Here is a 72,089-nt window from a genome sequence, read left to right on the forward strand (position 1 = left end):
TAAGTGAAGTTTGATTGGAATGCAGCCATGATCATTTGTTTATGTAACGTCTATAATTGCCTTCATGCTACAATAGCAGAGTTAAGTAGCTGCAACAGAGACTGTGTAACCCCTGTGGATATGCACATATAGGGGGTTACCGAAGGGAAGAGAGAGAGAGAGAAGAATTGTTCAAATAGTCGCGCCCAGTCTCAGACTGAATCTGCACGGAGTGAGGCGGATCATCAGTCAGGAGATCGGCCACGCGCCGTGGCTCACGCCTGTAATCCTAGCACTTTAGGAGGCTGAGGTGGGCGGATCATGAGGTCAGGAGATCAGACCATCCTGGCTAACACAGTGAAACCCCGTCTCTACTAAAAATACACACAAAAAAAAAAGAAAAAAAAAAAGAAATTATCTCACATGATTGATGAGGCTGGCAAGTCTGAAATCTGCAGGGCAGGCTGGAGACCCCGGGGAGAGTTGTTGAATCTGGAGTCAGAGACCAGAGGCAGGACTCCTTCTCTCTGTGGTGGATTTCAGTCTTTTTCTCTTAAAGCCATCAACTGATTGGTTGAGGCCCACCCACATTATGGAGGGTCTCCCAGGGACTTTGCTCAAAGTCTACTGATTTAATGTTAGTCCCTAAGCCAGACGCTGTGGCTGTAATCTCAGCACTTTGGGAGGCTGAGGCAGATGGATCCCCTGAGGTCAGGAGTTTGAGACTAGCCTGGGCAACATGGCGAAACCCCATGTCTACTAAAAATACAAAAATTAGCCAGGTGCAGTGGCGCATGCCTGTAATCTCAGCTGCTCAGGAGGCTGAGGGAGGATAATCTTTTGAACCCAGGAGGCGGAGGTTGCAGTGAGCTGAGATCGCACCACTGCACTCCAGCCTGGGTGACAGAGGGAGACTCTGCCTCTAAATAAATAAATAAATAAATAAATAAAAGTTGAAATTATAAAACAAACAAACAAACAAAAATCTGCAAAGTAAATTACGATGTAAGGCTGGAGTGTTGATATTCTCTTATGGCAAGACCGTGAAGGTGTATTGTTGGCCTTGCTGGATGAATGCCAACTGCTTCTGGTGGTCTTTACTAACATATGGAGCAAAAAACCATGGACCAGGCTGGATGCAGTGGCTCATGCCTGTAATCCCAGCCCTTTGGGAGGCCAAGGCAGGAGGATTGCTTGAGATCAGGAGTTTGAGAATAGCTTGGACAACATGATGAAACCTCGTCTCTACAAAAAATATAAAAATCAGCCTGGGGTGACTGAGTGTGGTGGCTCACACCTGTAATCCCAGCACTTTGGGAGGCCGAGGTGGGCGGATCATGAGGTCAGGAGTTCGAGACCAGCCTGGCTAATACAGTGAAACTCCGTCTCTACTAAAAATACAAAAATTAGCTGAGTGTGGTGGTGTGCACCTGTAGTCCCAGCTACTTGGGAGGCTGAGGCAGAAAAATCACTTGAACCATGGAGGCAGAGGTTGCAGTGAGCTGAGATCACGCCACTTCCCTCCAGCCTGGGCAACAGAGTGAGACTCCATCTCAAAAAAAAAAATTAGCTGGGCGTGGTGGTGTGAGCCTGTAGTCATAGCTACTTGGGAGGCTGAGGTGGGAGGATCAATTGAGCTTGGGAGGTAGAGGTTGCAGTGAGCTGAAATTGCGTCACTGCACTCCAGCCTGGGTGACAGAGTGAGACCCCATTAAAAAAAAAAAAAGACAAAAAGATATTGACCAGATCAATAGCTGCACAGTAGACACCAGGGGATGTGTTGATTATTCAGATAATGAACCACAACTGTTACAGCACCTGCAGTCAGTCAATGCTTCATTAAGCTTAAAATTATACACTGACGTTGGACCTCCATAAACCTTCACTCTTTGACCGTTAGACCACAGTGGCATTTCAGGTCTCTTGAAACTAGCGTTTAGAACCAGTGTACAGTAGTCCCTGAAAAGTCCGCTTGATTTCCTTTTGCCCAGTGCACAGTCAACCCGGTAAAGGTTTTAAGTCCCTTAGGGCATGACTGGAAGAAAGATGAACAAGACAACATTTTGACAGCGTGCTGGGGTCCGTTCCCAAGAGGACTTGGCCTCTCCTTTATTCAAGGTGTTCTGGGTCTATAAATTAGCTCAAATCTTGGGAACAGATTGAGAGGCTGTGACTCTGTGTTTTTGGAGATGGAATCTCTCTCTGTCCCCCAGGCTAGAGTGCAGTGGTGTGACCATAGATCACTGCAGCCTCCACCTCCTGGGCTCATGTGATCCTCCTGCCTCAGCCTTCTGAGTAGCTGACAGTACCGATGTGTACCACCACACATGGCTAATTTTTTTAAAAAAATTATTTTTTTTTGTAGAGACGGGGTCTCCCTATGTTGTCCAGGCTGGTCTTGAACTCCCGGGCTCAAGCGATCCTCCAGCCTCAGCCTTCCAAAATGCTGGGATTACAGGTGTGAACTACTACACCTGGCCTGTGACTCTGTTTTTATGATTCCAGTTAGATTTTCGTTCAGTTGACTTAGAATGTTTCTGCTTATATGAATTAATTAAGAATTTAGGCCGGGCATGGTGGTTCATGCCTGTAATCCCAGCACTTTGGGATGCCAAGGCAGGTGGATCACCTGAGGTCAGGAGTTTAAGACCAGCCTGGCCAGCATGGTGAAACCCCATCTCTACTAAAAAAACAAAAATTAGCTGGCCGTGGTGGTGGGCGCCTGTAATCCCAGGTACTTGGGAGGCTGAGGCAGGAGAATCGATTGAACCTGGGAGGCGGAGGTTGCAGTGAGCCGAGATCACACCACTGCACTCCAGCCTGGGCGACAGAGCAAGACTCTGACTCAAAAAAAAAAAATAATTTAGTAAACAACTTCCCATCGATTTCCCTGCTGGGAACACCTTCATGAAGCAGCCAGTGCTGTAAGTCTCTGTGAGTTAGACTGCTCTGATGGCTGCTTTGACTTTCTGTCCGTTATGGTAACTATGCCCACCTTGTCGTTGGTGATTAAGTGGGGACACTAGACCCCGATACCCTGGTACCCAGTTATCTCCATAATATTTAGGTTTCCAGATTCAGTGGCAGTATTTTCACTGTAATTTCCGAACTAATTTATTTATTTATTTTTGAGACACAATCTCTCTCTGTTGCCCAGGCTGGAGTGTAGCAGTGTGATCTCAGCTCGCTGCAACCTCCGCCTCCCAGGTTCAAGTGATCCTCCTGCCTCAGCCTCCCAAGTAGCTGGGATCTCAGGCGCACGCCACCACACCCAGCTAATTTTTGTATTTTTTTTGTAGAGATGGGGTTTGACCATGTTGGCCAGGCTGATCTTGAACTCCTGGCCTCAAGTGATCCACCCACCTCGGCCTCCCAAAGTGCTGGGATTACAGGCGTGAGCCACCATGCCCGGCCTTGAACTAATTTACAGGAAGGCGTGATCACAGAACTCTTCAAGATGCTGGGGCTCCTTACACAAATTTATTTATTTATTTTGAGACAGGGTCTCACTCTGTTGCCCAGGCCTGAGTGCAGTGGTGCAATCATGGCTTACTACAGCCTGGAACTCCTGGGCTGAAGCCATCCTCCCGCCTCAGCCTCCCAAGTAGCTGGGACCACAGGTGCATGACACTACATCCAGCCCCTACAAGTTTTATTTTATTTTATTTTATTTTATTTTATTTTATTTTATTTTATGATATGGAGTCTCGCTCTGTCGCGGAGGCTAGAATGCAGTGGTGCGATCTCGGTTCTCCGCAACCTTTGCCTCCCAGGTTCAAGCAATTCTCCTGCCTTAATCTCCCAAGTAGCTGGGATTATAGGTGTGCTCCACCACACTCGGCTAACTTTTTGTATTTTTAGTAGCGACAGGGTTTTGCCGTGTTGGCCAGGCTGGTCTTGAACTCCTGACCTCAGGTGATCCGCCCGCCTCAGCCTCCCAAAGTGCTGGGATTACAGGTGTGAGCCAGTGTGCCCGGCCACAAGTTTATTTTTGATAGTTGTGGTAAAAGTTGTGTCCTTCCACACCTTCTCAGAGCAGGTGAACAGGTCTTATGTGATAAATCCACTCGAATATCCCAACCTCCATAGCTTTTTTTTTTTCTTTTTGAGATGGAGTCTCACTCTGTTGCCCAGGCTGGAGTGCAATGGCGTGATCTCGGCTCACTGCAACCTCCGCCTCCCAGGTTCAAGCGATTCTTGTGCCTCAGCTTCCTGAGTAGCTGGGATTACAGGCATGTGCTACCACGCCCTTCTAATTTTTGTATTTTTAGTAGAGACGGGGTTTCACCATGTTGGTCAGGCTGGTCTTGAACTCCTGACCTCGTGATCTGCCTGCCTTGGCCTCCCAAAGTTCTGGGATTACAGGTGTGAGTCACCGTGCCCAGACTTTTTTTTTTTTTTCTTTTTTAAGACAGGGTCTCCCTCTGTTATCCAGGCCGAGTGCAATGGCAAGATCATGGTTCACCACAGCCTCAACCTCCCAGCCTCAGTGGATTCTCCTGCCTCAGCCCCTTGATTAGCTGGGACTATAGGTTCGTGCTATCATGCTGGCTAATTTGCATATTTTTGTTTTGTAGAGACAGAGTCTCCCTATGTTGTCCAGGCTGGTCTTGAACACCTGAGCTCAAGTGATCCTCCTGCCTTGGCCTCCCAAAGTGTTGGGTTTACAGGCATGAGCCACTGTGCCCGGCATTTTCTGATTTTGACCATGTACTATGGTTACGGAAGATGTAACCACTCCGGGGAGGCCAGGTGAAGGGTAAATGGGACCTCTCTGCACTATTTTAGCAAGTTTCTGTAATCCTTTTATTTTATTTTATTTTATTTATTTTTTTTGTGAGATGGAGTCTCGCTCTGTCACCCAGGCTGGAGTGCAGTGGCAAGATCATGGCTCACTGCAGCCTCAAACTCCTGGCCTCAAGTAATCTTTCCACCTCGGCCTCCCAAAGTGCAGGGATTACAGGTGTGAGCCACTGTGCCCAGCCTTGTATCCTAACTGCTATATCCCTTCCCTTCTTTGTGTATCAAGGTAGTTCTGGTATTCCAGCATTTGGTGTAGGTCACTTTCTGGTCCATGATTCAGGCAACATGCCAAACTGTTAGAGCTCTTAAAATTTTTAAAAATTGTTTATTTATTTTAATGGAGATGAGGTCTCACTGTGTTGCCCAGGCTGGAATCGAACTCCTGGGTTCAAGTGATCCTTCTGCCTCGGCCTCCCAAGTAGCTGGGACTACAGGCGTGAGCCACAATGCCTGGCTAAGTTTTGTATTTTTAGTAGAGACGGGTTTCACCATGTTACCCAGGCTGGTCTTGAACTCCTGACCTCAGGTGATCCACCCACCTTGGCCTCCCAAAGTGCTGGGATTACAGGCATGGGCCACCACACCCCGCCTGCTATAGCTCTAACTCCATAAGCCACACTATTAAATTAGCACCAAAAATTAGCTGGATGTGGTGGCCTGTATAAGTTGGGTTAGAGCCGGTAAAAGTTGGGTTAAGGCTTGTATAAGGGTTATACAGGGCCTGTATAAGTTGGGTTATACAGGGCCTGTATAAGGTAGGTTAAACAGGGCCCGTATAAGGTGGGTTATACAGGGCCCGTGTAAGTTGGGTTATACAGGCCCCGTGTAAGTTGGGTTATACAGGGCCTGCATAAGTTGGGTTATACAGGGCCTGCATAAGTTGGGTTATACAGGGCCTGCATAAGTTGGGTTATACAGGGCCTGCATAAGTTGGGTTATACAGGGCCTGCATAAGTTGGGTTATACAGGGCCTGCATAAGTTGGGTTATACAGGGCCTGCATAAGTTGGGTTATACAGGGCCTGCATAAGTTGGGTTATACAGGGCCTGCATAAGTTGGGTTATACAGGGCCTGCATAAGTTGGGTTATACAGGGCCTGCATAAGTTGGGTTATACAGGGCCTGCATAAGTTGGGTTATACAGGGCCTGCATAAGTTGGGTTATACAGGGCCTGCATAAGTTGGGTTATACAGGGCCTGCATAAGTTGGGTTATACAGGGCCTGTATAAGTTGGGTTAGGGCCTGTAAAAGTTGGGTTATACAGGGCCTGTATAAGTTGGGTTAGGGCCTGTATAAGTTGGATTCTCCAGAGAAATAGAACAGACAAGATATACACATGGTGATTTACTCTAAGGAATGGTCTCACATGAAAATGGCGACTGAGAGTCCCAAGAACACAAGTCTAAAGGGCCGAGAACCAGGAGAGCTGATGGTGTAAGTTCAAATCCAAGTCCAAAGGCAGGAAGGGTCCAGAATCTCAGCTCAAGGCCATCAGACGGAGAGACCAAATTCTTGCTCAGCCTTTTGTTCTATTTAGGCCTTCAGTGGATGAGAAGGGGCCTGGCCACATAGGGGAGGGTCATCTGCCTTATCTAGTCTACTCATTCAAATGTCAGTCTCATGTAGCAACACACTCTGGATTAGGCTGTGCTTGCATTGCTATAAAGGAAGACTGGCTGGGTGTGGTGGTTCATGCCTGTAATCCCAGCACTTTGGGAGGCTGAGTTGCTCCCACCTCCTGGATCACTTACATCCAGGAGTTTGAGACCAGCCTGGACAAAATAGTGAGCCCCCATCTCTACAAAAAAATTAAAAATTAGCCTGGCATAGTGGTGCATACCTGTATTCTAGTTACTTGGGAGGTTGAAGTGGGAGGATTGCTTGAGCCTGAGAGGTCAAGGCTGCAGTGAGCCATGATCACACTCAGCCTGGGCAACAGAGTGAGACCCCATCTCAAAAAAAAAAAAAAGGATAAAGGGATATCTGAGACTGGGTAATTCATAAAGCAGTGCTCCCCAACCTTTTTGGCACTAGGGGCTGGTTTCGTGGAAGACAATTTTTCCACGGACTGGGGTGGAGGTCAGGGGAGGAGGAAATGGTTTCCAGATGAAACTGTTTCACCTTAGATCATCAGATCATCAGGCATTAGATTCTTTGTTTTGAGATGGAGTTTTGCTCTTGTCGCCCAGGCTGGAGTGCAATGGTGCAATCTCGGCTCACTGCAACCTCTGTCTCCTAGGTTCAAGCGATTCTCCTGCCTCAGCCTCCCGAGTAGCTGCTACTACAGGCATGCACCACCACACCTGGCTAATTTTTGTATTTTTAGCAGAGATGGGGTTTGGCCATGTTGGCCAGGTTGATCTCGAACCCCTGAACTCTGGTGATCTGCCCATCTCGGCCTCCCAAAGTGATGGGATTACAGCCATGAGCCACTGCACCCGGCCGATGAGCCACTGCACCCAGCCTAGATTCTCATAAGGAGCATGCAACCTAAATCCACAATAGGGTTCAAGCTCCTGTGAGAATCTAATGCCGCCGCTGATCTGACAGGAGGTGGAGCTCAGACGGTAATGCTCACACACACCCGCTGCTCACTTTCTGCTGTGTGGCCTAATTTCTAACAAGCACTGGTTCCTTGCCTAGGGGATGGGGACCCCTGTTATAAAGAAAAGAGGTTTTTAACTGGATCATGGTTCTTCAGGCTGTGCAGGAAGTGTGGCTTCAGCATTTCCTTCTGGTGAGGGCCTCAAGAAGCTTACAGTCATGGTGGGTGGAAGGTGAAGGTGGAGCAGACACATCGCATGGCAAGAGCAGGAGCAAAAGAGTGAGGGGGTAGTGCCACACACTTTTTTTTTTTTTTTTGGAGTCAGAGTTCTGCTCTTGTTGCCCAGGCTGCAGTGCAATGGTGTGATCTCGGCTCACTGCAATCTCTGCCTCCCGGACTCAAGCGATTCAAGTAGCTGGGATTACAGATGTGTGCCACCACGCCCTGCTAATTTTTGTATTTTTAGTAGAAACGGGGTTTTACCATGCTGCCTAGGCTGCTCTTGAACTCCTGACCTCAGGTGATCTGCCTCTCTTGGCCTCTGAAAGTCCTGGGATTACAGGCATGAGCCATCACACCTGGCCAGGAGTGTTTATTTTTAAGATAACTTCTATACCTTTTCTGTCCTTGATCCTAATCCTTGAATAACTCATGTTCGTGCTAAATACAATTTCTCCTCTATAGGAAGAGGAGTGGTCTGTTAGGAAAAGCATATTTTAAGGAGAAGACACGAAGACATCTCTGTCATAAATGCAAGTTTACTTGGTGAGTCTTTTGGTTACATTACTACATTAACTGTTTCTGTCACTATTTCAATCTCTTTATCATTGGGACAGGTATTGTTGAACATATCCCTACTACTTGTATTCATTAGGTATCTCCAGATGCCAGTCATTCCTTTTTTTTTTCCTATATTTTATTTATTTTTTTTGAGATGGAGTCTCGCTTTATCGCCAGGGCTGGAGTGCAGTGGTATGATCTCAGCTCACTGCAACCTCCGCCTTCTGGGTTCAAGGTATTCTCCTGCCTCACCCTCCCAAGTAGCTGGGATTATAGGCACCCATCACAAGCCTGGCTAATTTTTGTATTTTTAGTAGAAATGGGTTTCACCATGTTGGCCAGGCTGGTCTACAACTCCTGACCTCAAGTGATCCACCCACCTTGGCCTCCCAAAGTGCTGGGATTACAGGCATGAACACCGTGCCTGGCCAGTCATTCCTTTTGGAATATCAAAGTTGTGATTTTTTTTTTTTGACAATATGCAGTTTGGGCATCAGATGGCAATCAGCTAATGCCATTTTATTGCCATCCAGAAATTTACGTGTAGAAAACTTAGTGTCCTGCATGCTATTTTCATCAATTTCATCAGGGAGAGGAGAATTCAGATATTCACAAGTTTTTGCAGTTTTTTTTTAACTTTTATTTTAGGTTCCAGGGTACATGTGCAGGAGGTGCAGGTTTGCTACATAGGTAAATATGTGCCATGGTGATTTGCTGCAGAGATCAACCCATCACCTAGGTATTAAGCCCAGCATTCATTAGCTATTCTTCCTGATGCTCTTCCTCTCCTTGCCCCACTGACAGGCCCCATTGTGTGTTGTTCTCCTCCCTGTGTCCATTGTTCAGCTCATAGTTATAAATGAGAACATTCGACATTTGATTTTCTGTTGCTGTGTTAGTTTGCTGAGAATAACTGCTCCAGCTCCATCCATGTCCCTGCAAGAGACATGATCTTGTTCCTTTTTATGGCTGCATAGTATTCCATGGTGTATATGTACCACATTTTCTTCATCCAGTCTGTCATTGATGGGCATTTGGGTTGATTCCATGTCTTCGCTATTGTGAATAGTGCTGTGGTGATCATATGCGTACATGTATCTTTATAACAGAATGATGCATATTCCTTTGGGTATATGCCCACTAATGGGATTGCTGGGTCAAATGTTTTTTCTGCTTCTAGATCTTTGAGGAATCACCACACTGTCTTCCACAATGGTTGAACTAATTTACACTACCACAAACAGTGTCAAAGCATTTCTTTTTCTCTGCAACCTCACCAGCATCTGTTGTTTCTTGACTTTTTAATAATCACCATTTTCTGCAGGGTTTTTAAGAGACCCTTCACTCATGCTTCATTAACCTCTGGCCTTGAATTCTTGATCTATGCAGAGAATTTGGCAAAGATGTCCATTCCAGCAGTATTTGATTCTGCGTGTCTTGATGAAAGCTTTAAGTACTTGGGAGGACATAAGACTTCTTCAGGAGATTCCTCAATCTTATTTGACTTCACTGTTGAAAGTTATAAGTGGTGGGTGGTTCCTAGGAGCCTTGTTTTGCAGATCTGCAGGTTTCCTTTTTCAGATCAACAGTTGTGACACTAAAGACAACTCTTTTGAGCTAAAGAATCATGAGGAATCTCTGGGAAAAAAGGCAGATTCCTGTGTTTTCACCATCACTGACAGCCTTGACCCAGAGCTCAATGAGGGGTTCTTTGTCTTCCTCCTTCAACCTCTTCAGTGGCATCGACAATACCAAGGCCAGCTCAGCTGGGCTTTGCAAACAGTGGCAGCTGCTGCTTCTGCTCCAAGGCTGCTCTGGCTGATGGCTTTGGCCATGCTGCTCACTGGACAGTCTGGCATTGAGGTGGCCATGGCCTCAGCTCCTCAGCACTGCACCACACTGCAGATTGAGCCACTTCCTCAATTGGCCTTAAATTTATCAAAGGGAAATTGTCCAGGTGAGCCTGAGTTAATCACACAAACTCTATAAATCTGAATGTAGAAGTCAAATATCAAGAAAGTCAGAAGCCAGAGAGATTCAGACCTTGAGAAGGATTTGACCTGTCATTGCTGGCTTTAAAGATGGTAAGGGCCACATGACAAAAACCTAAGAACGTCTTCTAGGAGCAGAGTGATCCCTGACTAACAATGAGCTAAAAAAACAGGGGCCTCAGTTCTACACTGCGAGGAACTGAATTCTGCCAACAACACTAATGAGTTTGAACACAGTTCTTCCCCAGACTCCAGATGAAAACACGGCTTGGTCAACTCCTTGATTGTATAACCCTGAGAATAGAATCCAGATAAATCTTGCCCAGATTCCTGATGAAGACACCGTGAAAATAATGAATGAGTGTTGTTTCAAGCCACTAAGTTTGTGATGATTTGTTACACGGCAGTAGCTAACTAATAAAGAGTTATGTGGCCAACCTGTTGATTGGGATCACCAGTCTTATTTTGCAAAGATACTTCAGAACCATGGACAGTGGAACGCATGCCAGGGGAGAGCTGATTGGCTGGATTAGTTACCATCCAAACTGGAGTGATCCTATTGGACAATCTTTGACCTAGCCACTGATCCCTGGTCCAGTCAGATTTTGTCAGGGTCTACAGACTCAACTTCTCTGCCAACCATGAAGATGGTGCCTCAGGAGTCCTGTGAGATCTGGAGTGAACAAGTCCCTGCCTAGTTCTTCAGAAGGATATTGCATCACCCTCTTCCTCATCCACATTAGCCTCCTTTGGCTTCTCCTTCCCACTTCTCTGCTATTGCCCAGTGGTGTTCCTGCACTCAGGAACTCCCTTCTTTTCTCTCTTTGATACTTTCTTTCCTTTACCTAGCCAACTCTCATTTTTTTTTTTTTTTTTTGAGACAGAGTCTGTCTGTCACACAGGCTGGAGTGCACTGGCATGCTCTTGGCTCACTGCAACCCCTGCCTCCCAGGTTCAAGCAATTCTCATGCCTCAGCCTCCCCAGAAACTGGGATTACAGGTGCACACCACCATACCAGGCTAACTTTTTTTTCTTTTTCTTTTCTTTTCTTTTATTATTATACTTTAAGTTCTAGGGTACATGTGCACAACGTGCAGGTTTGTTACATATGTATACATGTGCCACGTTGGTGTGCTGCACCCATTAACTCGTCATTTACATTAGGTATATCCCCTAATGCTATCCCTCCCCCCTCCCCCCCATCCCGCGACAGGCCCCAGTGTGTGATGTTCCCCTTCCTGTGTCCAAGTGTTCTCATTGTTCCATTCCCACCTATGAGTGAGAACATGTGGTGTTTGGTTTTCTGTCCTTGCAATAGTTTGCTCAGAATGATGGTTTCCAGCTTCATCCATGTCCCTACAAAGGACATGAACTCATCCTTTTTTATGGCTGCATAGTATTCCATGGTGTATATGTGCCACATTTTCTTAATCCAGTCTATCATTGATGGGCATTTGGGTTGGTTCCAAGTCTTTGCTATTGTGAATAGTGCCGCAATAAACATACATGTGCATGTGTCTTTAGAGCAGCATGATTTATAATGCTTTGAGTATATACCCAGTAATGGGATGGCTGGGTCAAGTGGTATTTCTAGTTCTAGATCCTTGAGGAATCGCCACACTGACTTCCACAATGGTTGAACTAGTTTACAGTTCCAGCAACAGTGTAAAAATGTTCCTATTTCGCCACATCCTCTCCAGCACCTGTTGTTTCCTGACTTTTTAATGATTGCCATTCTAACTGGTGTGAGATGGTATCTCATTGTGGTTTAGATTTGCATTTCTCTGATGGCCAGAGATGATGAGCATTTTTTCATGTGTCTGTTGGCTGCATAAATATCTTCTTTTGAGGTGTCTGTTCATATCCTTCACCCACTTTTTGATGAGGTTGTTTGATTTTTTCTTGTAAATTTGTTTAAGTTCTTTGTAGATTCTGGATATTAGCCCTTTGTCAGATGGGTGGATTGCAAAAATTTTCTCCCATTCTGTAGGTTGCCTGTTCACTCTGATGGTAGTTTCTTTTTTTTTTTTTGAGACGGAGTCTCGCTCTGTCGCCCAGGCTGGAGTGCAGTGGCGCAATCTCAGCTCACTGCAAGCTCCACCTCCCGGGTTCACGCCATTCTCCTGCCTCAGCCTCTCCGAGTAGCTGGGACTACAGGTGCCCACCACCACGCCTGGCTAATTTTTTGTCTTTTTATTAGAGACGGGGTTTCATCGTGGTCTCGATCTCCTGACCTCGTGGTCTGCCCGCCTCGGCCTCCCAAAGTGCTGGGATTACAAGCGTGAGCCACCGCGCCCAGCCACTGATGGTAGTTTCTTTTGCTGTGCAGTAATTTTGTTTTTGAGATGGAGTCTTACTCTGTCACCTGGGCTGGTGTGCAGTGGTGCAATCTTGGCTCACTGCAACTTCTGCCTCTTAGGTTCAAGTGATTCTCCTGCCTCAGCCTCCCAAGTAACTGGGATTACAGGTGCCTGACACTACACTCAGCTAATTTTTTGTGTTTTTAGTAAAGATGGGGTTTCCCCATGTTGGCCAGGCAGGTCTTGAACTCCTGACCTCAAGTGATCCTCCCACCTTGGACTCCTAATGTGCTGGGATTACAGGCATGAGCCACCATGCCTGGCCTGATATCTCTGAAATTTAAAAACTATTTAGAATCTCACTGGGACTTATGTGCTTTCATTGCTAATGGCCTGCTGCTAAAACTGTATAAGCCCCTTCCCTCTAGGCTCAGGGACTGTCACGTAAGAGGTGGGCATGTGAGATTGTAAGGGCCAAATTTGAGGGATAGAATTGTTTCAGACCCTCCTACTCAAGAACGGGCATGCAGACGCCCAAACATCTGCCAAAATAAGACTATGTCTTGGGCTACTATGTTGCCTCTCTCCATCCATCCCCACCATAAAAAGTTTTGCTTTCCATAGAATTAAACAAAAATTATGGAAAGATATCCAGATACCTGGTGTATTAGTCTGTTTTCATGCTGCTGGTAAAGACAGACCCGACTCTGGGTAATTTATATAGGAAAAAGGATTTACAGTTCCATGTGTCTGGGGCAGCCTCACAGTCATGAAGGAAGGCAAGAAGGAGCAAGTCACGTCTTACATGGATGGCAGCAAGCAAAAAGAGAGCTTGTGCAGGGAAACTCCTGTTTTTAAAACCATCAGATCTCATGAGACTTATTCACTATCATGAGAACAGCATGACACCTGCCCCTATGATTCAATTGCCTCCCACCAGGTCCCTCCCACAATGTGTGGGAATTCAAGATGAGATTTGGGTGGTGACACAGCCAAACAATATCACCTGGTGACAAAGCCTTCTGGGTATAGTGCTCCCAGTAATAAAATGATGCCAATTATATAAACAATTTTATCAGCCACCTTAGGAGTAATTACTAAAAAGACTACAAAAGGCCTTGCAGCACATTGAAAGTCTCTAAATTCCTTAGCTTAAATGGTTTTAGGAAAATGCTTATGTTTTGTGTAGCTAATTGCTACAAGTGTGTAACTACAACCAAGATTACAGTAGCTCAATGCATAGAACTTAAATAGATGCCAATTTTATAACCTCGCCTTTTGGCATTTGATTTTTGGCTCTTATGTTAAAGGGTTCCCAGGGTTAATGAGAACCTGCCCACTGCCATTCCCATCTAGCCTGGAACATTTAGTTGGCTATAAATATTTTGACTCCAAATCCCTTGGCCATGGGGTCCCACCGAGGGACATGTTGGGCCTAGGTAGGCAGACACACCACCCCAGCAATAATATGGGACAAAATAGAAGTTTGGCCATTGATGCTGCATCTGGCATATAATGACCAAAAAAAGGGGGAATGTAAACTAATAATTAAATCCCAAGCTCCCCCTTCCCACTGCTACTGATGGAATGGATCCCTCCTTGGCCAAGGGACGCCCCTGTAAAAAATCTTAAAAACAGTTCCCAGACATAATGGGATGGGAGGCCAGACATACCTTCCTTTTGTGGTTTAGACACAAAAACTGACCACCGTTAATGGTCAAATAAAAATCACAAGACAGAACAGATTTTCTGCAACAATAAGATAGCAAATTAAGCCAGGTATGGTGGCATGCACGTGTAGTATCAGGTTGCCAGGTCCGACCTGTGGACCCTGACCCAGTGATGGATGAAAGACGTACACTGACACAGACATTCTGCCTGTCAGTGTGCCTAAGGGGCTCTGCTGCCTGAGTCCACAGCATTGGCCTCGATAAGCTGGCGAAGTTTGCATTTATTCAGTACAGATTAAATGACAAAGGTCTCAAGTAAACACCACTGGAGGGTAATTAACATTGCTGACCTCCTGAGTAGAGAGCAGTCATGCACCCGCAGATGATCAAAGGTCAGTCTTAGGACCACATGAGTGAACAAGCTATTTAGATAAACTCCTCTACATTCCTATGTATCTACGCCCTAAGCTTTTAAGAGAATTCAGCTTCCTCCAGTCAAATCTTTTCCTGAAGTGATGCAAACCACCTGGTCTTCCAAGAAAGTTTTTGTCTATTTCCTATAACTCTATCTTTATAATTTCTCCCACCACCCTGACCAATCTCCTACACCAGGTATTTGGGAGACTGAGGTGGGAAGATAGCTTGAGCCTGGGAGTTCGAGGCTACAGTGAGCTATGACTGTGCCACTCCAGTCCATCCTGGGGGACAGAGCCAGATCATGTTTCAAAAAAAAAAAAGATACCAAATTATAAACAGAACCTAAGACCATGCCAGCAAAGGTTAAGTCACACACTCTTTCACTTAAAAAGTAAACTATGTTCATCCCAGCACTTTGGGAGGCTGAGGTGGGCAGATCATCAGGTCAGGAGATCAAAACCATCCTGGCTAACATGGGGAAACCCCATCTCTACTGAAAATACAAAAAATTAGCCAGGCATGGTGGCATGTGCCTGTAGTCCCACCTACTCGGGAGGCTGAGGCAGGAGAATCGCTTGAACCTGGGAGACGGTGGTTGCAGTGAGCTGAGATCAAACCATTGCACTCCAGCCTGGACGACAGAGTGAGACTCCACCTAAAAAAAAAAAAAGTAAACTATGTTCTAAATGCCACAAAGCTTTTCTTTTTCTCAAGCAGCCAAACAAGCATTTGCCTCTAGATAAGCAACGTTAAAGCACTTTGCAGCTCCACTGGATGCTAACTGACCACTAGCCATAACTATGGCTTTAATTAGGCAAGAGACTTATTTTAGTAACTTTTTCCTGATGAAGAAACCACTGACCATGGGCTAGTCTGGCTGGTTTACGGAAATTGCAAGCTTGTGTGCCTTTTTTGTCCTGAAAAGAACTTTTGATGTATAGGGTTTAATAGTAGTATTTTTATTCCATTCTATTCTATTCTATTCTTTTTTTTTTTTTTTTTGAGGTGGAGTCTCGCTCTGTTGCCCAGGCTGGAGTGCAGTGGCGTGATCTCGGCTCACTGCAAGCTCCGCCTCCCAGGTTCATGCCATTCTCCTGCCTCAGCCTCTTGAGTAGCTGGGACTACAGGCGCCTGCCACGATGTCTGGCTAATTTTTTGTATTTTTAGTAGAGATGGCATTCACCGTGTTAGCCAGGATGGTCTCCTGACCTTATGATCTGCCCGCCTCGGCCTCCCAAAGTGTTGGGATTACAGGCGTGAGCCACCATGCCCAGCTGCTCTGATCTTTATTATTTCTTTTCTTCTACTGAGTTTGGGTTTGGTTGGCTCTTGCTTTTCTAGTTCTCTAAGATGCATTGTTAGTGTGTTTATTTGAAGTTTTTCTTCTTTTTTGATGTAGGTACTTATAGCTAAAACTTCCCTCTTAGTACTGCTTTCACTGTACCCCATAGGTTTTGGTATGTCATGTTTTCATTATCATTTGTTTTGAGGAATTTCTGAATTTATTTTTTAATTCTTCATTGACCCACTGGTCATTCAGGAGTGTATTGTTTAATTTCCATTGTGTTTGAATACTTTCTAATATTTTTCTCGTTATTGATTTCTAGTTTTATTTCATTGTGGTCAGAGAAGATGCTTGATATTATTTTAGTTTTTTTTGAATATTTTAAGACTTGTTTTGTGACCTAATATATGGTCCATCCTTAAGAATGATCCAAGTGCTGAGGAAAAGATGTTTATTCTGCAGCTGTATTCAATGTTTATTCTGCAGCTTTATTTAATGTTTATTCTGTAGCTGTTGAAGGAAATGTTCTGTAAATATCTATTAGGTTCATTTTGTCTGTAGTGCACATTAATTCTGACGTTTCTTTGTTGATTTTCTGGCTGGAAGATCTGTCCAGTGCTGAAAGTGGGTTGTTGAAGTTTCCAGCTATTATTGTATTGGGGTCTATCTCTCACTTTAGCTCTAATAGTATTTGCTTGTTATATTTGGGTGCTCCAGTGTTGGGTGCATATATATTATCAATGGCCATATTCTCTTGCTGAATTGACCCCTTTATCATTGTATAATGACCTTCTTTGTCTCTTCTTATAGTTTTTGTCTTGAAATTTATTTTGTCTAAGTATAGCTACTCCTGCTCTTCTTTGGTCTCCATTGGCATGGAATATCTTTTTCCATCCCTTCATTTTCAGTCTGTGTGTATCTTTATAAGTGAAGTGTGTTTCTTGTGGGCAACAGATCATTGGGTATTGTTTCTTTTTTTTAGTTCATTCAGTGACTCTATGTCTTTTGATTGGAGACTTTAGTCAATTTACATTTAATGTTATTATTCATAAGTAAAGACTTACTTCTGGCATTTTAGTTTGTTTTCTGGTCTTCCTTTCCTTCTTTCCTATCCTGTTTTTAGTGAAGGTGATTGTCTCTGGTGGTTTAATTTAATTTATTGCTTTTTATTTGTTTTGTATCCATTGTATGTTTTTTGATTTGAGGTTATCATAGGCTTGCAAATACTATCTTATGACCCACTATTTTAAGCTGATAACACCTTAACACTGCTTGCATAAATAAACAAACAAGCAAGCAAAAAGAAAACTAGTAAAAACTCTAACTTTGCAGGCTGAGTGCAGTGGCTCATGCCTGTAATCCCAGCACTTTGGGGGGCCAAGGCAGGTGGATCACGAAGTCAGACGTTCGAGACCAGCCTGGCCAACATAGTGAAACCCTGTCGCTACTAAAATACAAAAAATTAGCTGGGTGTGGTGGCGGGTGCCTGTAATCCCAGCTGCTCGGGAGGCTGAGGCAGGAGAATCGCTTGAACCTGGGAGGTGGAGGTTGCAGTGAGCTGAGATTGCACCACTGCACTCCAGCACGGGTGACAGTGCGAGACTCCGTCCCAAAAAACAAAACAAAACTCTAACTTTGCCTTCCTGCTTTTTAACTTTTTGTTGTTTCTGTTTATATCTTATTGCACAGTCTATGTCTTGAAAAGCTGTTGTAGGTATTATTTTTTATTGTTTTATCGTTTAGTCTTTCTACTTAAGATAACAGTCCTTTATGTACCACAGCTACAGTCTTATCATACTCTGTGTTTTTTCTGTGTACTTTCTATTACCAGTGAGTGTTGTACCTTCAGATGATTTCTTATTGCTCATTGACAACCTTTTCTTTCTGACTGAATCACTTTCCGTCAAGTTCACTTAGGGACCCAGAGCACTCCAGCCTGCAGTGGCAAGTATTGCCAGAACTCAAGCCCTGACCACTGAAATGGGTGATTCCACTCTGGTTAGGGCCAGCCCAACTGCTTCCGCCATGGATGGGTCAGCTGAGGACAGCCCAGTTCCGCTTTCTGCTGTGACAAGGGAGTAGTGAATTCAATGCAAAGCCTCACAATTGTTGCGCTTTCCCCCTCCCAACTCAGATTCTCTGTCCACATGGCTGCTGCTGGGGGGGTGGGGGAGGGGTGGTATTGGCAATTCAAGACTGTCTTTCTTTCCCTCTTCAGTGCCTCTTTCAGCGATATGAAGTCAAAACCAGGCATTGTGAGTGCTCATCTGATTTTTGGGTCCTAAGAAGGCACCCCTTTGTGCAGCTAGTTGTCAAACTTAGTGCTCCTGTTGGAGGGATGATTGGTGGCACTCTTTATTTGGCCATCTTGCTCTGCCCTTCCCAGAAGATTCTCTTCTGTAAGCCCAGGGACTTGCGAATTCTTTCAACTCCAGGTGAATAGATTCTACCCCACGGATGCCTAATTATGCCCTTTTTCAGCAGGAAGTAGCCAGAATGGATGCATCACCTGTTTTCCATAGAAATGGAATGGAGTTTGACTGTGGGGAGTTCGTAACTGTGGACTTGCAGTTTAAAAATATATTTTATTTTATTTATTAATTTTTTTTATTAGGGTAGTCAAGTGAAGCAGTGGGAGTGGAGAAGGAACAAAGAAATATGTAACTGGTTGTGAACAATTAGTTGCAAACACCACTGCACTTGGACCAGCCTAAAAACATATTTTAATTGCCAGGTGCAGTGGCTCATGCCTGCAATCCCAGCACTTTGGAAGGCTGAGGTGGGCGGATCACCTGAGGTCAGGAGTTCAAGATCAGCCTGGCCAACATGGTGAAACCCTGCCTCTACTAAAAGTACAAAAAAATTAGCCAGGCATGGTGGTGGGAGTCATAATCCCAGCTACTTGGGAGGCTGAGGCACAAGAATTGCTTAAATCCGGGAGGTGGAGGTTGCAGTGAGCCAAGATTGCACCACTGCACTCCAGCCTGGGCAACAAGAGTGAGACTCCCTCTAAAATATATATATATATATATATATATATATATATATATATACACACACACACATACATACATATAAATATTTATATATTTATTTATAAATTTATTTATAAATATATCTATATGTATCTATCTATATGTATACATATATATGCACATATATACTTTTAATCACCCTCCTCTCCTCTCACCTCTTCATTCCTTCCCATTCCTTCCCTCTCTAGATACTCCCTTCTGGCAATGCATGCTTATCTAATTAGGCACTTCCTTGAGAAATTCCAGAGGCTAATCTTGAAACAAACCCGGCAAATCAGGAGCCCTGATTACAGAATCCTTTCACTTAGGGAGAGCCACTAATACTAATGGTTAGTCCACCATCATTTGGCCAAAGTCAACATAATACCAACCAGACCCCTGAACAGATGACAACCCAAATTAGCCATTGAAAGAAGACACACAGGCCCCACAACCTGCAGCATTCTACTCCACATCTCCCCTACTGAAGTGGCATCATTGTCTGGGGTAAATACCTGGGAGTGTTCATCTTGCACCAAGAAGATTAACAATATGGACACGCACACATGGAATGGGTTAAGAAGCAGAAAGTTTAATAGGCAGAAGAAAGGAGAGAAGAGGAGCAGCTCTCTCCCTCCTTTGAGAAAGAGGTATCTGAACAGGAAAAAGTGGTGGACCTCATCAGATTTTACAGGCAGGCTTGAGGAGGAGGTGTCTGACTTATGTAAGGCCCACAGATTGGTTTGACCAGGTGTGATGTTTACATGGTGCATGGGGAAGGCTGGTTGCCCCACCCTAATCTTATCATGCAAATGGCTTTCTGCTTGGCCAGTGTCATCTTGTCTGCCTCTTACTATACATGTGGCTGGCAAAGAGAAGAGAAGATGGAGCTGCCATTTTGAACATGCCTATTCCCAGGTAGTTTCTTCCTATTGGCACAACTGCCAGCATTCACCTGTGCAAACTTCCAGCGTTTTTGTCTATGTCTGCCACTCGATTTTACAGGCTGCTCTTTGTTAGAGAAGAAAATGATTTGGGGGCTGCTTTTCATTAAGAGGAAGACCTTAACGAGGACCCCCATATCTCCCTATCTGCCTAAGTAATTTCTTCTTAACCCCTATATCAATACCAAGCTTTCCTGTAAAATCCCTATGGTAAGATTTTAAAATTTAAGATGATCTTTATGACTATAGTCTCCCATCTTCCCAGTCTGCTGGCTCTCTGATTAAACCTGCTTTTCCTTCCTCCAATCCTTGTCTCTTGAGTCTGGCTTTCAAATGATGAGCAGCCAAACCTGGGTTCGGTTACAGATCTGGTAATGTCTGACCTTGCACTGCTTATGACACATTCTTTGCCTCATAAATGAACAGCTGAGCTGCTTGTCCCTGCTGACCAATGAGAACAAATGCTTGTCAGTGAATCTTGGGTTAAGCTTCCCCTATTTCCTCAGACCTCTAAACTGTAAAGACCCCTTTCTATAAAATAACGTTTTTGCTTCAGTCTTGAGATATTAGCAGACGTTATGGTCAGAGTGTTCTACTGGGATATGTCAGGCCTCTGAGCCCAAGCTAAGCCATCATAACTCCTTTTACCTGCACTTATACATCCAGATGGCCTGGAGCAACTGAAGAACCACAAAAGAGGACATTCCACCATTGTGATTTGTTCCTGCCCCACCCCAACTAATCAATCGACCTTGTGACATTCCTCTCCTGGACAATGAGTGTCATGATCTCCCCACTCTGCACCTTGTGTCCCCTGCCCCTGCCCGCAAGAGATAACCACCTTTAAGTGTAATTTTCCACTACCTACCCAAATCCTATAAAACTGACCCACCCCATCTCCCTTTGCTGACTCTCTTTTCAGACTCAGCCCACTTGCACCCAAGTGAAATAAACAGCCTTGTTGCTCACACACAGCCGATTGGTGGGCTCTCTTCACACGGATGTGCATGACATTTGGTGCCAAAGACCTGGGACAGGAGGACCCCTTCAGGAGACTGGTCCCCTGTCCTCACCCTCACTCCATGAGGAGATCCACCTATGACCTCGGGTCCTCAGACCAGCCTAAGGAACATCTCACCAATTTTAAATCCGGTAAGTGGCCTCTTTTTATTGTCTTCTCCAACCTCTCTCGCTATCCCTCTACCCTTCAATCTCTCCCTTCCTTAATTTTGGTTCCTTTCCCTTTCTGGTAAAGACAGAGGAGATGCGTTTCATCCATGAACCCAAAACTCTGGCGCTGGTCACAGACTTGGGAAGACAGTCTTCTTTTGGTGTTTAATCACTGTAGGGACGCCTGCCTGATTATTCACCCACATTCCAGAGGTGTCTGGGATGCCTGCCTTGATCCTTCACCTTGGTGGCAAGTACCACCTTCCCTGGGTGGCAAGTACCACCCCCACCTCTCTCTGTGTCTCTACCCTCTCTTTTCTCTAAACTTAACTTTTTACTATGGGCAAACTTCTGCCCTCCATTCCCACTTCTTCTCTCTTAGCCTGTGTTCTAAAAAACTTAAAACCTCTTCAACTCTCACCTGACCTAAAACGTAAGTGTCTTATTTTCTTCTGCAACACCACTTGGCCCCAATACAAGCTCGACAATCGTTCTAAATGGCCAGAAAATGGCACTTTCAATTTCTCCATCCTACAAGATCTAGATAATTTTGTCAAAAAATGGGCAAATGGTCTGAGGTGCCTGACATCCAGGCATTCTTTTACACATCAGTCCCTCCCTAGTCTCTGCTCCCGGTGCAACTCATCCCAAATCTTTCTTCCTTGCTGTCTGTTCCTTCAGTCTCCATCTCAAGCTCTGAGTCCTTTGAATCCTCCTTTTCTATGGACTCATCTGACCTCTCCCTTCCTCCCCAGGCTGCTCCTCGCCAGGCTGAGACAGGTCCCAATTCTTCCTCAGCCTCCGCTCCCCCACCCTATAATCCTTCTATCACCTCCCCTCCTCACACCCAGTCTGGCTTACAGTTTTGTTCCGAGAATAGCTCTCCCCGACCTGCCCAACAATTTCCTCTTAGAGAGGTGGCTGGACCTGAAGGCATAGTCAAGGTTAATGCTTTTTTCTTTACCTGACCTCTCCCAAATCAGTTAGTGTTTAGGCTCTTTTTCATCAAATATAGAAACCCAGCCCAGATCATGGCCCATTTGGCAACAACCCTTAGACGCCTTACTGCCCTAGACCCAGAGAGGCCAGAAGACCGTCTTATTCTCAATATGCATTTTATTACCCAATCCACTCCCGACATTAGAAAAAACTCCAAAAATTAGATTCTGGCCCTCAAACCCCACAACAGGACTTAATTAACCTCGCCTTCAAGGTGTACAATAATAGAGAAGAGGCAGCCAAGCAGCGACGTATTTCTGAGTTACAATTACTTGCCTCTGCTGTGAGAGAAACCTCAGCCACACTGCAGCACACAAGAACTTCAAAACGCCTAAGCTGCAGCAGTCAGGCATTCTGACTGGACCTCCTCCCCCAGGATCTTGCTTCAAGTGCTGGAAATCTGGCCACTGGGCCAAGTAATGCCCGCAGCCAGGGATTCCTCCTAAGCCATGTCCCATCTGTGTGGGACCCCACTGGAAATAGGACTGTCCAACTCACCTGGCAACCACTCCCAGAGCCCCTGGAACTCTGGCCCAGGGCTCTCTGACTGACTCCTTCCCAGATCTTCTCAGCTTAGTGGCTGAAGACTGACACTGCCCAATCACCTTGGAAGCCTCCTGGACCATCACAGATGCTTTGGGTAACTCTTACAGTGGAGGGCAAGTCCGTCCCCTTCTTAGTCAATATGGAGGCTACCCATTCCACATTACCTTCTTTTCAACGGCCTGTTTCCCTTGCCTCCATAACTGTTGTGGGTATTGACAGCCAGGCTGCTAGACCCCTTAAAACTCCCCAACTCTGGTGCCAACTTGGACAACATTCTTTTATGCACTCCTTTTTAGTTATCCCCACCTGCCCTGTTCCCTTTTTAGGTCAAGAAGTTTTAACAAAATTAACTGCTACCCTGATTATTCTTCGACTACAGTCACATCTCATTGCTGCCCTTCTCTGCAACCCTAAGCCTCCTTCACGTCTTCCTCTTGTATCCCCCTAACCTTAACCCACAAGTATGGGACACCTCTACTCCCTCCCTGGCAACTGATCACATGCCTATTACTATCCCATTAAAACCTAATCACCCTTACCCTGCTCAATGCCAGTATCCCATCCCACAACAGGCTTTAAGGGAACTAAAGCCTGTTATCACTCGCCTGCTACAGCACGGGCTTCTAAAGCCTATAAACTCTCCTTACAATTCCCCCATTTTACCTGTCCAAAAACTGGACAAATCTTACAGGTTAGTTCAGGATCTGCGCCTTATCGACCAAATTGTTTTGCCTATCCACCCTGTGGGGACCAACCCATACACTCTTTTGTCCTCAATACCTTCCTCCACAACTCACTATTCCGTTCTTGATCTTAAAGATGCTTTTTTCACTATTTCCCTGCTCCCCTCGTCCCAGCCTCTCTTTGCTTTTACCTGGACTGACCCTGACACCCATCAGTCCCAGCAGCTTACCTGGGCTGTGCTGCCACAGGGCTTCAGGGACAGCCCTCATGACTTCAGCCACGCTCTTTCTCATGATTTACTTTCTTTCCACCCCTCTGCTTCTCACCTTATTCAGTATTTTGATGACCTTCTATTTTATAGCCCCTCCTACAAATCTTCCCAACAGGACACCCTCCTGCTCCTCTGACATCTATTCTCAAACGGATATCGTGTATCTCCCTCCAAAGCCCAACTTTCTTCCTCATCCGTTGCCTACCTCAGCATAATTCTTCATGAAAACACACGTGCTCTCCCTGCCGATCATGTCCGGCTGATCTTTCAAACCCCAACCCCTTCTACAAAGCAACAGCTCCTTTCCTTCCTGGGTATGGTTGGATACTTTCACCTTTGGATACCTGGTTTTGCCATCCTAGCAAAACCACTATGTAAACTCACAAAGGGAAACCTAGCTATCCCATAGATCGTAAATCCTTTCCCCACTCCTCTTTCCGTTCCTTGAAAACAGCTCTAGAGACTGCCCCCACACTAGCTCTCCCTGACTCATCCCAACCGTTTTTCATTACACGCAGCCGAAGTGCAGGGCCGTGCGGTTGGAATTCTTATACAAGAGCCAAGACCGTGCCCTGTAGGCTTTCTGTCCAAACAACCTGACCTTACTGTTTTAGGCTGGCCCTCATGTCTGCGTGTGGCAGCAGCTGCTGCTTTAATACTTCCGGAAGCCCTCAAAATCACAGGCCGTGCTCCACTTACCCTCTACAGTTCTCACAACCTTCAAGCATTAATATCGTCCTCACACCTTTCACACTTACTGTCTGGCCCTTGACTCCTCCAGCTCTATTCACTCTTTATTGGAACCCCAACAGTAACTATTGCCCATGGGCCCGATTTCAACCCAGCTTCTCACTTAACACCCAACGCAAGTCCTGAACCACATGACTGTGTTTCCCTAATACACAGAGCATCTTCCCCCTTCCCTCACATTTCTATTCTTCCGATTCCAAACCCAGACCACACTTGGTTTATCGATGGCAGTTCTTCTAAACCCAATCAATTTTCACCAGCTAAAGCTGGATATGATGTCGTGTCCCACACCTTTATTATCGAAGCTGCTGCACTTCCTCCCTCCACCACTTCCCAACAAGCCGAACTAATTGCTTTAACTCGTGCGCTCTCTCTTGCTAACGGAATGCACATTAACATTTATACTCACTGCAATATGCTTTCCACATCCTCCATAACCATGCTGCCCTCTGGGCTGAAAGAGGCTTCCTTTCCACACAAGGCTCTTCCATGATCAGTGCCTCCCTAATAAAAGCCCTCCTTAAGGCTGCTCTCCTGCCGGCCAAGGCTGGAGTCACTCATTGTAAAGGACACCAGAAACCTACTGATCTTATTGCGAAAGGAAATGCCTATGCCGACAGGACAGCAGAAGAAATAGCCAATGCCTCCACCCCGCCAATATCCCAGCCCCCCACCCCAGACGGCCAGTGTTTTTCTTTCTCCTCTATCACTCCACCTACTCTGCTTCTGAAAACCTGCTCTACTAGTCTTTTCCAACTCAGGGCAAGTGGTTCTTAAATCAGGAAACAACAGGTGCTGGAGAGGATGTGGAGAAATAGGAACACTTTTACACTGTTGCTGGGACTGTAAACTAGTTCAACCATTGTGGAAGTCAGTGTGGCGATTCCTCAGGGATCTAGAACTAGAAATACCATTTGACCCAGCCATCCCATTACTGGGTATATACCCAAAGGACTATAAATCATGCTGCTATAAAGACACATGCCCACATATGTTTATTGTAGCACTATTCACAATAGCAAAGACTTGGAACCAACCCAAATGTCCAACAACGATAGACTGGATTAAGAAAATGTGGCACATATACAACCATGGAATACTATGCAGCCATAAAAAATGATGAGTTCATGTCCTTTGTAGGGACATGGATGAAACCGGAAAACATCATTCTCAGTAAACTATCGCAAGGACAAAAAACCAAACACCACATGTTCTCACTCATAGGTGGGAATTGAACAATGAGAACTCATGGACACAGGAAGGGGAACATCACACTCTGGGGACTGTTGTGGGGTGGGGGAGGGGGGAGGGACAGCATTAGGAGATATACCTAATGCTAAATGACGAGTTAATGAGTGCAGGAAATCAACATGGCACATGGACACATACGTAACAAACCTGCACATTGTGCACATGTACCCTAAAACCTAAAGTATAATTAAAAAAAAAAATCATGGAAAATTCATTCTTCCTGCCTCACAAGCTCAGTCCATTCTTTCTTCCCTTCATGACCACCTCCATGGTGGGATACAAGTCTCTGGCTTGCCTCCTGCAGCCCCTCATCTCCTTCCCTTTGTGGAAATCCATCCTTAAGACCATCACCTCTCAGTGCTCTGTCTGCCACGCCACCAGCCCCCAAGGCTTTCTCAGGCCTCCTCCTTTTCCTACGCATCAGGCTCGTGGATTTACTCCGACACAAGATTGGCAAATTGACTTTACTCATATGCCCCATGTCTGTAAATTTAAATATCTCCTGGTTTGGGTCGATACCTTCACCGGATGGGTCGAGGCTTTTCCCACTAGCTCCGAAAAGGGTAGTGCAGTCATCTCTTCCCTTCTAACAGATATAATTCCCCGATTTGGCCTCCCTACTTCTATTCAATCTGACAATGGTCCGGCCTTTATTAGTCAAATCACCCAAGCAGTTTCTCAGCCTCTTGGTATTCAGTGGAAACTTCATACCCCTTACCATCCTCAGTCTTCAGGAAAGGTAGAACAGACGAATGGTCTTTTAAAAACACACCTCACCAAGCTCAGCCTCCAACTTAAGTACTTCTACCACTTGCCCTCCTCAGAATTAGGGCCTGTCCTCGAGAGGCCACAGGGTACAGTCCATCTGAACTTTTATATGGACACACTTTCTTGCTGGGCCCCAACCTCGTCCTAGACACCAGCCCTCCAGCAGGCTAGACAGGAAACTCACCGGGCTGCTAATCTTCTCTTGCCTACTCCAGATTCCTAGCCATGTGAAGATACCTCTTTTAGTACATCCTCTCATCTTTTCACTTTACATTTCCAGTTTTGCCTTACACAAGGTCTCTTCTTCCTCCGTGGCTCCTCCACCTACATGTGTTTAGCTGTTAATTGGACAGGCACATGTACACTAGTTTTCCTTACCCCCAAAAATCAATTTGCATAGGAGACCGAACAGCTTCCTGTTCCCCTCGTGACACCAACCTTTCACTATGGTTTTGTTTTTCTTAATATAAGAAGACAGGAATAGGCCTGAACTTACTCACTGCTGAAAAAGGAGGACTCTGCATATTTTTAAATGAAGAGTGTTGTGTTTACCTAAAATCTATCTGGCCTGGTATATGACAACATAAAAACACTCAGAGATAGAGCCCAGAAACTCGCCAATTAAGCAAATAATTATGCTGAACCACCTTGGGCACTCTCTAGTTGGATATCCTGGGTCCTCCCATTTCTTAATCCTTTAATACCTGTTTTTCTCCTTCTCTTATTCAGACCTCGTATCTTCCATTTAGTTTCTCAATTCCTACAAAACCACACCCAGGCCATCAGCAATCATTCTATATGACAAATGCTCCTTCCAACAACCCCACAATATCATCCGTTACCCCAAAATCTTTCTTCAATTTAATCTCTCCCACTCTAGGTTCCCACGCCGCCCCAATCTCACTCGAAGCAGCCCTGAGAAACATTGCCCATTATCTCTCCCCCACAAAAAATTTTTGCCGCCCCCACACTTCACCACTATTTTGTTTTGTTTTTCTTATTAATATAAGAAGACAGGAATGTCAGGCCTCTGAGCTGAAGCTAAGCCATCATAACCCCTGTGACCTGCACGTATACATCCAGATGGCCTGGAGCAACTGAAGAACCACAAAAGAGGACATTTCACTATTGTGATTTGTTCCTGCCCCACCCCAACTAATCAATCAACCTTGTGACATTCCTTCTCCTAGAAAATGAGTCTCATGATCTCCGCACCGTGCACCTTGTGACCCCACCCCTGCCCCCAAGAGATAACCACCTTTAACTGTAATTTTCCACTACCTACCCAAATCCTATAAAACTGCCCCACCCCATCTCCCTTTGCTGACACTCTTTTCAGACTCAGTCCACTTGCACCCAAGGGAAATAAGCAGCCTTGTTGCTGACACAAAGTCTATTGGTGGACTCTCTTCGCATGGATGTGTGTGACAGGATAGTCCTATTCTACCCTCCTTGCAATAGTCTTTTTGAATAAAGTCTCTCCTTGCTAAATTCAGATTTGTTTTTTATTTGACAGAGTAATGGTCTGTGCACATAAAAGACTAAGCGTGCACAAAAGTGTGCACACAAAGATCAAGGCTGGGTGTGTGCACATGAGGAGGAGGCTGTGCTCAGTGTGTGTGTGTGTGTGTGTGTGTGTGTATGTGTTTATGGGTACTGGGTAGGTGGTTTTTGACTTGCATATGAGTCTGAGAGTCCAGATAGTCTCTGAATGTAAAGAAAGCTTGGTCTTGTCTGGGCTTGTCTGGGCTTGCCCCCTGAGTGGATGAGACACATCCCGTCTCAGCCTATTTGAATAACGGCAAAGTGTTAAGCCAATTCTCAGGGAGGGAACGATCTTGCAAATACAATATCATCTTGGGGCTGGAGGAGAGAAGAATCTGCCACAGGTCTGCCAGCGGAAATGTTTGCCTTCTCTGGGTCTTGTGTGGTCCCATCAGAGGACCAGGCTATATAAGACAGACACCAGAGAACAGCTTCACTAAGACCAGAAGACCCCACTACCCCCTTCCAGAATGCCCTGGGTCTTGCATGGCCCCCATGGGGAAACCAGGGTATATATGAGAAAGACGTCAGAGAACCGTTTCACTAAGACTGGAAGAGCTTAGTTCCCTCTTCCAGAATGCAGTATTTGGAGCAGGAGAATCTGCTCTTTAATAGCTTTCAGCTACACAGGTTTCAGTTCCTCAAAGGCTGCACTTCTGATGTTGAGAAGCCAGAACATAGTAATATCTGCATGAGCATTGCAGCATTATTATTATTCTTTTAAATTTTACTTTAATTTCTGGGATACATGTGTAGAACATGCAGACTTGTTCCATAAGTGTACATGTGCCATGGTGGTTTGCTGCACCTATCAACCCATCATCTAGGTTTTAGGCCCCACATGCATTAGGAATTTGTCCTAATGCTCTCCCTCCCCTTGCCCCCCACCCCCTGACAGGCCCCGGTGTGTGATGTTCCTTTCCCTGTGTCCATGTGTTCTCATTGTTCAATCCCCACTTATGAGTGAGAACATGCGGTGTTTGGTTTTCTGTTCCTGTGATAGTTTGCTGAGAATGATGGCTTCCAGCTTCATCCATGTCCCTACAAAGGACATGAACTCATTCTCTTTTATGGCTGCACAGTATTCCATGGTGTATATGTGCCACATTTTCTTTATCCAGTCTGTCATTGAAGGGCATTTGGGTTGGTTCCAAGTCTTTGCTATTGTGAATAGTGCCATTGCAGCATTATTTATAATAGCCAAGATATGAAAACAACCTAAGTGTCCATTAATGAATGAATAGATAAAGAAAGTATGATCTATAGACACATTGGAATATTATTTCATCTTACAAGAGAAGAAAATCCTGACATTTGGGACAATATGGATGAACCTGGAGGACACTAGGCTAAGTGAAATACGGCAGACACAGAAAGACAAATACTGCATGATCTCACTTATATGTGTAAGAGTTGAAGAAAGAGGAAAGAAACACGAAAAGTGGCTCAGCAGTCAAAGATGGGTTTATTTTGGAGAATAAACCTGAGCGGGGCTTCTGGCCAATTTTGGTCAGGAGTGCTCTCTCTTACAGACTAACAGTATATATTGGTTTTAGGGTGAGCGGGCTTATCACAAGCTTGGAATGTTTCTGTGTTGGGGAGAGGTTTATGGGGGGGTTGGAATGTCTCTGGTCACAGGGGAGGTTATCTTGGGGCTGACGTCCTCCCGGCCAGAAAGGAGGTTATCTTGGGGCTGGAATGTCTGTGGTTGAGGATGTTATTTGTGGTTTATGGTCATGGTGACCTTAACCATTAGGCTGATGCCATTTGGATTTAGGCGGTTTTTGATCAAGACGAAACTTTTTTTTTTTTTGCCCAGGCTGGAGTGCAGTGGTGCGATCTCAGCTCACTGCAGCCTCTGCCTCCTGGGTTCACGCCATTCTCCTGCCTCAGCCTCCTGAGTAGCTGGGACTACAGGCGCCCGCCACCACGCCTGGCTAATTTTTTTGTATTTTTAGTAGAGACGGGGTTTCACCATGTTAGCCAGGCTGGTCTCAATCTCCTGACCTCATGATCCGCCCACCTCGGCCTCCCAAAGTGCTGGGATTACAGGCGTGAGCCACCTCGCCCAGCTCCGATCAAGATGAAACTTAAAATGGCAGCACTTGTCCAAGATGGTGATACTCCTGTTCTGTCAATATGGGGAATCTTTAAAAAAAAAAAAAAAAGCCAAACTCTTACGGACAGAGAGTAGAACTGTGGTTACCAGGGAATAGGGGTGGGAGGAAATGAGCAGATATTGGGGCACAAATATGTAGGCTCTCTGGAGGCTTGTGTAGTATTAAGAAGTGGGTTTGCCCCAAATTGGAAAATGTGGGCTGTGCGTTCAAATAGTCTCACTTGGGTCTTAGGGCTGGTAAGGTTTGCTGGAAATTTGCATGTGCATTGTACATACGCACACCAGCATGATATTTAAATCAGTATTCTGAGAATTTTAAAGAGATACAGTTTTCCTATCTCAGCACAACATACTCATGAAGCATTTACCATCACCCTTAAAAAAGACCACACACAAAGTGTGGTTGGCTAATTGGTGAATTACGTAGATTCATCAAAACACCAGTTCCTCCTTTGTGCAGGCTAAATTTATGACAGTGGACATCTCTGGTCTCTATCCTGTTAATCTGGATGTCCGAGTTTAATGCTAAATTTCAAAAGATGAGGCTGGGCACAGCGGCTCATGCCTGTAATCCTAGCTCTTTGGGAGGCCAAGGCGGGTGGGTCACCTGAGGTCAGGAGTTTGAGACCAGCCTGGCCAACATGGTGAAACCCAGTCTTTACTAACAATACAAAAAAAAAAAAAAAATAGCTGGACTTGTGATCTCAGCTCACTGCGACCTCTGCCTCCTGGGTTTAAGCGATTCTCCTGCCTCAGCCTCCTAAGTAGCAGGGACTATAGGCGCCTGCCATCATGCCTGGCTAATTTTTTTTTTTTAATTTTAGTAGAGATAAGGTTTTGCCATATAAGCCAGGCTGGTCTTGCCCTTATTGCCCTTCTGACCAAGCCGAGGCGGATGATCCTTCCCCTCCCTCAGCTGGGACAGGTGAATCACCCGTCTTGGCCTCCCAAAGTGCTGAGAACAAGTGTGAGTCACCGCACCTGGTCCTGTTAATGGACATTGAATTTCTTTTTGAGGAGGTGGACAAGATGGTGGTTAACTGTTAACGGACTTTGAATTTTCTTTTTTCTTTCTTTTCTTTTCTTTTTTTTTGGAGATGGAGTCTCGCTCTGTTGCCCAGGCTGGAGTGCAGTGGGGTGATCTTGGCTCACTGCAACCTCTGCCTCCCAGGTTCAAGTGATTCTCCTGCCTCAGCCTCCTGAGCAGCTGGGACCACAGGTGCCCACCACCACGCCTGGCTAATTTTTTTGTATTTTTAGTAGAGACAGAGTTTCACCATGTGGCCAGGCTGGTCTCGAACTCCTGACCTCAGGTGATTCACCTGCTTCGACCTCCGAAAGTGCTGGGATTACAGGTGTGAGCCACCGTGCCTGGCCTTGTATTTTCTGTTCTATAAAACCCTGTGTATACACTCTTTTTTCAAAAATTGAGGTGAAAATCATATAACATCAAATAATCCTTCCTTCCTTCCTTCCTTCCTTCCTTCCTTCCTTCCTTCCTTCCTTCTTTCCTTCTTTCCTTCCTTCCTTCTTCCCTCCCTCCCTCCTTCTCTCTCTCTTTCTCTTTGTCTCTTTCTTTTTCTTTCTTTGTATTCCTTTGTCATCCTAGCTGGAGTGCCGCATGAACATAGCTCACTGCAGACTCCTGAGTTTAAGCATCCTGCCTCAGCCTTCCTGTTAATGGACATTGAATTTCTTTTTCTTTTTCTTTGTTTTTGGAAATGGAGTCTCACTCTGTTGCCCAAGCTGGAGTGCAGTGGCATGATCTTGGCTCACTGCAACCTCTGCTTCCTAGGTTCAAGTGATTCTCCTGCCTCAGCCGCTTCCGAGTAGATGGGATTACAGGCAGGCGTGGTGGTGGGCGCCTGTAATCCCAGCTACTCGAGAGGCTGAGGCAGGAGAATCACTCGAACCTGGGAGGTGGATGTTGTAGTGAGCCGAGACCATGCCACTGCACTCCAGCCTGGGTGACAAGAGCGAAACTCCATCTCAAAAAAACAACAAACAAACAAACAAAAAATCAAAACAAACTAACAAAGAAAGAAGAAAATAGAACATATTCAAATGACTGTTAAGCACGTGAAGAAAAATTCTGGACTGGTAGAAACACAAACCCTCAAAGACTGTACATCTAAAAAATTCTATTTTACATTCCCGTGAACAGTTTTAATCCTATGTGGTAGATTAATGTAAGTTAGTTTATACAATACATATTTTTCCTTTTTGACTGGCTTATTTCATTGAGCATAATGTCCTCAAACTAGTCACGCCTTCCTAACCATCCCCCAAAGTCTTAACTCATTTCAGCATTAACTCAAAAGTCCACAGTCCAAAATCTCATCTGAGACAAGGCAAGTCCCTTCTGTGAGCCTGTAAAATCAAAAGCAAGTTAGTTACTTCCTATATACAGTGGGGTACAGGCACTGGATATACCCATTCCAAATGGGAGAAACCGGCCAAAACGAAGGAGCTGAAGGTCCCCTGCAATTCCAAAATCCAGTGGGTAAGTCAAATCTTTTTTTTTTTTTTTTTGAGACAGAGTGACGCTCTGTCACCCAGCCTGGAGTACAGTGACTTGATCTCGGCTCATTGCAATCTCTGCCTCCCGGGTTAAAGCGATTCTCCTGCATCAGCCTCCCAAGTCGCGGGGACTACAGGCGCACGCTGCCACGCCTGGCTAATTTTTTTTTTTGTATTTCGGTAGAAACAGGGTTTCACCATATTGCTCGGGCTGGTCTCGAACTCTTGAGCTCAGGCAATCTGCCCGCCTCGGCCCTCAAAGTGTTAGGATTACAGGCATGAACCACTGTGCCTGGCCAGGCAGTCAAATCTTTTTTTTTTTTAAATTTTACTTTTAAGTTCTAGGGTACATGTGCACAATGTGCAGGTTTGTTACATTGTATACATGTGCCGTGTTGGTGTGCTGCACCCATTAACTCATCATTTACATTAGGTATTTCTCCTAATGCTATCCCTCCCCGCTCCTCCCACTCCACACTCCACGACACGCCCCGGTGTGTGATGTTCTCCACCCTTTGTCCGAGTATTCTCATTGTTCAATTCCCACCTATGAGTGAGAACATGCAGTGTTTGGTTTTCTGTCCTTGCGATAGTTTGCTCAGAATGATGGTTTCCAGCTTCATCCATGTCCCTATGAAGGACATGAACTCATCCTTTTTTGTGGCTGCATAGTATTCCATGGTGTATATGTGCCACATTTTCTTAATCCAGTCTATCATTGATGGACATTTGGGTTGGTTCCAAGTCTTTGCTATTGTGAATAGTCAGGCAGTCCAATCTTAAAGCTGCCAGATAATCTCCTTTGACTCTGTGTCTCACGTCCAGGTCACGCTGATGTAAGTGGTGGGTTCCCATGGTCTTGGGCAGCCCCTTCCCTGTGGCTTTGTAGGGTACGGCCTCCCTCCCGGCTGCTTTCCCAGGCTGGCATCGAGTGTCTGTGGCTTTTCCAGATGCATGGTCCTGAGTCCAAGTAAGGTTGGAGAGGGGCTGCAGGACTAGATTTGTGGGGGAAGGCAGTGCTTGGGTCTCACTTCCCCTCCCTCAGCTGGGACACCCCACCGCTCCTCTCACTTCCCCCTCTAGAGGTAAGAGCATGGATGCAAGATGCAGGATTATCTGGCTTAGAATCCTGAGTCCACTGCTATGTAGATGAATTGCCTTGGGCTTGTAACTCAGGTTTTCTGCCACTATTTTCCTTAACTGTTAAATACAGAGGCCCCAGCAGTTACAAAACCAGTAACTTTGGGCAGATGACTCAACGGTTTGTGTCTCTGTTTTCCTCATCTGCGAAATGGGAACAATGTTGATTCCTGCAGCTTTGTAGGGCTTGCATGAACACGAGCTGAGTTAATGGGATAAGACAGTGTGCAGTCCATATTAAATGCCGTAAGAAGCACTTGACTTTACTTTGAGTCCCCAGTTCCAAAATCCAAAAAGCCCTGGAAATCAAGTTGTTTTGGTGAATTGTTTGGCAGCAATCTCTGACCTGAACTAACTTTTTGTTAATTGTAGTCTTTTTTTTTTTTTTTTTAAAGACAGAGTCTCACTCTGTCACCCAGGCTGGAGTGCAGTGGCACTGTCTCAGCTGACTGCAATCTCCACCTCCTGAGTTCAAGAGATTCTCCTGTCTCAGCCTCCGTAGTAGCAGGGATTACTGGTGCCCATCATCATACCCAGCTAATTTTTAAATGTTTAGTAGAGATGAGGTTTCACCATGTTAGCCAGGCTGGTAATTGTAGCCTTGATTTTTTTTTTTTTTTTTTTTGAGATGGAGTTTCGCTCTTGTCACCCGGGCTGGAGTGCAATGGCACGATCTTGCAACTCCACCTCTTGGGTTTAAGTGATTCTCCTGCCTCAGCCTCCTGAGTAGCTGGGGTTACAGGTGCTGGCCACCATGCCCGGCTAATTTTTGTGTTTTTAGTAGAGACGGGGTTTTACCACGTTGGCCAGGCTGGTCTCAAACTCCTGACCTCAGGTGATCCGCCCACCTCGGCCTCCCAAAGTGCTGGGACTACAGGCATGAGCCACTGCGCCTGGCCTGTAGTCTTGATTTTTATCCCACTTAGTGTGAATGCTAACACTTCACATTGTTAAAAAAAAAAAAAAAAAAAAAAAAAAATTGGTGTGGTGTTTGATTACAAAATGCTGTCCCGACCTCACTGAGGTGATGCATAAAAGATGGTATAAGCGCTGGGTGCGGTGGCTCACGCCTGTAGTCCCAGCACTTTGGGAGGCCGAGGCAGGTGGATCACAACAAGGTCAAGAGATCGAGACCATCCTGGCCAACATGGTGAAACCCGTCTCTACTAATAATAGAAAAATTAGCCGGGTGTGGTGGCGGATTTCTATAGTCCCAGACTTGGGAGGCTGAGGCAGAAGAATTGCTTGAACCTGGGAGGGTGGAGGTTGCAGTGAGCTGAGATTATGCCACTGCACTCCAGCCTGGACAACAGGGTGAGACTCCATCTCAAAAAAAAGATGGTATAATCCTGTACACCATCTTTAAATACTGGAAAACTCTGAGTTCCAAAACGTATTTGAGGTCCAGGGCAGTGGCTCATGCCTGTAATCCCAGCACTTGGGGAGGCCGAGGTGGGAAGATGGGCATTTCGGGAGATTGGAGTTTGAGACCAGCTGGGGCAATGTAATGAGACCTCATCTCAAAAAAAAAAAAAAAAAATAGCCGGGTGTGGTGGCCTGTGCTGGCGGTCCTAGCTATTTGGGAGGCTGAGGTGGGAGGATCACTTGAGCCCAGGAGTTTGAGGCTGCAGTGAGACAGGATCATGCCACCGCACTGCAGCCTGGGTGACAGAGCAAGACCCTGTATTTTCAGTAGAGGTGAGGTTTCACCACGTTGGCCAGGCTGGTCTTGAACTCCTGACCTCAAGTGATCTTTTATTATTATTATTGAAGTTCTGGGGTACATGTGCAGGATGTGCAATTCCGTTACATAGTTAAATGTGTGCCATGGTGGTTTGCAACACCTATCACCAGGCTGGAGTGCAATAACGCGATCTCGGCTCACTGCAACCTCCGCCTCCCGGGTTCTAGCGATTCTCCTGCCTCAGCCTCCTGAGTAGCTGGGATTACAGGCGCCCTCGACCACGCTTGGCTAATTTTTGTATTTTTAGTAGAGACGGAGTTTTACCATGTTGGCCAGGCTGGTCTCGAACTCCTGATTTCAAGTGATCCACCCACCTTGGCCTCCCAACTCTTTAGGTATTTTGCACTGTCTGCTTTGAGAGACAGTCACCCAAAGTGATCTTTTTGTTTCCTCTCTTGTCAAATAGATGCACCAAGGAGAAAACAGACTTTTTTTTTTTTTTTTTTTTTATAAGGAATCTCACTCTTGCTCAGGCTGGAGTGCAGTGGCATGATCACAGCTCACTGCAGCCTTTGACCTCCTGGGCTCTACCCAATCTCCCACTTCAGCCTCCCGAGTAGCTTGGACTAGCACACCACTACATCTGGTTAATTTTTGTATTTTTTGTAGAGATGGGGGTCTCACTATGTTGCCCAGTCTGGTCTTGAACTCCTAGGCTCAAGTGATCTGCCTTCCTCAGCCTCCCAAAGTGCTGGGATTATAGGCATGAGCCACGGTGCCCAGCCCGCTTCCTCTATTCTTCAAACATCCCTAACCAAGCACATCTTTTTTTTTTTTCTGAGACAGAGTCTTGCTCTGTTGCCCAGGCTGGAGTGCAGTGGCACAATCTCGGCTCACTGCAACCTCCACCTCCTGGGTTCAAGCGATTCTCCTGCCTCAGTTGGCCGAGTAGCTGGGATTACAGATACACGCCATGAGGCCCAACTGATTTTTTTGTATTTTTTAATAGGAAAATGAAAGAAAAAGCTCGATGCCTTCTCTTGTCCTGCCACCATTACCCCCCACCGCACCCCCACCCCAACCCCGGGTGGCCCCTCTGTGTACACTTTTTCTCTTGAACTTAAATAAAATAAAATAAAATTTTAAAAACCCTAATCAGAAGCAGCGGTCAGGGGCGCACCCACTGCACTCCAAAGAAGGTCTCATCAGTGTTTCGGGAAGGCAAAAGTGTCCCAGTGAGGTTGGCGCAGAGTGTGTCCCCTCGGGCCAGGGGCGTCAGGCGCTGGGAGGCAATGGTACAACCTTGGTGGAAGCTGAGACGCAGCAGGCTGATGCTACGGGAGGCAGGAGAGCAGATTCCCACGGCCAGGGTGGTGGGGTGGTGCCTGGAGGTCGTCGTGGAGGAGCAGATGGCCAGCGTCACCTGGATGTGTACCATGTAGATACCATCACGATGGATACGTAGCTGCCCCTTGTCCAGCTCTGGTCCACGCAGGAAGGAGCGGCCCAGTGCTGGGCCCCCCTGCCAGTATAGCCTGGGGTCCTGCTGAGGTCCTGGGGGCACAGGGTTAGAGGGATGAAAGGATGGAGGTTTAGGGGAACTGAGGCACAGGGGGTCATAGAAAAAGTCAGATACAGAGATCGAGAGTTAGAGATCAAGGAATAGGTCGGACGTGGTGGCTCATGCCTGAAATCCTAGCAGTTTAGGAGGCCAAGGTGGGTGGATCACCTGAGGTCAGGAGTTCAAGACCAGCCTGGACAACATGGTGAGACCCCCATCTCTACAAAAAATAAAAAGTTAGCCAGGTGTGGTGGTGCACGCCTCTGGTCCTGGCTGCTCTTGGGAGGCTGAGGCTGGAGGATCGCTTGAGCCTGGGAGGCTGAGACTGCAGTGAGCTACGATCACGCCACTGCACTCCAACCTGGGTCACAGAAACCCTGTCTCAAAAAAAAAGGGAGGGGGACAGAAGGTTAGAGATCTAAAGGGAAGGAGAGAGGGGTAAGGGGAGAGGAGTAGAGAGAGGGAGCCAGAGACACCAGGGGAGAGAGAGACAAAAAAAAAAAAAAAAAAACCAGAAACAAAGGTAGACATAGAGGGGGAGGGAGAGATATAGAGAGAGGATGCAGAGAGAGAGCATGAGAGAGTAAGAGAGAAAGAACGAGAGAGCAAGAGAGAGAGAGCATGAAAGAGCATGAGAGAGAGGGCACGAGACAGCGAGAGTGTGTGTGTGTGTGTGTGTGTGTGTGAGACAGACGACGAGAAAGCTTGAGGGGGAGTGCACGAGAGTGTGAGAGAGTGCATGAGAGAGAGCAGGAGAGTGTGTGTGAGAGGAAGAGAGTTCGAGAGAGAGAGTGCACAAGAGACAGAGTGCAAGAGAGAGCATGAGAGAGAGAGTGTGTGTGAGAGAGAGGACACGAGAGCTTGAGAGAGTGCACGAGACAGAGTGTGAGAGGAAGCTCGAGAGAGTGCATGAGAGTGTGTGTGTGAGAGAGAGCTACAGAGCTTGAGAGTGCATGAGAGTGAGCGAGAGAGCGAGAGAGACAGCACGAGAGACAGCGTGCGCACGAGAGAGCACGAGAGAGCGAGAGAGACAGCGCGCGAGAGAGTGCATGAGAGAATTCCCCAAGGGAAGCCTGCTTGGGTCGCACCCTGAACCCCAATAAAAGCTTTGGCTCCCAGTTCCCTTTTTTTCTTGCTCTCCACCCTCTGGTTGAGTGTGTGTGTCTCAGAGAGCTCCCCTACCTTCCTGTTGGTCCTCTTCTCTTTAGGATCTTCATTTTCTTTAGAGACAGGGTCTGGCCCTGTCACCCAGGCTGGAGTGCAGTGGTGCAATCAGAGCTCACTGCAGCCTCAGCCTCTGGGGCTCAAGCTATCTCCCACCTCAGCTTCTCGAGTCACTGGGAAGTGGCGTGCGCCGCCATGACCAGCTAATTTTCAAAATTTTGTGCTAGAGATGGTGGTCTTGCTATGTTTCCCAAGAAACATAGTCTTGAACTCCTGGGCTCAAGCGATCATCCCACCTCAGCCTCCCAAAGCGCTGGGATCACAGCCGTGAGCCACGGTGCTCGGCCATATTTCACGTGTTTCATCGCAGCGTCTCCTGTCTCCGTGTCTTATCTGACTGACACACCTGAGCCTCACTCTCCTCCTCACTCAAGGCTCTCTTGGAGACTGGCTGTCTTGTTAGGAAGGAACTGAACACAGGTCAAACAGGAGCCACAAGGGTGTTTACCAGGCTTGCAAATTTCCTGTAAGAGTGACACCTGGTCCCCTGTCAGACACTTAGGCATGACGTCATCCACCAGAAGAAAGAACTGTCCTGTGAAAGACATTGTCAACACCCGTAGCCAACACGCCTGGCGCCCCACGGATGTGAGGCTAGAGTTTACAGCCACTCTCCAGAAAGGGGCCTCAAGACCAAATTACAGGAAAAATATGGAAGAGAGAGAGAGAGAGACATATCAGGCAGGGGTCAGAGACCCAAGGAGAAGAGAGAGAAACAAAGGTCCCTTCCATTACAAAATGGAAGGAACAAAACACGCAAGCCTGCAGTGATTTTAGTCTCTGGGGATGAACCGTGGAAAAAAAGAGGAAGAAGCGTTCGAGAGAGGCCGGGAGGAGACAGATACTCCCACCTAGAGCAAAACAGTTCATTTCATCTCCCTCAAGGCTTCTTGCCAATGCCGCCCACTCAGAGACCCCTCCTCCTCACCGCCGCGACTCCACTTTGAATGAAAACCCCCAACCCTGGCATGCCCGGATTCCCCACCCACCTCCTTGCCTGATTTTTTCTCCAAAACCTGCTCTTGGCCTGTTTTACTCTACGTGGCATTGCTCTGTTTTTCACATGTTCATTTTTATTTTTTTTTGTCATTTCCTCCTCGGTAGGAGTGACAGTAGAAGGGAAGCTCACCAGGCAGGGATTTCTGTCTGTTTTGTGCGCGACTGCAGGCGTGAGCAACCACGCTGGGCCGCCTCTCTCGTTTTCATTCTCTCTTCCTCTCTGTCTCTCCCTCCCTCTCTCTCCGTCTCCTCTATCCGTCTTTTTTCTCTTTCTGCGTCTCTCTCCCTCTCTGTCTCCCCCCTCCTTCCTCTCTCCCTTGCTCTCTCTTCCTGCGTCTCTCCCTGTTTCTTTATTTCTTTCCCCTTCTTCTCCTGTCTCCGTCTGTCCCCTCTGTCCCTCTCTCTCTCCTTGTTTCTCACTGTCTTTCCCTCTCTTTCTCTGGGCCTCTCCCTCCCTGTCTTCTCTCTGTCTCCCCCTCTCCGTTTCCCTCCCCATCTCTCCCTCCCTTTCTCCCTCCGTCTCTCTCTGTGTCTCTTTCTCTCTCTCTCCCCACTTGTCTTTCTATCTCTTCTTCCTTCTCTCTCTGTGTCTCTTCTTCTCCCCTTCCCTCCACGTCCCCCGTGTTACCTGTGTGATTCAGCTGCAGCTCAGCTATGTCCCACTGGAAGAAAAGACCAGAAAACAGGGCACGGACGTAAGCAGAGAGGTTCTATGTGTCCCCTGTGCCAGGAGCTCTCTTTTCTCTGTCCATCCTCCTTTCCACCTCTCATCCCACGGCGCGCACGGGTGATTTTATTTCATTTTATTTTATTTACTCTTAAGACTTCTTAAAAAGGAAGCAGGTCTGAACCAGCGGGGAGCGTAGAGTCGAGACCTTCAAAATAACTTCTTAGTTTCCCGAATCGTTTTCCTGGATGTCACTGGGCGCGAGGGCACCTCGCGCACCGGACTCTCTCCGCTGCAAAGGCGCCCGGCGCGGTCCCCAAGGGGACACCTCCCCCACCCGGAGCGAATGGCTGGGGCCATCCCGTCCTAGGAGGCCCCAGGAAGCCCCCACGCCCAGCCTTGTGAAGCCCCCAGCAGCCTCTGAGTCAGCCTGCTGGGGGAACACCAGAGCCGAGTCATCTTCCATTTCCATGTGCGCCTACCTTTCCCATCCCGGGATCTCCCTGTACCTCCTGGCAGGGCTGACTCTCTCGGAGCCCCTACACCGGGCAGCCTGGTCCCCGCCTTGCCTCCCTGTTCTGGTCTCTGTCTCTGCCCTACCAGATCTTCCTCCCTGGCCTCTTTGTACCCATCTCATTCTGTCTTTTCGGTCACGCGCCTCTCAGTCTCCGCCCTGGTGCACGGTCCCTGCGCCCCTCTCCGTATTCTCTGCCGGAATAAGTTGGGATGTTTTCTTCCCACCTTTTCCATCTCAACTCACCCCAAGTGACTCGAGCGGCAACTGCTGCTGAGCCTGTGCGAGACGCTGGATGCAGACCACGAGGCAGATCACCAAGCCCGCGACCAATGGGACCAAAGCAGCCCGCAGGACGCACGCATAGGGCCTGCGCCGCACCGAGCAGCCCGAACCCTCCTCCGGCATCGCCGCGGCGATCACCTCTGCTAGCGCAGGCGGGGCGATGGGGTCGCAGAGCGCTGCCGAGGAGGAAGGAAGGAAACTGCAGCCCCCTCCCGGGGCTCCTGGGCGTCTACTTGCCTCAACCTGTCAGGGGACCAGCCTGCCCCTCTCTGGGGATGTCCGGTCGGTCGAGGGGAGGGACTTGAGCAATTGGCGAGGGGAAATTCCCTCCAACCGCTGCCAGTCTGCAGATCCTAAAGTGGGTGGAGGCGGTTGCCAGGATGCAGGCAGTGGCCCCGGGTGAGCCTCAGAGTTACCTGCCCCCAACCCCTCCCCGCCCGACCTTCAGGCAGGAGACATTCAATCTTCCTATTCCCCTCTCCACCTCATTCTTCTGCGGCCCATTCATATTCAACAAACCTCCACTGCACATTTATTAGGGACTAGATTGTGCTGTGCACTGGGGATACAGCAGACATCCAAGAATTGGGGGTGCTCCCCAAATAATCGTGTACCCCTCTCCTGCATTTTTTTGTTTTGTTTTTGAGACGGAGGTCTCCCTCTGTCACCCAGGCTGGAGTGCAGTGGCGCCATCTCAGCTCACTGCAACCTCGGTCTCCTGGGTTCAAGCGATTCTCCTGTCTGAGCCTCGGGAGTAGCTGGGATTAACATGCTCGCGCCACCATGCCTGGCTAATTTTTTGTATTTTTAGTAGAGATGGGGTTTCACCACGTTGGCCAGGCTGGACTTAAACTCCTGACCTCGGGTGATCCACCCGCCTTGGCCTCCCAAAGTGCTGAGATTAAAGGCATGAGCCACTGCACCCGGTCAGTTATCTCCTGCATTCTTGGAGACCTCCTGCTTTTTTGTTTAAAGTTAAATTAATATTTTTATTTTTTATTTTTATTTTATTGTTTATTTATTTATTTATTTTTTTGAGACAGAGTCTCGCTCTGTCGCCCAGGCTGGAGTGCAGTGGCGCCATCTTGGCTCACTGCAAGCTCCGCCTCCCGGGTTCACGCCATTCTCCTGCCTCAGCCTCTCCAGTAGCTGGGACTACAGGCGCCCGCCACCACGCCCGGCTAATTTTTTGTATTTTTAGTAGAGATGGGTTTTCAGCATGTTAGCCAGGATGGTCTCGATCTCCTGACCTTATGATCTGCCCGCCTCGGCCTCCCAAAGTGCTGGGATTACAGGCGTGAGCCACTGCACCCAGCCTAAATTAATATTTTTAGAGACAGAGTGTTGCTCTGCTGCCCAGGCTGGATACAGCGGCGCCACCACAGCTCACAGCAGCCTCAAACTCCTGGGCTTCAGTGACCCTCCCACCTCAGCCTTTTGCATAGTTGGGTCTACAGGCACACGCTACCATGCCGGGCTAATTAATTTTTTTTTTTTTTGGGGGGGGGGGTAGAGGATGGGGTGTTACTGTGTTACCAGGCTGGTCTCAAACTCCTGGGCTCAAGCGATCCTGCTGCGTAGGCCCCCGAAAGTGCCGGGATGACAGGTGTGAGCCACCGCATTCAGCCTCCTGCTCCTGTTCTCGATAGCTTGTAGTGGGTTAACAGTGTCCTCCCAGAATTCATTGCCTCCTGGAACTGCAGAATATGACCTCATTTTGAAATTAAGGGGTTTTTTTTGCAGACGTAATTAGGGTTAAATGAGGTCATACTGGATTAGACTGGGCCCTCAGGTGGAGAGAAAAGAGGCATAGAGAAGGAGCCATGTGAAAACAGAAACAGAAACTGAATGAGGCAGATGAAAGTCAAGAAACACCAAGGAGCGGCCAGGTGCAGTGGCTCACGCCTGTAATCCCAGCACTTTGGGAGGCCGAGGGGGGTGGATCACTTGATGTCAGGAGTTTGAGACCATCCTGGCTAACACGGTGAAACCCCATCTCTACTAAAAATACAAAAAATTAGCTGGGTGTGGTGGTGGGTGCCTGTAGTCCCAGCCACTCGGGAGGCTGAGGCAGGAAAATGGCATGAACCAGGGAGGTGGAGCTTGCAGTGAGCCGAGATGGCACCACTGCACTCCAGACTGGGCGACAGAGCAAGACTCCGTCTCAAAAAAAAAAAAAAAAAAATTAGCGGGGTTTAGTGGTGAGCGCCTGTAATCCCAGCTACTCAGGAGGCTGAGGCAGAGAATCGCTGGAACCTGGGAGGCAGAGTCTGCAGTGAGCTGAGATCAGGAGATTGAGACCAGCCTGGCCAACATGGTGAACCCCTGTCTCTACTAAAAATACAAAAATTTGCTGGATGTGGTGGTGCACGCCTGTAATCCTAGCTACTCAGGAGGCTGAGGCAGGAGAATCACTTGAACCTACGAGGCGGAGGTTGCAGTGAGCCGAGATCACACCACTGCACTCCAGCCTGGGCGACAGAGTGAGACTTCATCTCAAAAACCAAAACAAAACCCAAAACAACAACAAAGAAACACCAGGATTGCTGGCTAAGTAAATATCAAATAAATTGGCGTAGGAGGTCATCTTGGAGGTGCCGTCCACCCACTGCCCCAGGAAGTGTTGCCCAGGCTGGAGTGCAGTGGCCTGGGCTTACTGCAACCTCCGCCTCCCGGGGTCAAGTGATTCTCATGCCTCAGCCTCCCAAGTAGCTGGGACTACAGGAGCCTGCCATTATGCCCAGCTAATTTTTTTGTATTTTTAGTAGAGACAGGGTTTCACCATGTTGGCCAGGTTGGTCTCAAACTCCTGACCTCAAATGATGTGCCCGCCTTGGCCTCCCACAGTGCTGGGATTACAGGTGTGAGCTACTGCGCCCGGCCTCTTATTATTATTTATTTACTATTATTACTACTTTTGGAGACAAGGTCTTACTCTGTCGCCCAGGCTGGAGAGCAGTGGTGCAATCATAGCTCCCTGCAGCCTCCAGTTCCTGGGCTTCAGTGATGCTCCTGTCTCAGCTTCCTGAGAAGGTGGGACTATAGGCGTGCACCACCACACTCAGCTAATTTTTTTTTTGAGATGGACTCTCGCTGTGTTGCCCAGGCTAGAGTGCAGTGGTGCAATCTTGGCTCACTGCCAGCTCCGCCTCCTGGGTTCACGCCATTCTCCTGCCTCAGCCTCCTGAGTAGCTGGAACCACAGGCGCCTGCCACCACTCCCGTCTAATTTTTTTGTGTTTTTAGTAGAGACGGGGTTTCACCATGTTAGCCAGGATGGTCTCGATCTCCTGACCTCGTGATCCGCCCGCCTTGGCCTCCCAAAGTGCTGGGATTACAGGCGTGAGCCACCGCGCCCGGCCTCACACTCAGTTAATTTTAAAAGTTTTCGGAGAGATGGGATCTTGCTGTGTTGCTCAGGCTGGTCTTGAACTCGGCTTCAAGTGATACTCCCACCTTGGCCTTCCAAATTGTTGGGATTCCAGGCATGAGCCACCACTCCTGGCCAGACTTTACACAATAAAGGTTTATTTCGGGCTGCTCTGCCTATGGAGTGGCCATTCTTTACTTCTTTACTTTCTGTTTTTGTTTGTTTGTTTGTTTGTGACGGAGTTTTGCTCTTGTTGCCGAGGCTGGAGTCCAATGGCGTGATCTCAGCTCACTGCAACCTTTGCTTCCCAGGCTTAAGTGATTCTCCTGCCTCAGCCACCGGAGTAGCAGAGATTACAGGTGCCTGCCACCACACCCAGCTAATTGTTTGTATTTTTAGTAGACATGGGGTTTCACCATGTTAGCCAGGCTGGTCTCGAACTCCTGAACTCAGGTGATCTGCCCGCCTTGGCCTCCCAAAGTGCTGGGATTACAGCCATGAGCTAACACTCCTGGCCTATTCCTTTACTTTCTTACTAAACTTATTTCACTTAAAAAAAAAAAAAGTTTATTTTCTACTCACACAACATTCAGATCAGCAAGGGGTTCTGCCCATGGTAGGCTGAAATAGGCTTCTTCCTTTTTTTTTTTTTTTTTTTTTTTTTTTGTTGAGACAGGGCCTCACTCTGTTGCTCAGGGTGCAGTGCCATAGCACCATCTCGGCTTAATGCAACTTCTGCTTCCTGGGTTCAAGTAATCCTCCTACTTCTGTCCCCCAAATAGCTGGGACCACAGGTGCACGGCACCATGCCCGACTAATTTTTTTTTCATTTTCAACAAGTGTTTTGTTACCAAACATTAAAAACCTACACAAAATACAGGCCAGGTACAGTGGCTCACGCCTGTAATCCCAGCACTTTGGGAGGCCAAGGCGGGTGGATCACTTGAGGTCAGGAGTTCGAGACCAGCCTGACCAACATGGTGAAACTCCCTCTCTACTAAAAATTCAAAAATTAGCCAGGCATGGTCACGTGCACCTGTAGTCCCAGCTACTCAGGAGGCTGAGGCTTGAGAATTGCTTGAACCCGGGAGGCGGAGGTTGCAATGAGCCGAGATCATGCCACTTCACTCCAGCCTGGGCGACAAGAGCCAGACTTCATCTCAAAAAACAAAAATATATACAGAATACAAAGACAGTATAATAATAGACTTGTCACCCAGGTTTAACAGCTACTAGTCATGCCATTTTTGTTTCATCTATATTTGACCCATTTCCTACCCCCCACTTTATTAGTTTTTTGGGTTTTCTTTTTAGATAAAATGTATATATATTGAAAGGTACAATCTGAACTGTACCTTTTTGACAAATTAATACACTCATATAGATTTCCCCCATTAAAGAATAGAATTACTCCACTTACTAATCATTAATGTACATATAAGTTACCTCGAAGTATTATTTACAATCCAAATTTTTATAAAATAGGTCAGAGTTTTGACCGAGAATTTTTTTTTTTTTTTTGAGACCGAGTTTTGCTCTTGTTGCCCAGGCTGGAGTGCAATGGTGCAATGTTGGCTCACCGCAACCTCTGCCTCCCAGGTTCAAGCAATTCTCCTGCCTCAGCCTCCCGAGTAACTGGGATCACAGGCTTGCGCCACCTCGCCTGTCTAATTTTTTGTTTTTAGTAGAGATGGGGTTTTGCCATCTTTGCCAGGTTGGTCTTGAACTCCTGACCTTCTGATCTACCTACCTCAGCCTCCCAAAGTGCTGGGATTACAGGCGTGAGCCATTGCGCCTGGCCGAGAATTTTTATTTCTAAAAAAGTAGAGATCTGTAGAGCACACGGTAACTACAATGTCGATTTATCTCAAGTAAATACAGTTTGATGAATAAAATTAAGGAAAATTCACCTAATATGAAAAAAACCAATCAAACCATCTGTGCAATATACTATCTGTAGGAGCATTTGGTTAAGAATAACAAACTAACCCAACAATTTTATTATTTTAATAATCAAAATTGGCACAAATTTCTACTATTGTTTTCATAGAAATGCTCCCTCACAATAAAAAAATTTTCATATCATGAGAGCAAAAACAGCAAATATTTGAAAAAGTAGATGTCTTATAAAATTAAGTAGCAAAGGCCAGGCGCAGTGGCTCATCCCAGTAATCTCAGCACTTCGGGAGGCCGAGGCGGGAGGATCACTTGAGGTCAGGAGTTCGAGACTAGCCTGGCCAACATGGTGAAACCACATCTCTGCTAAAAATTCCAAAATTAGCCAGACGTGGTGGTGGGCAGGAAAATAGCTTGAATCTGGGAGACAGAGGTTGCAGTGAGCTGAGATCTCACCATTGTACTCTAGTTTGGGTGACATGAGCAAAACTCTGTCTCAAAAAAAAAAAAATCACAGTTACCTATAATTTGATCATTCAATCAATCATCAGATAATTTCATTCAATTATCTGCAAGTGTAGATAATTCTCATAGCTTCCTATTAAAATTATGTTTTATGCCCTTATAAATTTTAACTTAGTTTTTCTTTTATTTATTTATTAGTAGGAGTCTCACTCTGTCGCCCAGGCTGGAGTGCAGTGGCACAATCTCGGCTCTCTGCAACCTCCACCTCCTGGGTTCATGCAATCCTCCTGCCACAGCCTCCCGAGTAGCGAGATTACAGGCATGAGACACCACACTCAGCTAATTTTTGTATTTTTAGTACAGACAGGGTTTCACCATGTTGGCCAGGCTGACCTCGAACTCCTGACCTCAAGTGGTCCACGGCCTGGGCCTCCCACAGTGCTGGGATTAGAGGCATAAGCCACCTCCCTCTCTTACTTTTTCTTCTTATTTGGTCCAAGGGCTGTGGGATGGGGCCCCACCCCAGCCCATCACCAGGGACTTTTGGTCTTGGCCATGTGTCCTAAGACTTAATCGTTCTTGCACATTCTCTTGGTAATCAGTTCAATTTGTTTCTTCCAAATCTTGCAGTAAAATTGATGTTCCAGCTGGGTGCTGTGGCTCATGCCTAAAAGGCTTTCATCTTGACATGACCTTTGTGCTAGGAGTGTAAAGTAGGAAATCACAGATGGATACACATCATTGTCAGTCCCTTTTCACTAACCGAAGCGTGTCAGTGACCCTGCTTAACTTTAGTGGGTGCAGGGAAGTGGCATGCTTGCAAGAGTCAGAAAGAAAGCTGAAAATATTAGGTGGAGAACACGAATCGCTATCAAAACCCACCCATTTGATCACAGAAACTCAGCTCATGCTCCTTCCTGCTTGCAAAATACAGTCACCCCTCCACGAGAGAACTCCGTAGTCCCACCTGTAATGGCATCAAGCCTGTTTTTCTTTCCATGTGGTCTGTTATCATTCAGTAGCCTAGCCAAGTTTTTTTTTTTTTTAATTACTGAACATATATTTCTGAGTTCCTGCTGTTTCCAAGGTATTAATACAATAGTGTAGAGATCAAAGTTCCTACCCTCTTGGAGATTGCATTTGATGAGTTCCCATTTGTGTCAGGCCAACTTTCTTGCATTCTGTTTTTATTTTAAAAATAAATATGATCTCAAAAAACAAACAAACAAACACAACAACAAAAAAATGGTCTCAGTTAATATTCCAACAGCCCTGGGAGATAAGTAGTGTTATCTTGAGATGCCTTTTGTGAATTTTCAGCAACAACTAGAATTTTAAAAACAATCCATAGATATTTCCATAATGTACATATATGAAAGGACACAGTGAACAATGATAAGAAAACTTAGGTTTAAAGAGGTTGAGTACCTTGTTAAAGGTAAAAGCTGGCCAGGCGTGGTGGCTCACACCTGTAATCCCAAAACTTTGGGAGGCTGATGCAGGCTGATCATTTGAGGTCAGGATTCTGAGACCAGCCTGGCCAACATGGTGAAACCCTATCTCTACTAAAAATACAAAAATTGGCCAGGCATGGGGGCAGGTGCCTGTAATCCCAGCTACTTGGGAGGCCAAGACATGAGAATCACTTAAGATCAGGAGGCGGAGGTTGCAGTGAGCTGAGATCATGCCACTGCACTCCAGCCTAGGTGACAGAGTGAGACTCTATCTCAAAAAGAAAAATAAATAAATAAATAAATAAATAAATAAAGCAAAGCCAAAATTCAAAACTCAAACTTTATTTTGACTCCAGAGTTCCTTTTATACAATACCTTTTCCTCTGAAGTCATGCCCCAGCTGATATCACAGTCAAAATACATTTTAAAGGATGAGTGGGACAGAGGTGTAATGGGGAAAAGGTACTAGTCAAAACTTTTTTAAAAATAGGCTTTTATGGGTGTGGTGGCTCATGCCTGTAATCCCAGCAACTTGGGAGGCTGAGGCAGGAGAATTGCTTGAACCCGGGAGGTGGAGGTTGTGGTGAGCCAAGATCGCTCCATTGCACTCCAGCCTGGGCAACAAGAGTGAAGCTCCGTCTCAAAAAAAAAAAAGCCTTTTTAGAGCATTTTTAGTTTCACAGCAAAATTGAGCAGAAAATACAAAAAGTTCCCACACACCCCTAGAGCCCCCTGCTCCCACGAACAATCCCATTGTTAACATCCTACACCAGAATGGTACATTCGTTATAATCAATGAACCTACACTGACACATCATTATCACCCAAAGTCTATAGTTTACATTAGAGTTCACTTAGTATCTATTCTGTCTGTTCTGACAAATGTATAATGACATGTATTCACCCTTGTAGTGGTATAATATAGAAGTTTCACTGTCCTAAAAATCCTCTGTGCTTCACCTATTTATCCTTCCCTCCCCCACCCCTAAAAACCGTGAATCGGCAGGGTATGGTGGCTCACGCCTGTAATCCCAGCACTTTGGGAGGCCGAGGGGCTGGATCACTTGAGGACAGGAGTTCGAGACCAGCCTGGCCACCATGGTGAAAGCCTGTCTCTACTAAAAATACAAAAAATTAGCCGGGCATGGTGGTGCATGCCTGTAATCCTGGCTACGCAGGAGGCTGAGACAGGAGAATCTCTTGAAGCCAGGAGGCAGAGGTTGCAGTGAGCCCAAATCGTGCCATTGTACTCCATCCTGGGCGACAGAGCGAGACTTCATCTCAAAAAAACAAAACAAAGAAACAAGCAAAAAACATGAATCTTTTTACTATGTCCATAGTTTGGCCTTTTCCAGAATGCCATGTAGTTGGAATCATCATGATCTCAATTAACCTTAATTCTCTCCTTGGAGACCCTATTTCCAAACACAGTCACACTGTGGTTTATGGCTTCAATATATGAATTTTGGCAGGGACAACATTCAGTCCCTAACATCTTGTATCCTGTGACTTGCTGAGATCACTAATAGTTCAACTAGATTTTTGTAGATTCCTTAGGATTTTCTTCATACCTGATCATGTAAATCTGTGAATAAAGATAGTTTATTTATTCACTTACAAGATTTGTATTTTATTTATTTTTCTTGCCTTATTGCACTGGCCACGATATCTGGGATGATGATGAATGGAAGCAGCGAGAGTAGGCATATTTGCCTTTTCTCTGATTTTAAGTACAAAGCGTTCAACCTTTCATTATCTAGTATGTTATCTGTAGGTTTTCTGTAGATGCTCTTCAACAGGGTGAGGAAGTCCTCTTCTATTCCTAGTTTGCTGAGGGATTTTTATTATAAAAGAATGCTGAGTGTTGTCAAATTATTTTGCTGTGTGGGCTGAAATTATTTTACGGATTTTTTTTAACTTATTTTCTTAATATGATGAGTTACATTGCTTTATTTTTATATGTTAAAACAACTTTGCATTCTTTAGATACATTTCATTTGGTTATGGTCTGTTGCCTTTTTTATACACTGTTGAATTTAATATACTAAGTTTTTTTTTAGGATTATCTCCTCTATGTTCAAGAAGGATATTGATTTGTAGTGTCTTTTCTTTCTTTTATTTTTCTTTTCTCTTTTCTTTTCTTTTTTTTTTTTTTTTTTTTTTTTTGAGATAGAGTCTCACTCTTTCACCCAGGCCAGAGTGCAGTGGTGCAATCTCGGCTCACTGCAACCTCTGCCTCCTGGGTTCAAGAGATTCTCCTGCCTCAGCCTCCCAAGTAGTTGGGATTACAGGTATGTGCCACCATGCCTGGCTAATTTTTGTATTTTTAGTAAAGACAGGATTTCACCATGTTGGCCAAGCTGGCCTTGAACTCCTGACCTCAAGTGATCTGCCTGCCTCGGCCTCCCAAAGTGCTTAGATTACAGGCGTGAGCCACTGCACCCGGCCAGTGTCTTTTTCTTGTGATGCCTTTGTTGGGTCCAGAGGTAGGATAATTCTGACCTCCACATACAATGAGAAATGTTCCCTCTTCCACTATATTCTGAAACAGTTTGTGTAGAATTGGTGTTATTTATTCCTTAAATGTGTGATAAATATTTTACCAGTGGAGCCATCTGAGCTTGGACTTTAATTTGTGGGAAGGATTTTTATTTAGAGATGAGATCTCGTTATGTTGACCAGGTTGATCTTGAACACTTGGCCTCAAGCTTTCCTCTCACCTTGGCCTTCCAAAGTGCTAGGATTACAGGTGTGAGCCACCAACACCCAGCCTGGCTATTGGTTTTCTATGTGTCATAGGACCTTGTTCTTCATGTTTTCCATTACTGCATTCTGCATTTGTTTGAATTTATTTTTTTGTAGGTTACTATTTTCATTTCCTTTTTCTTTCCTATTCTGTTTTTTTTCCCCATTTATTTTCTTAATGGCCTTCTGGATTATAATTAACATACTAACTTTATTTATTTTATTTAATTTTTTTTTTTAAGACGGAGTCTTGCTCTTCACCCAGGCTGAAGTGCAGTGGCGCAATCTTGGCTCACTGCAACCTCCACCTGCGCCCCCCTCCCACCCGGTTCAGTGATTTTCATGCTTCAGCCTCCCTAGTAGCTGGGACAACAGGCATGTGCCACCACACCCGGCTAATTTTGGTATTTTTAGTAGAGATGAGGTTTCACCATGTTGACCAGGCTGGTCTTGAACTCTTGACCTCAGGTGATCTGCCTGCTTCGGCCTCCCAAAGTGCTGGGATTATAGGTGTGAGCCACCACGCTTGGCCTAATTAACATATTAACTTTATAATAACCTTGTTTGAATAATTTTTTTTAATAATATACAAACTCTCTGCCTCTATATATCTCTGTCACTCCCCTTCATATTGTTATTTTCACATATCTTATCTTTATACATTGTGTGCCCTTTAACATAGATTTATATATTATCTCTTTCATCAGAGTTAGAAAGTTTTTTGCCATTATTTTTACAAAATATTTTCTTCTTTCACTTTCTCTTCTCCTCTGGGACGCATGATGTGTATATTGGTATGCTTGATGTGCCCCATAGATTTTCCCAGGCTCTGTGTATTTTTCTTTTTTCTTTTTTTTTTTTTTGAGATGGAGTTTTGCTCTTGCAGCCCAGGCTGGAGTGCAATGGTGCAATCTCGGCTCACTGTAACCTCTGTCTCCCGGGTTCTCCTGCCTCAGCCTCCTGAGTAGCTGGGACTACAGGCATGCACCACCACACCCAGCTAATTTTGTATTTTCAGTAGAGACAGCGTTTCTCCATGTTGGTCAGGTTGGTCTCGGAACTCCCAACCTCTGGTGATCCCCCTCCCTCGGCCTCCCAAAGTGCTGGGATTACAGGCGTGAGCCACCATGCCTGGCCAGCTCTGTGTATTTTTCTTCACTTTTTTCTCCTGCTTCTTGGACTTGCTAACTTTATAGTTGCCTTATCTTCAAGTTTGTTGATCTTTTTTCTACCTACTCAAATCTGTTCTTGAATTCCTCTAATGAATTATCATCTCCATCATTGTAATTTTCAGCTCCAGAATTCCTGTTTGTTAATTTTTAATAATTTCTTTCTTTTTATTGACATTCTCACTTCTTTCATGTATCATTCTCATGATCTGCTTTAGTTCTTTGTCCATATTTTCCTTCATCTCACTGAACACATTTGAGACAGTTGATTTAATGTCTTTGACTAATACTTTCAATGTGTGGGCTTTCCTAGTAACGGTATATGTTAAATCATGGTTTATTGTAAATGCGTTATACTTTCCTATGTGTTTATGCTTTGTAATTAGAACTGGACATTCTGAGTATTATGATTCATAAGTCTGGAACTCCGATGTTCCAAGTCTTCATGGATTGCTGATTTCTGCTTACTGAAGGCTGAAACTATTCATTTCTGACTTCTCCCGATTGTTTTTTGGCAAGTGTGTATCCTTTGGGTGTGATCACTGAAGTGTCTTTTCCATTTTGTGGTCAGTTAGTAACATGACAAAGATTTTACAAGGCACTGACCCTCTAAGTCTGAGGGATACCAAGGGCCAAAACGAGCATCTTATTGGCTTCTCAGGACATTGCCAGACCTAGTAGAGTGCAAATCCCCTAAATTTTGGAGGCCACGGTCTCAACTGCCTGCTCTGGCACTGGTCACCTGTTTGAGGAAAATGGGCTCTCTCCAAATTGCCCCACTCAGACGGAGGAATGGGGAGTGGGGGCTGGTTCGTGAAGGCTGTTCTCTTTCTAAAGTCTCAGCCTCTCTTTTCATCAAGCACTCCTCTCATTATTATAAGTGCTGCAACAGGATGACTAGTTCCAAAATCATTGATTCTGTGTCTCCCTCCCCTCAGTTCACTGTTTATTTCACTGGAGGCAGGGGCTCCCAGAGCTTTCTACTCTGTCTTTTTCTTGACCTCACTGTTTGCTGACTTTCTGAGATATGCCCAAACTCATATGGCTATTGGAAATTTCCACGTTAGAAGTACTACACCAGATTGGGCAACATGGTGAAATCCTGTCTCTACAAAAAAGAAAAATACAAAAATTCCTTGGGCGAGGTGGCACACTCCCGTAGTCCCAGCTACTTGGGAGGCTGAGGTGGGAGAATCGCTTGAGACCGGGAGGCAGAGGTTGCAGTGAGCCGAGATCGCACTACCGCACTCCAGCCTGGGTGACAGAGTGAGGCTCTGTCTCAAAAAAAAAAAAAAGGTACTTGACATGATAGTTTCCAATAAAAACATTTTAACCTAATTCCTTCATTTCACTCTTTAGCAATCAATATGTGAAAATTATATTGAACTGGCAAAAATGCAGGTTACAAAGATAAGATAAATATGAAATTCTATGATACACTTCTGACCACTGGAAGACATAAGAGAGAGTTGTAATGATTATTTTAATATTTTGGTCAGTAAACAGAGAGAATGCATCTGTCCAGGGATTCAGTAGAGGTATGTGAAAATTTAATAAGGTAAGTAACCCTTAGTTTTTGAGAAACCAGAAATAGAAAATATGTTGGTGATTTTTTTTTTTTTTTTTTTTGAGACGGAGTCTGGCTCTTTCGCCCAGGCTGGACTGCAGTGGCGCAATCTCAGCTCACTGTAACCTCTGCTCCCTGGGTTCATGCCATTCTCTTGCCTCAGCCTCCTGAGTAGCTGGGATTACGGGTGCGTACCACCACCTCTGGCTAATTTTTTTTTTTTTGAGACGGAGTCTTGCTCTGTTGCCCAGGCTGGAGTGCAGTGGCACAATCTCGGCTCACTGCAAGCTCCGTCTCCCAGGTTCATGCCATTCTTCTGCCTCAGCCTCCCAAGTAGCTGGGACTACAGGCACCCGCCACCACGCCTGGCTAATTTTTTGTATTTTTAGCAGACACGGGGTTTCACCATGTTAGCCAGGATGGTCTCGATCTCCTGACCTCGTGATCTGCCTGCCTTGGCCTCCCAAAGTGTTGGGATTACAGGCGTGAGCCACCACGCCTGGCTGATTTTTTTTTTTTTTAAACTTTAAGTTCCAGGATACATGTGCAGAACATGCAGGTTTGTTACATAAGTATATGTGTGCCATGGTGGTTTGCTGCATCTGCTGACCCATCCTCTGAGTTGCCTCCTCTCACTTCCCACCCCCCAACAGGCCTGGTGTGTGATGTTCCCCTCCCTGTGTCCATGTGTTCTCACTGTTCAGCTCCCACTTATGAGTGAGAACATGCAGTGTTTGGTTTTCTGTTCCTGTGTTAGTTTGCTGAGGATGATGGCTTCCAGCTTCATCCATGTCCCTGCAAAGGACACGATCTCTTTCCTTTTTATGGCTGCGTAGTATTCCATGGTGTATATGTACCACATTTTCTTTATCCAGTCTATCATTGATGCGCATTTGGGTTGGTGCCATGACTTTGCTATTGTAAATAGTGCTGCAATAAACATATGGTGCATGGGGTCTTTATAGGAGAATAATTTATGTTCTTTTTTTTTTTTTTTTTTGAGATGGAGTCTCAGTCTGTCACCCAGGCTGGAGTGCAGCGGCATAATTTCGTCCCACTGCAACCTCCAACTCCCGGGTTCAAGCAATTCTCTTGCCTCAGCCTCCCGGGTAGCTGGGATTACAGGTGCCCACCACCACGCCTGGCTAATTTTTGTATTTTTAGTAGAGATGAGGTTTCACCATATTGGACCAGGCTGGTCTCGAACTCCTGGCCTCAGGTGATCTGCTCGCCTTGGCCTCTCAAAATGCTGGGATTACAGGCGTGAGCCACCACGCCCGGCCAGGATTGTTATTACTGCTTTTAACCCATTTCCCATTTGTCCCGAGAATACTCTTGTCTCTAATCTCTATAATGTAACATCATAGACATTTCTGCTACATTAGGATTAGAGACAAATTCTGTTTAGAAATAACTCCAAGAACAGTTTTTATATTTTATTTGCACATTGAAACTCAACCAGATTTGCTTTAGCCTCAACAAGTGTGTTTATGTAAAGTTAAATGAACTCTGGCAGTGAGCTGCAGGTTTTTTAAAATTAGGAAATGAGTTAACTAATATTGAAATTGAGGTTTTAGTCAATGCAATGAGACAAAAAGATTGAACAGGAAGAAATGAGTCATTATTTAGAGATTACCTTATTATGTATGTGGAAAATTCTAGGCCGGTCGTTGTGGCTCACGCCTGTAATCCCAGCACTTTGGGAGGTCGAGGTGGGTGGATCATGAGGTCAGGAGATTGAGACTATCCTGGCTAACACGGTGAAACCTTGTCTCTACTAAAGATACAAAAAACTAGCCGGGTGTGGTGGCGGGTGCCTGTAGTCTCGGCTACTGGGGAGGCTGAGGCAGGAGAATGGCGTGAACCCAGGAGGTGGAGCTTACTGTGAGCCAAGATCGCGCCACTGCACTCCAGCCTGGGTGACAGAGTGAGACTCTGTCTCAAAAAAAAAAAGAAAATTCTAAATAATCTACACATAGTTTTATTTTTACTTTTGAGATGGACTCACTGTGTCACCCAGGCTGGAGTGCAGTGGTGCGATCTCGGCTCACTGCAACCTCTGCCTCCCAGGTTCAAGCAATTCTCCTCCCTCAACCTCCCAAGTAGCTGGAACAACAGGTGTGCACCACCACACCCAGCTAATTTTTTTTGTATTTTTAGTAGAGATGGGGTTTTATCATGTAGGCCAGGGTGGTCTCAAACTTCTGGTCTCAGGTGATCCACCCATCTCAGCCTCCCAAAGTACTTGGATTACAGGTGTGAGCCACCGTGCCCAACCTACAGATAGTTTTTTTTTTTTTTTTGAGACAGAGTTTTGCTCTGTTGCCCAGGCTGGAGTACAGTGGTATGATTTCGGCTCACCACGACCTCCTCTTCCCGGGTTCAAGCAATTCTGTGGCCTCAGCCTCCTGAGTAGCTGGGATTACAGGCATGCACCACCACGCCTGGCTAATTTTTGTATTCTTAGTAGAGATGAGGTTTCACCATGTTGCCCAGGCTGGTCTCAAACTCCTGACCTCAGGGGATCCGCCCACCTCAGCTTCCCAAAGTGCTTGGATTACAGGCATGAGCCACTGCGCCCAGCCTACACATAGTTTTAATACATTGATTTAGCAACATCACCGGAGGCAAAGCCAAAGTACAAAAATAAATCATATTTTTATATACCACTGTCAACTAGAAAAGACAAATCAAACTATGTCATTTACAAAAGCAACAAAAATATATCAAATACCTGGGACTACATCTAATGGAAGCACTATACAAATTCTACACCAAAAACCATAAAATGTTACTGAGAAAATTAAAGAAAGCTTAAATAAATAGAAGGATATACCATGGCCAAGAGGTTGGAAGATTTATTTTTTTTTATTTTTTTTATTTTTTTGAGACGGAGTCTTTCTCTGTCCCCCAGGCTGGAGTGCAGTGGCGCGATCTCGGCTCACTGCAAGCTCCGCCTCCCGGGTTCACGCCATTCTCCTGCCTCAGCCTCTCCGAGTAGCTGGGACTACAGGCGCCCACCACCACGCCCGGCCAATTTTTTGTATTTTTAGTAGAGACGGAGTTTCACCATGTTAGCCAGGATGGTCTCGATCTCCTGACCTTGTGATCCGCCTGCCTCGGCCTCCCAAAGTGCTGGGATTACAGGCTTGAGCCACCGCGCCCGGCCGAGGTTGGAAGATTTAATACCATGAAGACACCAATTCTACACCAATATCTATTGATCTATAGATTCAATGCAATCCCAGTCAGTACCTCAGCAGGAAGTATACGTGTGTGTGTGTGTGTGTGCGTGTGAGAGAGAGAGAGGAGAGAGAGAAGATGATCTGTAAAAAAGAACAAAATGGAGAGACTTTACTATATATTGAGTCTTACTAAAAGGCTACGGCAAGTTAAACAGTGTGGTATTAGTGCCACGAGGGACTACAATCCAGTGGGATTATAAAAATAATTGCTCGGCCGGGCGCAGTGGCTCATGTCTGTAATCCCAGCACTTTGGGAGGTTGGGATCATGAGGTGGATCATGAGGTCAGGAGATCGAGACCATCCTGGCTAACACGGTGAAACCCCGTCTCTACTAAAATACAAAAAATTAGCCGGGCGTGTTGGCGGGCACCTGTAGTCCCAGCTACTTGGGAGGCTGAGGCAGGAGAATGGCGTGAACCTGGGAGGTGGAGCTTGCAGTGAGCCGAGATCGCGCTACTGCATTCCAGCCTGGGGGACAGAGCAAGACTCTGTCTCACACACAAAAAAATTAAAATTAAAATTAAAAAAATAAAAATAAAAAAGTAAAAAAATTAAATAAAAATAATTGCTCCACTGCACTCCAGTCTGGGCGACAGAGCAAGACTCCAACTTAAAAAAAAAAGAAAAAGAAAAAGAAATAGATAAAAAATAAAAATGGGACACAAAATATACTAACTATAAAAGAAAAGATTATCAGATTAGACCACATTAAAATTAAAATCTGTGTTTCAAAACACTAATTCAGAGCACAACCTACAAAGGCAATCCACAGAGTGGGGGAAGATATTTGAAAAAATATTATTCACAAATGGCTCATTTTCAGATTATATAAAGAATTTCTGGGCTGGGCGTGGTGGCTCATGCCTGTAATCTCAGCACTTTGGGAGGCCACAGCCGGTGGATCACCTGAGGCCAAGAGTTCAAGACCAGCCTGGCCAACATGGTGAAATCCCGTCTGTACTAAAAATACAAAAAATTAGCCGGGTGCGGTGGCATCCACCTGTAATCCCAGCTACTTGGGAGGCTGAGGTAGAATAGTTTGAACCCAGGAGGCAGAGGTTGCAGTGAGCTGAGATCACACCACTGCACTCCAGCCTGGGTGCCAAAGTAAAACTCTGTCTCCAAAAAAAAAAAAAAAAAAAAGCAGGCGAGGTGGCTCATGCCTGTAATCCCAGCACTTTGGGAAGCTGTGGTGGGTGGATCACGAGGTCAGGAGTTTGAGACCAGCCTGACCAATATGGTGAAACCCCATCTCTACTAAAGATACAAAAATTAGGGCCGGGCACGGTGGCTCACACCTGTAATCCCAGCACTTTGGGAGATCGAGGCAGGCGGATCACGAGGTCAGGAGATCGAGACCATCCTGGCTAACATGGTGAAACCCCACCTCTACTAAAAAAATACAAAAAATTAGCTGGGCATGGTGGCGGGCACCTGTAGTGCCAGCTACTCGGGAGGCAGAGGCAGGAGAATGGCGTGAACCTGGGAGGTGGAGCTTGCAGTGAGCCGAGATCATGCCACTGCACTCCAGCCTGGGCAACACAGCAAGACTCCATTCCCCCCTCCCCCCAAAAAAATTATCTGGGCGTGGTGGTGCACTCCCGTAATCCCAGCTACTCAGGAGGCTGAGGCAGGAAAATCACTTGAATCTGGAAGGTAGAGGTTACAGTGAGCTGAGATCGTGCCACTGCACTCCAGCCTGGGCAACAGAGAGAGACTCTGTCTCAAAAAAAAAAAAAAAAATCCTGTAAGGCAAAAAGAAAAAGACAATCTACTTTTAAAAGATATAAAAGATGTGAAGCAACACTTCACATAAAATAATATACAAGTGGACAATACTCCAGAGGCTATTTAGCTACATTACTCAAAAAAAAAGTAAAACCACGTGGACTCTCCCTTATTCAACAGTGGAAATTGGCAAGACTGAGCATGACTCTGAGAGTGAGTCAACAATGTGGCAGTGTATGTTTTGAACCTTTATCCTTTCACAGAAACATTCATTTCAATAATCTGTGCAGAAAAATACTTTCACAAGAGTCAAAGAATCCAGCTGAGAGACCACAGCACTCGAATGCAGCTAACGATAAGAAAAGATAGGCCGAGCGTGGTGGCTCATGCCTGTAATTCTAGCACTTTCGGAGGCCTAGGTGGGTGGATCACCTGAGGTCAGGAGTTCCAACCAGCCTGACCAACATGGAGAAACCCCATCTCTACTAAAAATACAAAAATATTAGCCAGACGTGGTGGACGCGCCTGTAATCCCAGCTACTCGGGAGGCTGAGGCAGAAGAATCTCTTGAACCAGGAGGCAGAGATTGCAGTGAGCTGAGATCGTGCCATTGCACTCCAACCTGGGCAACAGAGCAAGACTCCATCTCAAAAAAAAAAAAAAAAAAGAAAAGAACAAAGAAAGAAAAAAAAGAAAAAGAAAAGAAAAGATGTACTGAAGAGGGTAGGAAAGACAGTTCCACTTGATCTGCATCATCCCCTCCCTGAACCCAAGGCAGCACAGAGAGAGATACCCACTTCATGGGGGACGGAGAGTAAAGTGAGTTCTTGGCTGCACTGCAGACCTGAGCCCAAGTTCCACTCTAGTGAACACTGATACAGGCTGTCCAGAGAAAAGCAAGTGAAAACCACAGAAACTGTCGTAGAACTTTTACTTGCCGGTCTGGTCTTGGTTGTATCCATCTTTGGCCAGTCACATATGTACTCAAGAAACCTTCCCAATAGAGTACAACAGGATGAGACTCTGAAATCCCTTTCAATATTCCCTGCTAGATATTGATTGTTATATCAAGCATTAAGTGTAAACTTTTAATGGACAATTAGGGTAACTGTGGATGGCATCTGCTTTTGTTTTTAATTTTGTGGATTGTGTTTAAGCAATCAATAGTATGTTCCTGATTTTTATTTTTTATTTTATTATTATACTTTAGGTTTTAGGGTACATGTGCACAATGTGCAGGTTTGTTACATATGTATCCATGTGCCATGTTGGTTTGCTGCACCCATTAACTCGTCATTTAGCATTAGGCATATCTCCTAATGCTGTCCCTCCCTCCTTCCCCCACCCCACAACAGTCCCCGGAGTGTGATGTTCCCCTTCCTGTGTCCATGAGTTCTCATTGTTCAATTCCCACCTATGAGTGAGAACATGCGGTGTTTGGTTTTTTGTCCTTGCGATAGTTTACTGAGAATGATGTTTTCCAGTTTCATCCATGTCCCTACAAAGGACATGAACTCATCATTTTTTATGGCTGCATAGTATTCCATGGTGTATATGTGCCACATTTTCTTAATCCAGTCTATCGTTGTTGGACATTTGGGTTGGTTCCAAGTCTTTGCTATTGTGAATAGTGCCACAATAAACATACAAATCAAAACCACAATGAGATACCATCTCACACCAGTTAGAATGGCCATCATTAAAAAGTCAGGAAACAACAGGTGCTGGAGAGGATGTGGAGAAATAGGAACACTTTTACACTGTTGGTGGGACTGTAAACTAGTTCAACCATTATGGAAGTCAGTGTGGCGATTCCTCAGGGATCTAGAGCTAGAAATACCATTTGACCCAGCCATCCCATTACTGGGTATATACCCAAAGGACTATAAATCATGCTGCTATAAAGACACATGTTCCTGATTTTGAGATGCTAAGTGGTATTGCACAGTTGTCACTTTATCAAGTGTGTACAACAGTCCCATGAAGTTTATAGAGTATACCCTTGTATAGCTTCAGGTGCTAGAATTAAAATTGATCTGTTATCACACACACACACACACACACACACACACACACACACACAAAATCAGCTATGCGGACTCAAACTCCAGATCCATCCCAATGGATCCAGGCACCAGGTCAGCCCGTGTGGAACCAGGTGCCAAGCCTCCTGTCTTGCTGAAATAGGCACCAGGCAATCCCTCTCGAGGACTCCAGCAAGAAGTCCACCAGCAACTCCCCACCAAACAGGCTGCCTAGAATCTCTGGATAGGCTGACTGCAAAGTGCTTTTCCTGCTAAAGCCAGTATGTAAAGAACTGACTACTTCAAATGCACAGACACTAATGCAAGGCCATAAGGATCATGAATAATCAGAGAAACACGACACCACCAAAAGAACAAAATAAAGTACGAGAAACTGACACAAAAGAAGTGGAGATCAATGAACTCCCGATGAAGAATTCAAAATAATCATCTTAAAAAATCTCAGTGAATTACAAGAGAACACAAATAGACAACTGAATGGGAAACAAAACATGAACGAAATGACAAATTCAACAAAGAGATAGAACCTATTTTTAAAAAAGGACTAAAAAGAAATTCTGGAGCTGAAGAAAACAAGGACTGAACTGAAAGCCTCCATGGAGAGCTTCAACAGCAGATGTGATCAAGAAGAAGAAAGAATCAGTGAGCTCAAAGGCAGGACATTTGAAATTATCCATTCAAAGGAGCAAAAATAAAAAAGAATAAATAATACTGAAAAAGCTCAATAGGCTTATGATATACCATTAAGTGAACCAATATATGCATTATGGAAGTGCTCCAAAATGAGCAGGAAAGGTGAAAAGGAGAGAAAACATATTTACAAAAACAATGATAGAAAAATTATGAGGCCAGCCGTGGTGGCTGATGCCTGTAATTCCAGCACTTTGCGGGGCTGAGGCAGGTGGGTTACTTGAGGTCAGGAGTGTGAGACCAGCCTGGCCAACATGGTGAAACCCCATCTCTACTAAAAATACAGAAATTAGCTGGAGTGGTGGTGCACACCAATAGTCCCAGGTACTTGGGAGACTGAGGCATAAGAATCACTTGAACTTGGGAGGTGGAGGTTGCAGTGAGCCAAGATTGTTCCATTGCACTCCAGCCTGAGCAACAGAATGAAACTCTATCTCAAACAAAAACAAAAACAAACCCCCCAAAATTTCCAAATCTGGAAAAGGAAAAATGAATATGAAGATCCATGAAGCCCCCAAAACCCCAAATAGGGTTAAGGTATAGAGAACGTCACTGAGCCACATTGTAATAAAATTCTCAAAAATCAGAGATAAAAAGAATTTGAAAGCAGCAAGAGAAAAGCAACTCATCATATACAAGAGAACCTCTATTCGAGTATTAGAGATTTCTCAGCAGAAACATTCCAGGCCAGGAGAAAGTGGGATGATGTATTCGGAGTGCCAAAGAGAGCAACAACAACTGTCAATCAAGAATACTATAACAGCAAAGCTATCCTTTAGAAATAAAAATAAGTAAATAAACACTTTCCCTGATAAACAAAAACTGAGGGAGTTCCTCACCACTTGACCTGCATGACAAGAAATGCTAAAGGAAATTCTTCAGTCTGAAACAAAAGAATGTCAAATAAAAATATGAAAACGGGCCGGGTGTGGTGGCTCATGCCTGTAATCCCAGCACTTTGGGAGGCTGAGGCAGGTGGATCACCTGAGGTCGGGAGTTCAAGACCAGCCTGACCAGCATGGAGAAACTCCATCTCTACTAAAAATACAAAATTATCCGGGTGTGGTGGCACATGTCTGTAATCTCAGCTACCCGGGAGGCTGAGGCAGAAGAATTGCTTGAAGCTGGGAGGCAGAGGTTGTGCTGAGCGGAGATCGTGCCATTACACTCCAGCCTGGGTAACAAGAGTGAAACTCCATCTCATTAAAAAAAAAAAAATGTAAAAGTATAAAACTCACTGTAAAGGTAAGTATAGAGTCAAATTCAGAATGCTTTAATACTGTAATGGTGTGTACAGATCATTTTAAACTGTAGAATAAAAAACAAAAGTATTTAAAAACTATACAGTAATTTGTTAATGGATACAAAATATTAAAATATATAAAATGTAACATTAATAAGATAACATATAAGAGGGAAGTAAAACTGTAGAGTTTTTTATGTGATCAAAATTAAGTTGCTAGCAGGTTAAGATGAACTGTTGTAACTATAAGATGCTTATGTAAACCTCATGGTAACCACAGAGAAAAAACCTGCAGTAGATACACAAAAGAGAGAGAGAAAGAATCAAAGCTTATCACTACCCCAAATCATCAAATCACAAAAGACATTAAGAGAGGAAGAAAGAAATGAAGGAACTACAAAACCAGTCAGAAAATGATATGGAAAACAGAAATAGTAATTACCTATCAATAACTATTTTAAATGTATGTGGATTAAATTCTCCAACCAAAATATGTAAGGTGGCTGAATGGATTGAAAAAACAAGAACCATTTACATGCTGCCTACAAGAGACTAATTTTACTTTTAAGGACTTATATGGGCTGAAAGTAAAAGGATGGAAAAAGATATACCATGCAAATGGTAGCCAAAAGAGAGAAGGAGTAACTGTATTTATATCAGACAAGATAAGCTTTTGGTAAAAAACTGTCACAAGAGACAAAGGAGGTCATTATACAGTAATAAAGAGGTCAATTCATAAAGATGATCTGCCAATTATAAATATATTTGCATCCACTGTTGGAGTTTCTATTATATAAGCAAATATTAACAGACGTGAAGAGAGACATAGATAGCAATACATACTAATAGATGAATTTGATACCCTACTCTCTATGATAGATAGAACATCCAGACAGAAAAAGAATAAGGAAACAGTAGACTTGAATAACACTGCAGACCAAAGGACCTTGCAGACATATATAGAACATTTCATCAAACTGCAGCAGAATACACATTTTTCCTCCAAATACACATGGAACATTCTCTAGGACAGATCAAGGGTTAGGTCACAAAATAAATCTTAACAAGTTTAAGAAGACTGAAATCACATCAAGTATGTTTTCTCACCACAATGATATGAAACTAGAAATCAAAATAGGAAGAAAATTAGAAAACGCACTAACATATGAAAATTAAACAACACATTCCTGAACAATAAATGAGTCAAAGAAGAAATAAAAAGAGAAATAAAAGAGTAGCTTGACAATACAAAAATGGAGAAAGCCTGTACCAAAATTTATGGGAGGTAGCAATAGCAGTTTTAAGAGTGATGTTTATAGCAATAAATGCCTACATTAAGAAAAGAGAGGTCAGGCACGGTGGCTCACCGTGGCCTGTAATCCCAGCACTTTGGGAGGCCTAGGTGGGTGGATCATGAGGTCAGGAGTTTGAGACCAGCCTGGCCAATATGGTGAAACCCTATCTCTAATAAAACACAAAAATTAGCCGGGGGTAATGGCATGCACCTGTAGTCCTAGCTACTTGGGAGGCTGAGGCAGAAGAATTGCTTGAATCCAGGAGGCGGACAGAGTGAGACTCCATCTCACAGAAAAAAAAAAGAGAGAGAGAGAGAGAGAAGAAAGATCTCAAATAAACAACCTAAGTTTATACTTCAAGGAAATAGACAAATTAAGCAAAAGTTAGTAGAGGAAGAAACTAACAGAGCAAAAAATACATAAAATCGAGACTACAAACGCAATAGAAAAGATCAATGAAACTAAGAGTTGGTTTTATAAAAAGATAAACAAAACTGACAAAACTTTAGCTAGACTAAGAAAAAAGAGAGGAGACTCAAATAAAATCAGAAATGAGAGGACACATTACAACTGATACTACTGAAATACAAAGGATCACAGTTATACACCAACAGATTGGGTAGCCTAGAAGAAATAGATAAATTCCTAGAAACACAAGCCTACCAAGTCTGAATCATGAAGAAATTAAAAACGATCTGAACAGACCAATAATAAATTAGGAGATTGAATCAGTAATCAAAAGTGCTCCAACAAGGACAAGTCTGTGGTCAGGTGGCTTCACTGGTGAATTTCACTAACCTTTAAAAGAAAAATTAACACTAATCTTCTCAAACTATTCAAAAAATTGAAGAGGTGGGAATATTATCAAACTAATTTTACAAGGACAGTATTACTCTGATACCAAAGCCAGAAAAGGCACTAGAAGAAAAGAAAATTACAGGCTAATATCCCTGAGAAACACAAATGCAAAATTCTCAACAAAGTACTAGCAAACCTAATTCAACAGCACATTAAGAGGTTCATTCACCATGATCAAGTGGGATTTATCCCTAGGATGCAGGGATCGTTCCAAATACAGAGATTAATAAATATAATATACCATAATAACAGAATGAAGGATAAAAGTTATACAATCATCTCACTAGATGCAGAAAATCATTTGACACAATTCAACATCCTTTCATGATAAAAGCTAGCAACAAAGTAGGTATAGAAGGAAGGTATCTTAACATAATAAAGGCCATATATGATAAGCCCACAGCTAACATCATATTCAGTGGTGGACAATGAGTCCACTCTCACTACTTCTATTCAACATAGTACTGAAAGTTTTAGGCAGAGCATTTGGGTAAGGGAAAGAAAGAAAAGAAATTTAAATTGGAAAGGAAGAAGTAAAATTATCTCTGTTTGTAGATGTCATAATCTTATGTATAGAATTTTTTTTTTTTTTAGATGGAGTTTTGCTCTTGTTGCCCAGGCTGGAGTGCGATGGCGTGATCTCGGCTCACTGAAACCTCCGCCTCCTGGGTTCAAGTGATTCTCCTGCCTCAGTCTCCCGAGTAGCTGGGATTACAGGCATGTGCCACCAGGTCAACTAGTTTTGTATTTTTAGTAGAGACCGGGTTTCTCCATGTTGGTCAGGGTGGTCTCAAACTCCTGACCTCAGTGATCCGCCCATTTCAGTCTCCCAAAGTGCTGGGATTACAGGTGTGAGCCACTGCACCCAGCCTAGAGAATCTCACAGATGCCACAAACAAACCTCTTAGAATCAATAAACAAATTCAGTTGCAAGATACAACATCAATGTAGACAATTCAGTGTGTTTCTACACACTGACAACAAACTGTCTGAAAAAATAATCAATAAAGCAATCCCATTTAAAATAGAACAAAAAATGCTCAGGAATTAATTTATCCAAGGAAGTAAAAGATCTGTTTACAAAAAAAAAAATTGATCAAAGAAATTGTAGAAGACACAAATGAATGAAAAGATGTCCCATGTTCATGGACTGAAGGAATTAATATTGTTAAAATGTCCATGCCACACAAAGTGATCTATAGATTCTACGCAAATCCCTATCAAAATTTCAGGGGCAATTTTCATAGAAATAGAAAAAAAATTCTAAAATTTAACCACAAAAGACTTTGAATAATAAAGGTAATTGAGCAAGAAAAACAAAGCTGAAGTCATCAGTTCTGGATTTCAAACTATATTACAAATCTATAGTAATCAACACAGTATGTTACTGGAATGAAAGCAGACACACAGACCAATGGAACAGAATAAAAAGTCCAGAAGTAAACTCACACATGTACGGTCAATGAACTTCAGACAAAAGTGCTGAGAGCACACAATGGGAAAAGGAGAGCTCTTTGATAAAACGGTGCTGGAAAAAATAGATATCTACATGCAGAAGAATGAAATTAGACCCACATCTTGTTACTGAAACACCAGGGATATGGTCTAGGTCTGCTGCTTGCCACACAGAAAGCCAATGGCTGAGGTGATGAGTATTGCCAGGGAAGAAGGCTTTAATTGGGTGCTGCAGCTGAGGAGGTGAGAGATCAGTCTTGAATCCATCCCCTTGACTGACTAAAATTAGGGGTTTATATAGCCGGGAAGAAATGTAATGATGTGTGGGAAAACGGGAACTTGGGAGGCATAAGGAAGCAATCATGATGAATGAGGGGTCTGGATGTGATGATCTGGTGAGTTTCACTTCTTTGATATTTTTTGAGATGCCTGGGTCGGTGTGGGGAGGTTATTTCTTTAAGAAGAAGAAATTCAGATAAAACAAATTTAAGTTTCAAGGTTTAAGACTGGAAGTGTCCATTTCTATTTATCAAAAACAAAACAGTCTATGGGACTATTGGGTCAGTTTCAGTCCCCTCTATTTATCAATTTTTTTAATCATGGGGAATCTGACCATCGATCTTTCTGGCTGCTTCATGCTGAGGAGGTGACCATGTGGCCACCTTCTGAAACACAATCATTCTCTCTCCAGCAACCACTGCCCCCACCAAAGAAAAGTCAAAGCAGGATGAACTTACCTGCAAAATAATCTTTAGTCTGTGGCTGGGCATCGTGGTTCATGCCTATAATCCCAGCAGTTCGGGAGGCCAAGGCAGGTGGATCACTTGAGGCCGGGAGTTGGAGACCCAGGAGATGGAGGTTGCAGTGAGCCAAGATCATGCCATTGCACTACACTTCAGTCTGGGTGACAGAGTGAGACTCTGTCTAAAAAAAAAAAAAAAAAAAGCTTCAGTCCCATATACTTGGCCTGATTACCCCCACAAAGTGCAGCAAAAATCGTTGTCCACATAGATTCTTCTAAATTGGCCTTGCTGGAACCTCTCACTGTGTTCCATTATAAAAGAAAATAGGTTCTTATTGAAATTATGCCAACAAACACATTGACATATCAGAATTTTAGGAATCTCATACAATCCTAGAACATATATTAACAACTCATCTATGTAAATATAACCCTAAGGGCCAGGTGTGGTGGCTTACGCCTGTAATCCCAGCACTTTGGGAGGCCGAGGCAGGCAGATCACGTGGTCAGGAGTTTGAGACCAGCCTGGCCAATATGGTGAAACCCTGTCTCTACTAAAAATACAAAAATTAGCCAGGCATGGTGGCACGCACCTATAATTTCAGCTACTCGGGAGGGTGAGGCAGAAGAATTGCTTGAACCTGGGAGGTGGAGGTTGCAGTGAGCCAAGATTGAGCCACTGTACTCCAGTCTGGGCGACAGAGTGAGACTCCGTTTCAAAAATAAAATATAACCCGAAGGAAGTTAAACAATATCTTGGATCTGACAATGTTTCCTGCATGATTCTTTTTTTTTTTTTTTTTTTTTTTTGAGACGGAGTCTTGCTCTGTCGCCCAGGCTGGAGTGCAGTGGCGCAATCTCGGCTCACTGCAAGCACCGCCTCCCGGCTTCACGCCATTCTCCTGCCTCAGCCTCTCCGAGTAGCTGGGACTACAGGCGCCCACCACCACGCCCGGCTAATTTTTTTGTATTTTTTAGTAGAGACGGGGTTTCACCATGGTCTCGATCTCCTGACCTCGTGATCCACCTGCCTCGGCCTCCCAAAGTGCTGGGATTACAAGCGTGAGCCACCGCGCCCGGCCTGTTTCCTGCATGATTCTAACATAACAAATTAACCTAAGATAGCTCTCTTGGACTTGAGGGAACCTAATGTCCAAAAAAGTTAGTTTGAGGTCAAAAAGACTGAATTTAGACCTTTAAATTGTGCTCCTAGAAATTTTGCCAATTACAAAAATTTTAAAACACTTGATATCACAAAACATGATCACAGGTCACAATAAAATAGTCATTTATGGCCGGGTGCGGTGGCTCACGCCTGTAATCCCAGCACTTTGGGAGCCCGAGGCAGGCAGATCACCTGAGGTCAGGTATTCAAGACCAGCCTGGCTAACATTGTAAAACCGCCTCTCTACTAAAAATACAAAAATTAGCCAGGTATGGTGGCACGTGCCTGTTAATCCCAGCTACTTGAGAGGCTGAGGCAGGAGAATCGCTTGAACCTGGGAGGCAGAGGTTGCAGTGAGCTGAGATCAGGCCACTGCACTCCAGCCTGGGCAACAAGAATGAAATTCTGTCTCAAAAAAAAAAGAAAAAAAGAAAAAAGTCATTTATTTAGCCAAAATGATAAAACAAAAATGTTTACCTTTTAATAGGAGACACAGTTTCTCAAACAATAAGACAGCATGAGACCAAACAAATCTGTCTCTCTCCACTCCATTTTTTCCCTCCAGTTTACTTAAAAGATAAACAAAACTATTTTCTCTCTTATTAATATTATACAAATTTTTTTCAAAAGAGAAAACCCAAATTTTACTTTTATATGGTGTATTTATTAATGTTAAAGCTAATTTTAATAAAACCTTATGAATAAATCTATCTAATTTTCATTGGTTTTACAATAGGGTAAGATTTTGATAAACTTTTTATAAGCTTTTATGATTTTCTATTAAAAAGAACAGATCAATGCTCCACAAAAACCCTTACTCCTGACACATGGGCTCAGACCCTCACCTTGCATCAGTGTGCTTCTGATATTAACGTTTAATTTATAAGAAAAACTCTGAACTAATTTTATCCCTCAAAATTGGCCCTTATAATCTCACACACCCACCTCGTCCGTGATAGTTCCTGGGCCTAGAGGGATTGAATACTTTTGGTTTTCTTCTTTTTATTTTTTTGAGACAGAGTCTCGCTCTGTTGCCAGGCTAGAGTGCAGTGGCACAATATTGGCTCACTGCAACCTCCGCCTCCCCAGTTCAAGCGATTCTCCTACCTCAGCCTCCTGAATAGCTGGGACTACAGGTGCCCGCCACCACTCCTGGCTAATTTTTGTGTTTTTAGTAGAGACGAGATTTAACCATGTTGGCCAGGATGGTCTCGATCTCTTGCCCTTGTGATCCACCCGCCTCAGCCTCCCAAAGTGCTGGGATTACAGGTGTGAGCCACCGCACCTGGCTGAATAGTTTTAATTTCTAGCCCTGTGTCTCATGAAAACAGTTCATTTTGATTGCCATTTTTCCCTGGATCTGAAGACAAGACTTCCACTGGTTTTGATATTCAAGACTTAGCAGAAGTCAGTGCTTTTTTCAGACCCAGGAGTCAAAGTTGTGAAACTTAACAGAACAAGGATTAGTTAGTAGGGTATTTATACTACCAAAAGGCCTGTCATTCTAACATGCCCCACATTAAAACACTGTGATTTGGTGTCTAGGAGTTACTGCTTGCAGCACTTCAAACCACTGTATTAAAGTAATCAGGTTACTCATCTCATGTGTCCAATTGCTAGCATTCTAGTGACAGAACTGTGACCAAAAGCATAAAAAATGTAGGTGCTAAGCCAAACTTATCAAAGTAAGACAACTAGCTTTTTTCCCCATCATTTAAAAAAAATAGTAAATGCAGGCCAGCCATGGTGGCTCATACCTGTATTCCCAGCACTTTGGGAGGGTGAGGCAGGCAGATCACTTGAAGTCAGGAGTTCGAGACCAGCCTGGACAACATGGTGCAACCCCAACTGTACTAAAAATACAAAAATTAGCTGGATGTGGTGGCAGGTGTCTGTAATGCCAGCTACTTGGGTGGCTGAGGCAGGAGAATCGTTTGAACCTGGGAGGTGGAGTGAGCCAAGATCACACCACTGTACTCCAGCCTGGGTGACAGAGTGAGACTGTCTCAAAAAAAAAAAAAAAAAGTAAATGCAAATATCAGCTATGAAAATTCGATATGAGGAAAATATCCTTTAAGTTAAATTTTATACTATAAAATCCTTTCACTTAAATATTATATTAAAACACAGGGACAAAATAAGAATAAGCTGACAATAATTTCTTTTCAGCTATTTTAAAAGAGCATCATTACACATTTCCAAGATTGGTTTCTAGATACAGTACCGACAACTGATTAGGTAACTTTCACCACTAGAATCTTCAAGCCAGTGGCAACACTTGTACATATTTTGTTTTCAAGTACACACAGGAAGGCCCATCAGTGATAAATGGCTTGAAATAAAAAATCACTAGAAAGTCTTACAATTTTTTAATTACTACTTAATCCAAGTGAACATCACTTAATTTTAATAATGGTCAACACATCCAAATTTGTATGAGAGAAATCTCAATCAATATAATTGTTTCAGGGACAAGGCCAATCTTTTCTGAATATTAAAACTTTGTACTTGCCAAGCGTGGTGGCTCACGCCTATAATCCCAGCACTTTGGGAGGCCAAGGTGGGTGGATCACCTGAGGTCAGGAGCTCGAGACCAGCCTGACCAAGATGGGTGAAACCCCATCTCTACTAAAAATATAAAAATTAGCTGGGCATGGTGGCAGGAGCCTATAATCCCAGCTACTCAGGAGGCTGAAGCAGGAGAATTGCTTGAACCCAGGAGGCAGAGGTTGTAGTGAGCTGAGATCGCACCATTGCACTCCAGCCTGGGAGACAGAGTGAGATTCTGTCTCAAAAAAAAAAAAAACCAAAAAAACAAAAAAGAAAACAAAAACTTTGTACCCATATGACAGCTTTTTCTCATTAACTAAAGGACAAGATCTGAAACCAACTCAAATTATTGATTGAATTGAATTAAGTTGGAAATAAATACCATTTAAACATTTTTATTCTCACTTTTTCAGATAACACAATAAATAATGTACTATTTCTGCTCAGAACTTGCAAAAATAAGTTTTTCATTTAGTAATTGCAAAAACCACAATACTTAAATACTTATAACTCTCTACATCACAGAGGCAAGCAAAACCAACGAAATTTTAAATAACTGTCATGTCTATCAATTTTTGCAGGCTTGGCAAAGGTAGCTTAGGAACTTTAGATAAATAGGACAAATGATGAATTGCTGGAAATGCGTAGGAAACAAAATGACTACTCATCAAACCAAATAAAAGCTTTCCATTAGAAACTAAAAAACATGACTGGTTTTATGTGTATGTACATGAATAAATGAAAACTAAAAGCAAAAACAAATAAACAGGAAACCAACCTTAAATTTTTCTTCTACTCTGTTTACTTCAGAGGCTACAGTGTTATCCAGAAACTTAAACAAAAACAAAAACAACAACAACAGTCTGGGCACTGTGGTTCATGCCTATAATTCCAGCACTTTGGGAGGCCAAGGTGGGCGGATCACCTGAGGCCATGAGTTCAGGATCAGCCTGGCTAACATGGCAAAATCCCATCTCTACTAAAAATACAAAAATTAGCTGTGTATGGTGGCATGTGCCTGTAATTCCAGTTACTCGGGAGACTAAGGCATGAGAATTGCTTGAACCCAGGAGGTGGAGGTTGCAGTGAGCCAAGATGGTGCCAGTGCACTCCAGCCTGGGTGACAGAAACTCTGTCTCAAACAAGCAAACGAACAAAAAAAAAACAAAACAAACAAACAAAAAATACCCCAAAACAAACCCATGTGATGAATATTTTGTTTCTGACACACAATTTAATGTCTTTAAGTCCACCAATACCACTGTATGTTTTGTACAATTAAGAAATTCACTTTAGTCACATGACCAATAAGTACTTGACTGCTAGTGCTATCTATGCAGAAGACCAAATACAGTGAGAAGCAAAGCAAGTCTTTACAGAAAATTTGGCTTCACGCAAAATCTGGATTCATACTTAACTATATGAAAAACGGATTGCCAAACTGCCAATGTATTTATTTACAATATTTCTTAACTTTCCTTCATCAAGACTAAGAGCTTTAACTATGAACAACATTAATTAGCCAAACTTCTCCAATTTTCTATCAGGTTTTAAAGGATATTCTACATCTAAATATTTTAAACTTTGTTTTCTCTGTGTATGCATGAAGACAGACATGCAGAGAGACAGGAAAAAAACTACATATGACATACACAGACCATCTACGACATGCTTGGACCTTCAGTTTGTCCTAAATTTATTTTCTTATTCCCTTCCTTCCTTCCTTCCCCCTTCCTTTCTTCCTTCCTTCCTTCTTTCCCCTCCCTCCCTCCATCCTTTCTTTCTTTCTTTTCTTTTTTTCTCTCTTTCTTTCTCTCTTTTCTTTCTTCCTTTCCCTCTTTTCTTTCTTCCTTTCCTTTCTTTTTTCTTTCTCTCTCTGTCTCCCCCTCCCTTGCATCCCCTCCCATTGTCTCTCTTCCTTCCTTCCTTCCTACCTTCCTTCCTTCTCCATCTCCCTCTCCCTCTCTCTCTCTCCTTCCTT

The 72,089-nt window shown here is 44.7% G+C and overlaps 1 protein-coding gene and 1 pseudogene across 1 annotated transcript; both read right to left on the minus strand.

Moving 5' to 3' along the window:
- Window positions 1-8,556: 8,556 nt before the first annotated feature.
- LOC115833527 lies at window positions 8,557-10,586 on the minus strand (annotated as a pseudogene).
- Window positions 10,587-36,166: 25,580 nt separating this feature from the next.
- On the minus strand, window positions 36,167-40,699 carry CD70 (CD70 molecule). Its single transcript, XM_003281573.3, has 3 exons — window positions 40,388-40,699; window positions 39,589-39,622; window positions 36,167-36,730 (listed from the first exon to the last, which is right to left on the minus strand). The coding sequence occupies exons 1-3, from the start codon at window positions 40,547-40,549 to the stop codon at window positions 36,345-36,347; spliced, it is 582 nt and encodes a 193-aa protein (XP_003281621.1). The 5' UTR covers window positions 40,550-40,699; the 3' UTR covers window positions 36,167-36,344.
- Window positions 40,700-72,089: the final 31,390 nt, after the last annotated feature.

The sequence above is a fragment of the Nomascus leucogenys genome, unplaced genomic scaffold, assembly GCF_006542625.1.
Source record: "Nomascus leucogenys isolate Asia unplaced genomic scaffold, Asia_NLE_v1 Super-Scaffold_241, whole genome shotgun sequence".
NCBI lineage: Eukaryota > Metazoa > Chordata > Mammalia > Primates > Hylobatidae > Nomascus > Nomascus leucogenys.

What these genes read in the sequence shown, in the direction of transcription:
- CD70 (XM_003281573.3), bottom strand. Translation starts at nt 40,549, where the DNA reads ATGCCGGAGGAGGGTTCGGGCTGCTCGGTGCGGCGCAGGCCCTATGCG. An exon ending in TGCCGCTCGAGTCACTTGGG is followed by an intron (nt 39,623 to 40,387) that starts GTGAGTTGAGAT and finishes CTTTTCTTCCAG; the next exon opens with TGGGACATAGCTGAGCTGCA. An exon ending in GCTGCAGCTGAATCACACAG is followed by an intron (nt 36,731 to 39,588) that starts GTAACACGGGGG and finishes CTGTGCCCCCAG; the next exon opens with GACCTCAGCAGGACCCCAGG.